At 42.6% G+C, this 70,938-nt stretch overlaps 3 protein-coding genes and 1 long non-coding RNA gene across 11 annotated transcripts; 1 reads left to right on the forward strand and 3 right to left on the reverse strand.

Annotated features, from left to right (window-relative positions):
- Positions 1–256: 256 nt before the first annotated feature.
- UBA2 (ubiquitin like modifier activating enzyme 2) lies at positions 257–15,328 on the reverse strand. 3 transcript variants are annotated; one of them, XM_083515188.1, is made up of 17 exons: positions 15,013–15,328; positions 12,199–12,282; positions 11,789–11,859; positions 10,325–10,389; positions 9,886–9,986; positions 9,648–9,769; positions 8,670–8,737; positions 8,144–8,265; positions 6,311–6,410; positions 5,550–5,710; positions 4,037–4,130; positions 3,830–3,942; positions 3,590–3,745; positions 2,784–2,880; positions 2,075–2,180; positions 1,616–1,749; positions 257–1,187 (listed from the first exon to the last, which is right to left on the reverse strand). In XM_083515188.1, the coding sequence occupies exons 1-17, from the start codon at positions 15,151–15,153 to the stop codon at positions 1,006–1,008; spliced, it is 1,917 nt and encodes a 638-aa protein (XP_083371314.1). In that variant the 5' UTR covers positions 15,154–15,328; the 3' UTR covers positions 257–1,005. The 3 variants fall into 3 exon arrangements, with proteins under 3 accessions (XP_083371314.1, XP_083371316.1, XP_083371315.1); XM_083515190.1 differs by having other exon boundaries at positions 10,325–10,791; positions 11,670–11,859; positions 15,013–15,205; XM_083515189.1 differs by having other exon boundaries at positions 14,637–15,164.
- Positions 15,329–17,004: 1,676 nt separating this feature from the next.
- Positions 17,005–25,745, reverse strand: PDCD2L (programmed cell death 2 like). The gene is made up of 7 exons (XM_083515205.1): positions 25,550–25,745; positions 23,218–23,381; positions 22,612–22,681; positions 20,702–21,096; positions 18,526–18,633; positions 18,268–18,419; positions 17,005–17,205 (listed from the first exon to the last, which is right to left on the reverse strand). Exons 1-7 carry the CDS (start codon positions 25,685–25,687, stop codon positions 17,075–17,077), a joined length of 1,158 nt encoding a protein of 385 aa, XP_083371331.1. The 5' UTR covers positions 25,688–25,745; the 3' UTR covers positions 17,005–17,074.
- Positions 25,746–27,687: 1,942 nt separating this feature from the next.
- On the reverse strand, positions 27,688–48,471 carry LSM14A (LSM14A mRNA processing body assembly factor). 6 transcript variants are annotated; one of them, XR_014528842.1, is made up of 10 exons: positions 47,807–48,249; positions 45,068–45,231; positions 41,517–41,649; positions 38,918–39,037; positions 37,445–37,621; positions 36,656–36,721; positions 35,246–35,425; positions 32,611–33,691; positions 31,476–32,547; positions 27,688–29,559 (listed from the first exon to the last, which is right to left on the reverse strand). XR_014528842.1 is itself a non-coding variant. In XM_083515197.1 (10 exons), exons 1-10 carry the CDS (start codon positions 47,925–47,927, stop codon positions 29,536–29,538), a joined length of 1,389 nt encoding a protein of 462 aa, XP_083371323.1. In that variant the 5' UTR covers positions 47,928–48,471; the 3' UTR covers positions 27,688–29,535. The 6 variants fall into 6 exon arrangements, 4 of the variants coding, with proteins under 4 accessions (XP_083371323.1, XP_083371322.1, XP_083371325.1 ...); XR_014528843.1 differs by having other exon boundaries at positions 35,246–35,452; XM_083515197.1 differs by having other exon boundaries at positions 31,476–31,716; positions 33,529–33,691; positions 47,807–48,471.
- A 1,008-nt stretch (positions 48,472–49,479) lies between these two features.
- LOC310712310 lies at positions 49,480–51,285 on the forward strand. Its single transcript, XR_014528846.1, has 2 exons — positions 49,480–49,717; positions 50,620–51,285. It is a non-coding gene; the product is annotated as an uncharacterized lncRNA (long non-coding RNA).
- The last annotated feature ends 19,653 nt before the right edge of the window (positions 51,286–70,938 follow it).

Raw genomic sequence — 70,938 nt, forward strand, 5'->3', positions numbered from 1 at the left:
TTCTGCCTTGGTTTATTTCTGCTACAAATCTACTTCTTAGCAAGGGTTCAGGCAGCAGTGGTGGTGGAGAGAACAGCAAAGACCAGCCACAGTCAACTTCTTAAGTGTTCCTGACTCAGTCCAGAAGAACCACAGACCTCTGTAGCAGTTGGTCACTTGTAACATAGCCAGGCAAACTTTACACAGCTATGAAACTGTCACCTAGGAATTTGAATCCAACCCCTGGGTAGTGGAAGAATAAAGACTGTCAAAAAACTGCAGTGACAAAATGTTTTATTAAAAAAAACCCTCCCTTTTCAATTCCAACAAAGGATGTTTTCAGAAGCCCTGTAGGATGCTTAAAACTATTATTAGTACAGCTTTTAAGTATGAAGACTGTATACACTTTACAAATCCTCAACTTTCCATATAGGTGGGCTTTCAAACAAATGTAGCAAATAGTTTGTCTGTTGTTTTGGTCCATCAGATGAATGGTAGAGTAGCATTAAAGTTTTACAAAACATCCCATATAAATAACCTGAAGCTGTAACAGTACACCAAGATCCGTTTCTGACACTGACACATCAGGCAGTACTTGCTGACAAATCAACATTGTTTTACAGTAATGTACATTGTGCCGGCTGACTGTTTGAAACGTGACACATCTTTGCTTTCAAGGTTTTGGTTTGAGGGTGTGAAAAATGGCGAGAACTAGGCTAAGCTAACAAACAGTAAGAATTAAAAACCTCTCAGAAGTTACCAAGTGATAAAACCATTTCAGCAAACAAGAGTTGTCTTATTTTCCCATACCAATCCATCTTTCAGGCATTATATAATTAGAAATGCTTCATTTTCATGCCCACAATGCTTATAAACTAGATGTCTACTAAATCTTACTGGAGAAGTTCTAAGTCCTACCAAACGAGAATGGGAAGATACTGCAAGCCAGAGACCTAGTTGTGGACATTTTGCACACCCTAGCAATCATCCTATTGGCACGTCCTACTGGTTGGAGCATTCTAGCACTCAGTCTAGTGCTATCACATCATCCTGCTCCTCAGCCAATTGTTCTGAGCGCAGCCGTTTGGTGCCAGTGTATTCCTTCTCATCCAGCTTCCTTTTCCGGCTCTTGCTTTCTGTGTCATCAGCATTGCTTGAAGAACCTTCCTCAGTCTCAACTATCAGTACATCATCATCTTCCTCTTGAGCTGGAAAAGAAAAGAGTCACTGCAGTGCAGCCTAGCGCTGTTGTTTTAAATATAGGCTTAATATAAATAGGCTAAATGTTCCACGCTTGTACCTAAAATGAGGCACATGACTGTTTTCAAATATTCAAGACAATGAATGATACTGAGAGTGATGGCAAGTTGCCATCTTAGAAAATAATGGACCAGCTCAATCCATAAAATGCATGGTCCCTCAATGAGTTAAGATATATCGATTGGATGTGGAAAAGCTAAAGCAAAAATTGTGAACAGACAGCCCTTCTGGGGGCTTCAGTGAATTTTCAAGATTCAGGAAAATTTGTAAGGCTTTATAAAGGTTTATCTTGTGTCCAAGAATTTTAAGGGGCTGCCAATACCTCCAAACAGTTGTAGGTATGTCGATACTGTTCCCTCCCACTGCCAGTCTTTACCTGTGGATGTTGAGGGCTGTGCCCCATCATCACTTCCATTGGTGATATTCTTAGTGACTGGCTGTTCCGATGGTTTGGGACCAACAACTTCATCACCAACAACTTCAAACTCCACATCTTTCCCAAGCTCCTCGCTGATTTTTTAAAAAAATGCAGAAAAAAACACTCAAATGATGGTCAAATAAGAGGCAGTTTGTGAAATGGCTTATTCAACCCTTGCTTGCCTAAGCACCACAGTACACTCAAAGGCTGTTATGGATGCTGCGCCAATGGGGAAGGGCCTGGGAGTTATTCTTGCATTTTAGAGAACACTACTGGCTCTCAATTTTGTGTTTTTCATAAATGCAGAGCTGGTCTCTGTATTAGCAAGACTTATATCACTTATTTAATCTGAAGGTTATTTTGGCAGAGTTGCAGTTTCTGGTTCTGATAGCACTCTAGGAAATCAATGGCCTTCACCTGTGCAGTACGTTGATCAGCAAGGTATAGTCCTGCAGAAAGTCATCTGCTTGCAGCCGACTACCATTTCGGATCCCAAAGTCTGACAACTTCCTGTGGTTATTTGCTGAGGGGGACATGGGGAAAACAGGAGAAAAGCAGCATCAGGTATTCTGTGGAAACATTAGTCACCTCCAAGGCTTTTCTTAACTCAAAACACTCAAAAGCAAAGGAAAAGTAAGCAAAGTAAGGCGGCTAATACCTATTGATCTATGTTAAAATTTTATACATCATGTATACTCTTTTCTTTGCCAGATATATGGAAGGCTGCACACTTCAAAGCCAGAAGCTCCACTTAAGAAAACCTGCAACGGGCTTGGGAGGCTGGGTTATGGGATCATTTTCAGCAGCTTGCTGATATCTCCGTTCCTGGTTTGATTGCTAGTACCTGTTGCCAGACCCCTAATAATACATGACTGCGGCCAGGATTGCATTGTATAACCCAAACAAAATCCTCCAAATCTGAGAACTGTAGTAATGAGGGTCCAACTACAGCTTGGATAATGTCCACATCTATGGATCACCTGGCCCAGAGTACCCAGAGGCAGACACAAGGCTACACAGTATTGACACATTGTGTGTTTGCTGCAGTGCAAAGGACATACAGTGTGGAGCTTCCTTAAATGTCAGGCTGACTTTTGACCACACCAGTTTCACTTTCATTTCATACCTTCAGTTTCTCCTTCTTCGGAGGAGATCAGAATAGTCCCCTTTCCATCTTCTATCTGGACATCAGGTGCTACCATATTGAATTTTTCTTTTACTATCTGAAAGGATGCAAGGGGGAGAAAAATCTAGAAGCAAGACTCTGAAACAATAATCCTTTTCCAAGACTTACACCCAACCCCCTTCTTATAAATGATCAAAACAACACTTTCTACTAGGGATGTGCACCAGCCACAAAATTTGCCTTGCATCTGTAGTGTTGGTATGTAACCCAACCTATTTTCAGTCCGTGTCCTTCTGGGCTGACTTACCATTTCTGGCCAAATGAAATCTGTTAAATCTCAAGCCCCATCTCTCTATATGTTGACTAGGGTGTGGGAGCCTCCCGCTTTCTTCAGCCTTAGGGTCACAAACCCTTTCTGGACATGTGCCAGTGGTGAGTGGGGCCAGAGAAAAAAAGTGGGTGGAGCAAGGAATGTAAATGTGACCTTTATGCAGGACACACCCACACGTACCTCTCTATCCTCCATTTAGTCAAACAAAAAGCAAAATTAGAGTGCAGGGGAAAATTCCAGCTACAAAGAAACCCTGAGGGTGGGTGTGAAACAGGATAAGTGAGAGGCAACGCTTGAGGAGAGTTCCAAGGGCCAGGCAGAGAGGTTTGGAGGGCCGCACGTGGCCCCTGGGCCTGGGGTTCCCTACCTGTGTTTTAAGGCCTAAGGTGCAGAACAGATTCTGCAGATTAGCGATTTAGGAACGGTGCTTAAACTGAAAAACCTAAGAGGTGGATGAAGGGAGAGGTTCATTCACCTTATCTTGTAGCGTCAAAACTGTGACTTTGTTGACATCAAGTTTCACTGTCACCTCTGGTTTACTTGCACACACATAGCAATTGGGATTAGGAGGGTCCAAAGCGCAGGGAACAAGTAGCTTCTTCCTTGGGTTTGGTTGTTTATTAAGGAAGATCTTCAGAAGATAAGAAAAAAGGGAATCAATTATCCAGCACGAACAAGCAAAAGAGAAGAGAGAGGAAATCAACACCACACTTACTGCTCTGCACTGCTCTATTTTTCCTGAGAGAATCTTTAAACCCTCCAGCACAATCAGACCAGCTATTATGGCATTAGTGGTAGCTATTGCAGGAATGATGTTTCCTGCCATTGCTGTGGAAGAAGCAGAAATAAGGAGTTTATGCAGCATATTAAAACAAGAACAGAGCAAATCCTTCAAGAAAATAAATATAAGCTTTTCACTTACATTTGATATCAAATCTGCTCTTCATGTTCATACTAAAGATATGCATTCTGAGGTTCGCAGCAGATGTAACAAAGTCCATTGCAGAAGGATCATCCTGTTAAATAGTCATTTTGAAGTAAAATAGAAAATACTGATCATTTTAGAGTGAACAGAAGCATTTCTGGAACTTGAAAAAAATAACTGTATAAAATAAGTTTGACCTCAAAGTCTTAACACATTACTCATATAACATACCCTTCTAATTGTTAAAATTGCTAGAAGTGCCAAGTAACAGTTCTGTAATGCAACTTAATATGACTAACTTTTAATTTGTGGCCACACTGACAGCTGAGCCATGAGTGCAGCATTTCCATCCCTTGAAGTGGTAAGATACTAATCCCCCCAAGAATGTAAAAATCAAAAAGTTCAATCACAGCAATGAGCCTCTGAGATATAGTTTGATTATACTGCTTTTCCAGTAAGAACCATGGGAACAGATAAGTTTCTAAAGATAGTTCCTTATTATATATATAAAAACATCTTTAAACAGAATCTCTCTTCATCCATGAAGTATCACTTATACTCCCCATTTTTTATTGTGCCCTACACCACTCATTGTTAAAATAAAGTTTTGGAGAGAGGTACATTCATCCATAAGGTACATAGTTTCTAGGTCCAATTCAAAGTGAAAGTCTTCTCCTTTAAAGCCCTTCACAGTATCCCATCTAAACTGCCTGCTCCCATATGAATCTCAGCACAAAGATCATTTTCCAGAAGGATTTTTGGAAACAAGGCACGTGTTAACAGGGGAGAGGGTCTTGTCATCCTTAGAGAAGTCCACCTGGCATCTTCTCTATTAAGGTTTAGGTACTATGTTAAGAGCTTTTTATTTGCCCAAGTTTTCTAAATAAACAGACTAATTTTAGTTATCCGATTTCTGATTTTAACTTTTGTATACAATATTATTGTTTGGTTTTATGTAGTTGTTGTGAACTGTTTTGATTTTTAAAAACTAATTTGTGGTATATAAACAAACAAATTTTATCTGCTGACATTTCCCCTTAGGCAGCTTTATCACTTTTAGTGTAGCTTTTTATTCTGTTCTGCTTCTAATATTTTGGAAAGGAAATTGGAAACGTTCTCTTGCTTGAGCTGCACTGAATTCAAGGGGACCCTCCTCTGTGTTCACTTTCCATGAGGCAACTTTTTTCATCAAACAAGAATGGAGAACTGCACTTTGTTTCTACAGGGCTTCTGCTCGAGACCTGCCCAGTGGATTGTTCCCTCTGCATCTATAGCCAACAGAGGCCACATCTAAAATTGACAATTTGCAGAGCCCAACAGAGGGTACAAATCTGTTCAACAGTCTGATGCCATTTACAAGGTTCAAAGACAGCCATTTTATTGTAGAGAAGATATTGTGAGAATGCTAACCCCTAGTGTGCTAGGCATATCTACTATTAGTGCTGCGCTAGAATCCAAACATTTTTACTCCTGTGCATGCAAAATATCCCCAAACGTTTGCTGAACTAACCTTGTCCCATATAAGTTCAGCTCCATCACCTTTTTCCGCTAGTTGAGCTCTCAGAGTCTCTACGCTCTTAGAAAACAGACGTGTGTAGCTCTTGACATCCAGAACCTGTTGGTCTTTCAAGCCCAAGGAAGGTTCATTCTGTTGATCAGACGTGCTGTTTTCTTTAAAGGAAAGGAAGCGAGAAACTTGTTTGTTAAAACAGTCTTCAAATTCAACTTGTTTTGTTTTCCCATCTATACACACGTCTTTAAGGAGTCAGCAAATGCTTCCACTGCTACCAACATAAGTCTGAAGCGAATTCAATAGCACAAATGGCTGATTTACTGGATTTTTCATCACAAGGATTTGTAGTGAATATGTGAAAAGCATAATGTCTGAGGAAATTTGGAAGTGCAGCTGCAGTACCTCAGGGTCAAAGGTAGCCATATGGTCCCCTCCAGATGTTGCTGAACTACAACTCCCATCATCCCTGACCACTAGCCATGCTAAGAGTCTAGCAGAATCTGGAGAGCACCCCATTGGTCAGCCTTGATGCACACTATAAACTCATAGATGTCTTCATCGATCAATATCTTATCTCAGCTGCTATCACAACCCAAACTATTCTTTAAATAGGGTGGATTCAGGAACCACATCCCAACACCAAAACTAAGCACCTGCAACAGCTCTGCAGCAGTTCAGTAATAAAATTCATAGTTTACCTTAAAAGTACACAGTCAAACTGTTAAGTATCAAAGAAAGGCAAATAATAATATGCTTACCCTGATTTTGTATTTCATTCCAGTCTAGAGGAACTGGAGGTTTCCTTTTCCTCCAGAGCTTATCCATTGTTAGCAGATATCTGATGTCATCTTTGAAAAGCTAGTAAATAAGATTTAGAAGAGAAGCCTACTATCAACTGATGTGCTTTCAAGAGTACATTTCAGATCAACAAACATTTAATATTGAACACCAGTGCATATTCATCTAGGCACCAAGGGTCCGTATTTGTATGAGAGGATATTTGTTTTATACAAATATCAATAGTCTTGTGATCGATATGTTCTCACTACAGGATTCATTCTAGGGGCTCTGCTTACTGAAGTGCAACACAATTAGATTGTGAGGAAAGTGCAGCTTGGAGAAACATGGCCAGTGCGATATCTGGGTTTATTGAAACATACTTAATTCTGGCAACCAAACTCTTGGAAACATATTTGAAGCTGCAGAGTGAAATCTTGCACGTTTGACCAGAAGTAAACTTAGCAAAGTAACATTCACACTTTTCAGAACAAAGCTGCAGACGTACTCTGCTCTGTTTGTAAATTCTAAAGATTTAATTAATCCAGCCTTGTATATCAGCACTAGAGAAGGAATTGCATGCCAGTGTCCCTCTCCTTCCAGTCTGCAGCAAGCTTTTGTTACTCAACTCCTTTTATTAGCTGATATCTCATGATGATACAGAACAGGAGTAGCTAACCTGGCACCCTTCAAATGTTGCAGACCAAAACTCTTATCACTGCTGACCAATGGCCAGTCTAAAACATCTGGATGGCACAAAGTTTGCTATTATATAGACCCTTGACCAATTACTTGTGTCCTCCTTTTTATTTTCCGACAACCTTCCCATTCCTCATACAGCCCGTCACTAATTTAGCCATTATCTCTACCCAAATGAAAGACCACAGGGACAAGAGGAGGATAGGTGTGTTGCTGGTCACCACTGACCCTACAGTGTCCTGAGTTTTAGCGCTTTGCCATTTGCACAGGAAGAGGATTCGGGCTGAAAAATCCAAATCCACCTTCCTGTATTTATTTTTTAGTCAAGTTTATATACCACTTCAAATAAAAATATCCAAGCCGTGTACACCATTAAAAGCATACAACTGGATAATGTTGTATAAAGCATGATCCTTCATTGCAGGGGGTTGGACTAGATGGCCCTTTGGGTCCCTTCCAACAATTCTATGAAAACCAGCAACTACCGTATTTTTCGCCCTATAGGACACATTTTTTCCCCTCCAAAAATGAAGGGGAAATGTGTGTGCGTCCTATGGGGCGAATGAAAGCTTTCGCTGAAGCCTGGTGAGAGGGGTCGGTGCGCAACGAGCCCTCTCGCTCTCCAGGCTTCAGGAAGCTATCCGCTAGCCGTGGGAGACGCAGCTCTCCCACGGCTAGCGGAGAGCTTGCTGGCACCCAGAAGCTTGGGGCACGCTGCACTCAGCACGCCCCAAGCTTCGGGCTTCGCGCAGCGCTCCGCTAACCCTGGTGCAGCTCTCCCATGGCTAGCGGAGAGCAGCCTGTTCTGGGGGCTGGGGAAGCTCGGGCTTCCCCCGCCCCAGCCCCACACCGGGGGGGGGGGGGATAAATTCCCCCCAAAAAACTAGGCGCGTCCTATGGGCCGGTGCGTCCTATGGGGCAAAAAATACGGTAAGTTGAAATCCTGAGTAAACAAATAGCCAGGCACTGAAATATCCACAGTCAATGCTTGCCTAATGTGAACAGTTGATGAAAAGCAGATGCAAGTGTAAAGCAGATCTTACAACATGTCTGCCCCCACTTAACAGTGGCATAAAAAGAAATTTCTGCAAATGCCACTGACTTAAGACTAATACCTTAGTGAAGAGTTTAACCGAATCATATCCTGTTGATTTAGCCCATTCCTTGGTTGAAACACGTTTAATATCACCATCTTCGTTAGATGCTCTTGCTCTGGCCTCAGCTTCTGCTGGCTCCCCTGTCAATAAGATGACATTTTCCATTTGCTATCAAGATCACTCACCTGGCACAGATACAATTTTACCAAAAGAGGGAAACCTAGTCGGGAGGTTTCTTCTACTTTTTCAACAAACTAGTCTATTAAAGAACCAGAATGTTACCTGAAATATTCAGAATGTTATGGCTCAATTAATGAACCGCAGGATTCAAAGCAATGCTAATGTTGGCTATTTAAGAGTAAATATTAATCAACTACTGATGGTTCTCCTATACGCAGCATATACACAGAACTTTGCAACTCTGCAGCTGAGGACCAAGGAAAATATTATTCTGTGGCAGCTGATACCCAACCAGAAGTTGCACAGCTGATAGAAGGACTCCCCAAGAGAAGCACAAAATTGTCCTTTTTAAAAAAAAACTTACAAGCAGCTTCAGGATCAGCTCTGTCAGGAGACACTTCTTGATCAGCATCTTCTTCTCCAAACAGCTGACTACATTTTAAAACACAAATGGTGGTTAGAGACTGAAATGTCTTTGCTTGAATAATCTTGAAAGCACGTTATTTATGGTAGTGCTATGTCCAGCTGTTAACATAAAGGTTTGGTTTTAGCCATTAAGTTGCTCCTCCAAATAGCATGCTCTATTTTTTTTTCTTTAAAAACTGCTTTAAGACACAAGGAAAGTGGGGTGTAATTTTTAAAAACCAACATTAGGGGAAAAGTCAATTTACATTGCAACAGAGCTCAGAGATGTTTCACATCCAAACCATTCACACAAAATGGAGAAGGTAACTAGCCTTGACAAATAGGAACTGCAATAAAACTCTGCACTCAAACTCTCCTCAAAGGAGAGCATGCCACTCCCTCCTGCATTTCGTATTTCTTTTTCAACTGCTACTATTCTAAAGCTACTGAGCATGCTCAGTACTCGCTGGGCTGCTTTTCCTAAGTTTTCACCTTTCAGCTTTCTTTTTCAAAGTTATATTGTACTTCTGCATAATGCTGAGGTTCCCTCTAAACATGCTGACAACTTCCCTCTTGTTTCTCAAAGAATCCATTTTTGCTACAATTCTGCTGGCACTTGCCACCCGAGCTTGGTATAGGAAGGAGTGATCTCTATGGATTATCCAAACATATTAGATAGCTTTTTATAGGAACAAGCACTCAAGGCAACCTACACACAACAGACTAGACCAGCCTGATGTTCTAGATTTCACGTAGCTGCATCCTGGCACCCAACTAATCTGCCAGACACACAAGGCCATCAAATTCATGACTCTTCTACACTTTGCAAATCAACCACCACAGTGTATCAGGTACAGAAAAGCTGGATCTAGCCAGTTTTCCCTGGTGCTCACAAATCAGATCACTGAAGAACTTTATGGTTAAAAAATTAGCTTACTTGAACAAATACTTTGCCCACACAATGCAGTGGATTGGTTCAGAAGGAGTGTTGCGAATAGTACAACCTGGAAAGGTCTTCTGGGTTGGTTTGGGCTGACATTCATAACATTCTGTCACTCCCTACAGAGGGGGAAAGGTAGAAATAATTTTTCAATCATGTTTCCATTGTTAGTTGAAAACCACACTTAAGGGATCATAATACTACAGCATATGAAAACACAGTATTATTGCCACACCTTTTTGATAACTGTTACTTGTCCAAGGTAGCCTGCAGTTCCACTCTCTATAAGGGGGACATCAGCTGCCAGACACATCCTGTTCACATGGTTACGGGCAGCTGTAAACAGAAGAAGTGTCACTGATTTTCAAATGCAAACTTTATTATCTCCTCCTCCTCCTCAGGTAACACAAATAAGATATGTTCAATACTGCAACCTCACTTTACAGCGGGGAGAACATATTTAGCATTTTTGATAGGACTTCTCAGATTGCATTAAAAAGTACAGTTTGTAAAGATACCACTTGTCCCAATAGTCCCAATAGACTATTAGGAAACAGGGAGGCTAATCCAGCCTTGCACAGTCTCTCAGTTTTCAAGCACATTCATGTCAGAATAGAGACATTTCAAAACTCCAGGTCTCAGTTGTCTCACATTATAGCAAAGATAAACCATACCTCTATTATCCAAGGCATTCATAACTAGTGTAAACTGACGAAAAAATTCCACATTGTAGTCAGGGCTGCAGAAAAAGAAGACAAGATCCAGTTTAGGGGGTCAGTAAATAAATGCCTGTTGATACTGACGTGACAGGTGTATATGACCGCATGAATACATCTGCCAAACAGCACATCACAATATTTTCTGGTTGCACTAGTTACACCAACCATCACACAGCACAAATAAAACAAGTAAAACTTTTAAAATAGCCATTTTCTGTGTCCACGGAGAAAAAAATAGTTTGGGGCAAAATGAAAGTAATTGTTTTATTATTGCACTGATGGCTCATTGACAGGGTATTGTGACATTTCTGTAAACTTTTGATGTATGCAAGATCTGCCTAGGACCCAAATGGAAATAGTTTGCTTTTTTTCTTATCTATTCCCCACCCAGAACAAAATTGCCTGTGACATTTCCAGTCAGACTATTTAGTGAATTATTATTATTTTTTGCTCTATGTATGTATGGTTGAGGACAACACAAGGAGGTTACAGAAGCATAAGCTATGATTTTGTGCAAGTTGATTTTTCATATTCCCAATGGTATGTGTATAATTTAATCAGTCCAACAGAACGATGACTAGAAGGTGAACAATTTTAGTACAGTCAATTACAAGCCTATATATTCAAACTTTGCATATATTGAAGGCCAACAATAGAACATATTCCTAAAGTTAAACACATGACAGCTGGAAACTAAGTAAACATGAGTTAAGAACTACAACTATCTTTCTAAAAAATAATGACATAAGTGTGAAGGAATTGCTCCAAACTTATTAAACACAATTATAGCATGTAGGTTTGTTTGAAAATGTGCTGGTTGCCAGGTTGGCATACACTCTGTTGTGCCTGGAATTCCCTCCCCAGGCAGCATGAGACTCAGGGTAGCTGGGGTGCCACTACTTGGTGTGAAAAGAGTGACTGCTCAGTGAGTGGTGGTGTGCAAGAAATTGCCTCCAGGTGGCCAGATAGGAAAGCTTTTCATTTTGAAAATGGTCTTCTTCATCCACTGCAATCATAAAAACATAAGAGCCTTGCTGCATTAGACAAAAGGCCCATCTAATTCAGTATCCTGTTCCTACAGTGGCCAACCAGATACCTCTGGAAAGCCTGCAAGCAGGACATGAGGGCAAATCTCCCCTACCTGTGCTTTCCAGTTACTGGCTTCCAGAGGAGCAATGCCTTCAGCAGCAAAAGCAGAACACAGTGTGGCTACTAGCCATTGACACCCTTATCTTCTATGAATTTGACTAATCCTCCTCTTTCCAAACCATCACTGTATCTTGTGCCATCATTAAGCCACTAATGACTAACAGTGTGGACACCCATAGCTAATAATTGTTTTGGGGTATGTGTCACTTTTTGTGGGCTTTTTTTCACAAAGCAGATACAAATTCCAAATGTAAGAAGAATCAGACATACTTCATTACGCTGTCATGATAAGCTATAATGTTAGCTCCGGGATGAAACCTTAACACACTTTCCTTGGCAACCTGCAAGACAACAAGAACACATACAGCTAATTTTTACTAATCTAGTCATCTTAAACCTCCTCCTATGAGTTAGAAATAGCCTTATTTTTAAAAAATGTTCAAGCACCCAATTATCTTCTGAGCTTTGAATATAATTCTGTTTCATGGCCTATTATGATACAAACATATTAAATATATAAAGGAACATATAATAAAGTAAACATCATAGTCAAGGTGAACTTCTTGAAGTTATCACATGAAATTTAATTCCAGCAGATGCCTAACAGGTATTCTTCTAAAGCTGTATCAAAAACAATACTGAATTAAATTGTGAAAGCTGCACTTTGAAATTCCTCTTACCTGAGCTTTTGATCTTCCAACATGCTTCTTCTGGAACAAGAATTGCCTGTTGAGATTGCTGACATCAATAGTATCCAGATCAATCTAGAAATAGATTAATTACAAACACTTCATATTTGTTCCGATTAACAAAAATGTACCTTGCCTTTATCAGAAATCAGAGTCTTTAAAAAATGTGCTGCCCCCATTTGATCTACAGCTATAGGTTAATTAAAATCAGTAGAAATTGCATTTGTATCAACTTTTTTTTCTAGGACTATAACACTATAATACAAGTGGAGGATGGGCAGTATATCTACAGGTTTTTCCAGCATATAATGCATTGGCAAATACTGATCTTACAGCACATCACAGAAAACAGCATTAGCCTAGCCATACTACCCCATTCTTGAATTCCAAAGTGGCGTACTGTATTCTAAAATAGAGTTCCACAGTCTGCTTTATGGTAGTCAAGAGGATGTAAAAAAGTTAAAAGAAACATGGCAGCAATGATTTTGAAACCAGAAGCAACATTTCTGCCATACTTCTTGTCCTCAGTTCTGAAAAAATTCAGTGTGGCTTAATAGTGCATTTGGTTTCCTAGACTTTACCATGGAATAATCAACTAGCAACCTAACTGGTTCTATTTGCATCATAAAATGAAATTAGTCAAGTTCTGACATGACAATCTGATCTAGTGGGCAATGCTGATCCACGTACTCTGGTTTATTCTGGCTACAGAAGAGTGATAACTCTATTGAAAATGTGACTGGAAAATTCAACCATATTGTTGAAAAATTATATATGTGAAATTACTAAAGCAGAGATCACCAACCTTTTTGGGTATTAAGCGTGTATGTGTACATTTGGATTTTCTGAATGAATGCCACAGGCACCACCTTCTCTAGTTGCTTCTCTCCCAATTCCTTTCTTCTCACCCTAACAGTGGCTAGTCTCCTCCCACTACTCTCTCCCTCTCTTTGCTTTTCCAAGGGGCATGACTAATGTGTGATCCAGCAGAATTAAAACGGAACTTGTTGAATTTGATTGGTTTTACCTCCCCTCAAACATCCCTAGTATTAAAGCTGTTATCTGTAGACTGCACACTAAAAATGACAAAACTACTGCTTGCCAGCACCACAGACACGGATTCAAGGCGCAGATCCTAATGCATTTTCATATTTTATGATGGAATGAGCTATGTGCTGGGGGCAGGGACATTAAGCGCTCACGCCCCAGCAGCTGATAGGCTGGACTTAAAATACACACAACAAATGCCTTGCTGGACAGACTCTTAAATCCATCAACTTTTTAGCAGCACCCAGACAAAGGCCTCTGGGAAGATGACAATAATAACTGAAGGTTACCTCCCCCCAATGTTTGAACCTGACATCTGCTAGAAGGTATATTGACTCCATTGAATTCATTCTTCACTATCAGTCAATAGCTGCAAACAGACTTGTTTATCACCATGAATCTTTACAAACCTTTACAACTACCAATTCAATATAATGGTGAGTGTTGGATAAGGACTAAGTTCAAATCTAAGTGATTCAAATCTCCACTTAGCCATGAATGGCTGAGTGTGGGCCAGTTGCCATCTCTCAGCTTAACCTACCTCACAGGGCTGGTGGGAGAATAAAATAGGAATACAGAGCCATACATGTCACACTGAAGGAAGGAGATAAAAATATAACAGATAAATTGGGTTTGATATTAGTGGATCAAACCAAGAGCCCATCTAATTCTAGCATCCTGTTCCTAGAAGCAGCCAGCCAGATTGTGTGAACTGCCCTGTGATGTATGGTTGAAGGGTGGTATACAAATTTAATAAATATTAATAATTACTATCATTATTATTAATGATGATGGTTCTGGAGCTCGGCATTATTTTATCTAACAATCTGGTACTCTGTGTCAGCACAAGAACAGCATCTGCCAAGCCTGAACATCTATAAAGACTGCTTGATCAAAGACTCATTCTGCCAAACAGTATGTCTACAAAAATAGCGCATCAGGTGCTCCTCAAAAACCCACAAGCAGAGCATAAACAACCACATACACTCTGCACTGTGTCTGTAGCAACTGATCACTCAGCAATAGACTGCTCCTAAGAAGCTACCTTATTTCAAGTCACAACCATTGGTGGATCCGAAACTACAGCAGATCAACAAAGCCTCACTCATCACAGAGGAAGCTATTAAAACCCCTGATCTGTAGCAACATGGTCAGAACAGCGCTTCTTAAACTTGGGTACTCGGATGTTGTTGTGCTACAACTCCCAACATCCCTGACCACTGGTCCTGCTAGCTAGAGATGATGGGAGTTGTAGTCCCAACAATAGCTGGAGACCCAAATTTGAGAAACACTGGGTTAGTGTCGGACTGGGGCCTGGTTGGCCATCATGAAGCTCCCTTGGTGACCTTGGTCCAGCCAGTACCACTCTAAGCTTAGCCTACCTCGCAGGGTTGCTGTGGGGGTTAAATGAGGAGGGGGAGAACCACGGAAGCCACATTGAGTTGCCTGGAGAAAAACGTGGGCTATAAATGCAACGAACGAAGGAATCTGCCCTGCCCTCCGCTACCCAAGAGGCTGAAGCGGCGCCACTTCGCGGGGGGTCCCGCCTTGGAAATGAAAACAACAACGAAACCCCAATCCAAACAAGCGCGATGGCGTCACATCCCGAAGCCCCTCCCCCTCTCGGGTGGGGGAGGGGGACGCTGAGGCGACCCAATAAGAGCCGGCCGCGGGAGATAACGGCCAGGGCGGCCGAGGGAGGGCTCCGCTTTGCTTTTGGTTCCCTTCCCCGGAGGGCCTTCCCCGCCGCCTCCTCACCACGTCGATGTTGGCGAACCCTGTCAGCACCAGGTCCTTGAGGAGCTCGCAGCCGATGCCTCCGGCGCCCACTACCAGCAGCCGCGCCCCGGCCACGGCCTGGGCCAGCTCTCCGGGCAGGGCGGCCGCCGCCACCGCCATCGCCGCTGCCTCAGAGGCCGACGGAGGGACGCGGGCGGGAAAAAGAAGGTACCGAGTGAAGCAGAGTCAGCGCCTTCGCGCATGCGCGGCCCTTCCCCTCATGTCCTCTCGTCGGGCGCAGCCGCACTCTCGCCGTCATGGAGCGGGAAGCCCCAGAGCGGCGCCTGCAGCGGCGGCGCGCCGACTCCTAGCGGCTGGGAGGACGTATAGCTCATACGCAGCACCGAACCAAGGCACCGACCGAGAGGCGGCGTGGTCTTGTAGTAGAATGTCGGCCTAAGGATGGAGAGATCAGGGTTCGAATCTTCACGCTGCAGTGGACAACCAGCGTGGTGTAATAATTAGGAACCTAGGAGACCAGGTTCCTACTCAGCCATGAAGCTCCTTAGGTGACCTTGGGCCAGTCCCTCCCTCCCATCTCAGCCTAACCCACCTTTGTAGTGGGTTGTATTGTAGTGCATTGTAGTGGGGATTAAATTAAGATGGGGAGAAAGGAAGGTGGGAGTTGACGGCAGTAAATCAATTAAACAAATCGTGCCTGTGGACTTAAGATCCTTGCAGCAATAAATAGGCCACCAGTTGGCAACGTTAAATGTTGGAGAGAGGGTGAAGCCTTCGCAGAAAAAACTTGCACATGGGAACATCATGGTGTGGAAAGGAGGAGGCAAAGGGAGATGCAGGCATGCTACATCTCAGGTGCTACAATCCACATCGGTCTTGTCACTTAATTCTGGTGCACAGAACATTTTGTTGCCTGTGGCAGAGTAGTTGCTGCCCCAACTCTGCACATCAGAGTGCAGAATACCCCAGAACATGTACAGAGTTGATTCTGAAGAAACATTTTATTCTGAAACTGCACAAATGGGCCCTGAAAAATCAAAAGGTTAAAGTTATATTCTGCATACACCCTGCCCGCATGCTTCAACTAGGCACCCTTCCTCATTTTACCTTCAGCCTTCATCTTGCCTTTCTTGCTGGTGGTCCACTATGCCTGAGCTTCTAAGATGCTCTCCAGTTTCCATATACTATTTTGATTTCCCTCCTATCTTAAACATTTGCATCAAGGAAGAAGAGTTTGGATTTGATATCCTGCTTTATCACTACCTAAAGGAGTCTCAAAGCGGCTAACACTCTCCTTTTCCTTCCTCCCCCACAACAAACACTCTGTGAGGTGAGTGGGGCTGAGAGACTTCAGAAGAGTGTGACTAGCCCAAGGTCACCCAGCAGCTGCATGTGGAGGAGCGGAGACACGAACCCGGTTCCCCAGATTACGAGTCTACCGCTCTTAACCACTACACCACACTGGCTCTCAATAGTTTAGGAGTAGCTAAACTATTGGGATTTCAATTTACAGCAGAACTGGGTCACATGTGATCAGGATCTGAGCATCACTGCCTCCTGTGGGAGTGTGTTCCATAGTTTGACTATGCGCTGCATGAAGGATGACTTTATTTTATCCATCTTGAACCTTCCACCTTCATTTAATGTCCATGAGTTCTGAATAATGGGATTTCCTTTCACTTACATTTCTCTACAGTGGGAAACCATTGTCAATTATTGCCAAGAATTTGGAAAGCACAGGTGCATTCCTCCCCCCACTGAGTTAAAATACGTCACTCAGAGTCAAAAGGACTCATGCTATGTAAATGCAGACATCACCAAACTACAACTCCCATCAGCTCCAGTCAGTCCAGAATGTCTAGAGGGCACCAGGTTGGTGAAGGCTTGTAGAAGAGAGCAAGAATTGCCAGAGGAGTACAAACCTCTGTCTCTGCATGAGTTATAGTTCTGGGCACGCTACTCATCAATTCACTGATCATAGACTGACTAAACAGAAAGCTGACATCTCAATCAAGTTTTTACTGCATTTATTTTATTTTATTTTATAAAAAAACCACAGCTACAAGGAATTAAATAAAATCTATTTAAATAATTTCTGATCTGGATCTTCTTGTACAAAAATAAATTCTTCCAAGGCTGTTGGTTGATTGGCCGGCCAGCAGCTCTTCTGACAAGTATACACCAATGCTGTTCCAAATTCCACTGACACATCTGGTGAGGGGGAAAGAAAAGCTTTAATATTATTATACTCACACATACATGGGGAAAGGTTGTAGCTCAGTGACAGAGCATCTACTTTGCATATGGAAGGTCCCTGGTTCATTCCCAAGCGGTTCCAGATAGGGCTGAGAAAACATCCCTGCCAGAAACCCCTGAGAGTTGATGCATGTCAGTGTAGACCAGGGTGGCTCAACATGTGGCCCTCAAGGCCTTTTAGGGCGGCCCTCGGCAACACATGAGCCCCTCTCCCAGCCCTCACACTGCCTCCCCAAAGTTGAGTAAGTGAGGCTCTAGGCTTTGGAAAGGAGGTGTGGGAGGTCTGACAGGGTCTTAAGAGTCCTCCATCCTCCTTCCCAAAGCCTAGTTAGCGCTTTCCCAGCTTTGGAGAAAAAGGTGGCAGGGCTCTAGGACCCTGCCAGAGCCACACGCTTCCTTCCCAAAGCCTCCTTGGGGAGGGAATCAAATTTTGGCTCCCCTGTCCCACGTGCAACAATGGGTGTTGCCAGGCCTTTGTTGGTGGGGGCAGAACCTCAGTTTGCTATGTCTGTGATTTAGGGGAGCAGCTGCCCCAAGCGTGCAACAAGGCAGTGTACAGCCCATAGGTTCTTGCAGCCCACTTGGTACGAAAAGTTGGGCCACCCTGGTGTAGACAATACAAAGCAAGCTGGACCAACAGCCCGACTCGGTAGAAGACAGCTTCCTTTGTTCCTATGGAGATGTTTCTGAAACTTCATTTAAAGCACAGAAATGAATCTCTCCTTTGGATACTTCTGTTGTTTTCTCACAATTTAATCGGTTTTCCTCAAGAAAAGTGTTTCTTAGATGTTCTTTTTGTTTCTGCAAACATACATTTCAAAGTATTTAAAAATAATTTTAGATACGCCGTGCGCAAGTTCATAAAATGAACGGGAGATGAAGAAAAGGAACATTGGAGGAACCCTGAAGCTGGATCAGACCAAAGGGGTCTAATCTAGCCCAGCATCCTCTTCTCCACTAACCAGATGTCCAAGGGAATAACTGCAAACTGAATTCTTTAATGAAAGGGCTTCATACCGTCAACTCTTGTCTTGAGCATGCTGACCAAGGTGGGCATAAGCTGAAATTCAAAGATTCTCTTGCTTTTGCAGATATTGCAAGGTGGGGCTGCTGACCCAATGTCTGTTGAAGGGCAGGTGATAAATAAAGGCTGGCCACCCCAGGAATACCTAATGGTTAAAAGAGGATAGTAGAAAGTGTCTATAAAGACAGGCTAATTTCATTCCTGCTAAAGACCTATTCTCCAACGCAGAGAAATGGAAATGGTCAGCCTACCTTAAGATCTGTTCCGGGCAGAGAGAGATCTTTTTCATAAACTTAAGGAACACCTGGTGTCTCTTTTCGGCTTCACTTTTCTCATACTTCTCACCATCGGATGCGTAGCTAAGCGTGGGGGGAGAAATTGCAAATATTACAGTAACTGTGAAATTACCAGAAGGACAGCACAAAGTGTGGAATCTTTTCTACTTAACAGAAAATGAATAAATCAAGTGGGTATTAGTTGAACAGTCGTGTCAGCAACCAGACACAGGAATACAGGAAGATGGCTTGATGCATCAAGCTCAGTACTGTCTAAATTGGCAGTGGCTCTCAGGGTTTCAGGTGTGGAAACTTTCTCAGCCTTACCAGGAGATGTTGGGTTTTGAACCCTGGCAGCTCCCACCTGAAAAGCAGACCCTCCACCACGGAGGCCCTTGCCCAAAATGTCACATCCAACTTTAATTTCCATGCATCCATCCAGCACAAACCAACCATTATACTGAACAAAATACAGTGGTATCTCAGGTTAAGTACTTAATTCGTTCTGTAGGTCTGTTCTTAATCTGAAACTGTTCTTAACCTGAAGCACCACTTTAGCTAGTGGGGCCTCCTGCTGCTGCCGTGCCGCTGCTGTGTGATTTCTGTTTTTATCCTGAAGCAAAGTTTTTAACCTGAAGCACTATTTCGGGGTTAGCGGAGTGTGTAACCTGAAGCGTATGTAACCTGAAGCGTATGTAACCTGAGGTACCACTGTACTAAGGGTTTACCCGTACTAGTGGATGGGATATTGTTCTGGGATTGGGCTGCGTAAGCCAAATAACGTACCGTATTTTTCGCTCTATAAGACGCACCAGACCATAAGACACACCTAGTTTTTGGAGGAGGAAAAAAAGAAAAAAAAAACCCTGAATCTCAGAAGCCAGAGCAGCAACAGGGACTGCTGCGCAGCGAAAGCAGCGATCCCTCTTCCTGCTTTGGCTTCTGGGATAGCTGCGCAGCCTGCATTCGCTCCATAAGACGCACACACATTTCCCTTTACTTTTTAGGAGGGAAAAAGTGAGTCTTATAGAGCAAAAAATACGGTATTTAGAAGCTATCTAATACTGACCACTGGGTTGCCTTTTTTCAAAATATGAGCACTAGCCAGCAGGGGCAGTAAAACAGCATTTCCCAATCTGTTGCCCTCCAGAAGTTTTGGACTACAACTCCAATCAGCCCCAACACCATACATCTGCGATGGCTGGAGCTGATGGGAATTGCAGTCCAAGACATCTGGAGAGCACCAGGCTGGGAAAGGCTGTTCCATTATCAGTGGAGACTCTCAGTGGCTGAAGTGTAGTACAAGACACATTTTCAATGAAGATAATAATAAAATTCTATCCAATGACCATTTCTATTACAAGTAGGTAGACAGAGAGTTATCTAAAGGCCCTTGACAACATCTGAAATGCACTCTTGGTAACACAAAACAGAATTGCGACTAAAAACTGATAGAATTTCAGTCCTGCAACACAATGATTAGTGTTACAAAAGGAATAAGAGATGGAAGACGTGGGCATATCTAGTAGTCACGGTGGCTGTTTGGGGTGTGTGTGTGCATGGAGAAACTGCAGAGGAGCAACAAAGCATCTGATAGATGCTAAATCTACAGATAACGGCTTTAAATCCCCATTTCTGTGGTGCCAGGCACTATTAAATCAGAAGAAAACCAGCCACATTTAGATGGATTTTGTTGGTAAATTCCTTCACAATCAACACATTATTCTTTGTATATTGGCTATGAAGTTCAGAATCAAGAATATGACCAATGCACCTGGATCAGGTCAAAGGGGGTCCATCTAGTCTAGCATCCTGTTCTCACAGTGGCCAACTGTGTGTCCGTAGAAAGTGCACAGGCAGGACATGAGTGCAGCAGCAGCACTCTGCTCACACATAACCCCTTGCATACTGCCACTGACTGTGGAGGTCTGGAGATGTGTCAAGGGACTGGTCTGCCCCTGGCACACATCCTTTTTGGTTTTACTGTCCTTGGAGCTCCGATACTTGTTGGCTAAGAGTCATGCAAGATACCGCTGCGGCAGAGAAAGGGAATCTGAAATGGGCTTTCCGGTGCTGGCAGCTGCCCAAACCAGAGATTTCTAGCGGTTTCCTGCTGTAACACTTGCACACTAGCCCCAACTCCATGGCTCACCTTTCCAGCATCAATTGTTCCAAATCAAGACCCTCCCTCTGCTGATACTCCTTCAAGAGTCTTTGGGCATGGCCTGTATCTTCATAGCAGAGGAAGTCGTCTTCTTCCACAACACTGATGTAGTAAGGTTGGAACTCAGGGACACAGCTGGGCATGATTTGCTCTTCCCCAGGTGGATTATGGGAGTGTAAAGGGTGGGAGGCACTGGGGGGTGCTTCCAGGCTGAGACCCTGAAACTGTGCGGCACAATCTCCTTCTCTGAGCAAAGAGTCCGACACTGCAAGCAAGTCACGGCTGTAGCCTGTAGTGTATTCAGAAGCAGCCACTTCATTGCCTTCTCCCCAGTCATCTGCTTCCTCACACCAGTCCTTGGCTGCAAGCAGACATTCTTGCTTCTGTGAATACAAGGACACAACCTTAGACAGGTTTCAAATCAAAGGTCCTGGAAAGAAGCTGACATTTGACATTTTATAAGTAGTACAGCCCCACAAAAATAAAGCAAGAATTTTCAGAGGGGTAGATGCTGCATGAGTCTGTTGCAGAAAAACAACAACAAAAAGCTTTGTTGCACCTTAAAGACTCACTTTTTCATGGGTGCCAGTGGTGGGCTCCAGTCCTCAAAAAGTGATGTCATCAGAAACTCATTACGCTTTTTAAGGATAGCTTTATTGATTTTTTTGAAAATGTCCCCCTCCCTTAAAAAAATATATTGAGGTATACAGTGAAAATGCAGTGTAAAAATACACCGTCAGTAGTCTAAAGCGAAGAATATTATTTAACCAAGAGCAACCCAAAAAGTTTGGAAGATTATGAGAGTTCAGGGTTGTTTTTCTTCTCCATGTAATCCATAAAACTACAACATCAGCTGTAAATAAGTCTCTGTCTTTTAGTCATATTTTGTTTGTCAATTTCTCTATTCGGGCCACTTGTCGAATTCTTCTAAGCCGATTCAATAATAGGCTATAATATACTTACAAACTGGGCTATACGAAACTTGTTCGTTTTAAGGTACAACAAAACTCTTGGCAGTTTTTGCTACAAATATATAAGCAGGATTAAACAGCACACTCTCCCTGAACACATGCACAGAGAGTCCCCTTGATCTCTACAGATCAACATATGCAGAGCATGTACAGTGGTGCCCCGCAAGACGAATGCCTCGCAAGACGAAAAACTCGCTAGACGAAAGAGTTTTCCGTTTTGGAGGTGCTTCGCAAAACGAATCTCCTATGGGCTTGCTTCGCAAGACGAAAATGTCCTGTGAGTTCCTGCGGTTCCCCCCCCTTTCCCCCCTTTTTTCTAAGCCGCTAAGCCGCTTATCAGCTGATCCGATAAGCCGCTAAAAGCCGCTAATAGCGCTAATCCGCTAATCCGTCAATGGGCTTGCTTCGCAAGACGAAAAAACCACTAGACGAAGAGAATCACAGAACGGATTCTTTTCGTCTTGCGAGGCACCACTGTATTCTCATCCTCATGCTGGCATGCTGACCAGGAAGGTTTAAACCTCCTCCCCTCCCACACATGCCATGATGCCAAGGGGCGTGAGAGGGAAATCATCCATGCCTGTTTAGGAGCAGCAGGCAACATTGTGGAGCTGCTATTTTTGTAAGAGGGAAGAGATGCTAAAAGTCTCAGATACTACAAGGCCAAATGTCAGTTAGCTTTGACCACATCCTATTATTACCTAAAGCAGGGGTTGTCAACCTGGTCCCTACCTCCCACTAGTGGGCATTTCAGGATTCTAGGTGGGCAGTAGGGGGCTCTACGGCACAAGCTGAATCCTCCTTCCACTGAGCGCTGGTGGGCAGTAAGGAAAGTTTACCATCAGGAAAGATGTGCTAGTGGGCGGTAGGTATAAAAAGGTTGACTACCCCTGACCTAAAGAAAATGTCCCTGATGGTGCACAATACCTGCTTCCATTTGCAGTCTTGCATTTCTTTTCCTTGCACTTGCAGATACTGGGATCGCAGCACCTTCCAGCTTTAGATGCGCAGCAAGCCAAGCAGGATGAAAGAAACGGAAGTCATGTTGGTGGGTCAAAGTTTTCAACTTTCATAGTATTACTACTAGCATAGTGTAGGGGGCTAAAATATAAATCAGGCAGTCCGTGGTTTGATTCCCTTCTCCATCACTAGGTGGTTTTGGAAACACAAAAAGCTACCTTACCTTATACTAGGGTCAGACTATCTTTCTCAGTATTGTTTACACTGACTGGCGCTGGCAATCCAGCATTTCAAAAAAGAGTCATTTACTTTCCTACCTGGAGATGCCAGGGATTGAAACAGGGACTTTCATGATACAAGGCATGAACTCTACCCATGGGCAGATGCCACTCTCACTAATCTGCAATAAGGGATAGAACTGACTTACCTTGCAAGGCTGGAAGGATTGCTGAGAGAGCTTTGAACATGCTATAAAGTATTTATTTTTTTACTTAAGTATATGACTCCAGCATCCAAGAGCCACTTTCAGCACTGCCACAATCACAGAGCAAAGGCAAATAAACTGCCACACACCTTTTGGAGTTGCCCCAGCAGCTTTTCGTTGTGCAAGCAAACACATTAATGATGCGGTGGAACGGTGAGCCTTCAAGGGGGCAATAGATCTGAACAATGTGTGCCAAGCCAGCCTTGCAAACCTCACAGGCAGGATGAACCAGAGTGACTGAAGGGACACAGTCCTAGGGTAAAAAGGAAAAGAAGCAGGTTATTTTTAAATTGTGTTTTCAGCAAAAAGACCCTCCCCAAAGTGGCTCAGATTTGGCACTGGCATTGCAGCACTTGTCCCTTAAAACTACTCTCTGATCTGCAGCACTCGCTTGTTCTACTCATCACAACAACCCATTAATAAAAATGAGTATGGTGGTGGTTCAACAATTATGCCACATATGTCTTTTTCAGATATCATCATAAGCCACAGTTTGTCTCAAAACAAGCCACTTGGCTCACCATTATGACGTGATATGTAACCTGAAGCTTATGCTTCACTTCAGAGTGAAGTTTTGTTTTCAGTTTTATTTCTGGCTAACCCGTTATGGTTTAACAAACAAACAAACCATGGTTTAGGTTCAGAAAACATGACAAGTTGCACAGTGGTTTGCCTGAGCTGCACGGGTACCATACGTGTGGTGTTTGCCGGTGGGAAGGCAAGAACTTGTGTAGCAGTGAGGAGGCACATTTATGATTAAATCATGGCCTAAGATTAAATCAGGATTTAAAACGGTCTAATATGAACTGTGTCCTATTGTAGCATGCAAACCAGTCCATCAGGTGGCAGTGGCCTCCGGTTTAGATGGCTTTCAAAGGGAGATTAGACGGATCCATGAGGCATGAAACATCTACCAATGGCTACCAGTTATTCTACGGAGTCTTTAACCAAAATGCTCAAGGGGGTGCAAAGACTCTTATGAAAAAGAATGCAGCGTCTGGAGCTTTTCAGTTTAGAGCAAAGGCAACTAAGAGGTGACATGATACAAGTTTATAAAATTATACTTAGCATAGAGAAAGTGGATAGAGAAAAGTTTTTCTCCCTAATAACACTAGAACTTACAGACATCCAATGAAGCTGGATGTTGGAAGATTCAGGACAGATAAAAGTACAGTGGTACCTCGGGTTAAGAACTTAATTCGTTCTGGAGGTCTGTTCTTAACCTGAAACTGTTCTTAACCTGAAGCACCACTTTAGCTAATGGGGCCTCCCGCTGCGCTGCCACTGCACGATTTCTGTTCTCATCCTGAAGCAAAGTTCTTAACCCAAGGTAATATTTCTGGTTAGTGGAGTCTGTAACCTGAAGCGTATGTAACCTGAAGCGTATGTAACCCAAGGTACCACTGTATGCACTTCTTCACACAGCAGAGAGTTCAAACTATAGAACTTGCTCCTACAGGAGGCAGTGATGGCCACTAAGTTGGATGACTTTAAAAGACGATTAGACAAATTCATGGAGGAAGGGGCAATTGATGGGTACTTCTTGTGATGGCTATGCTCTGCCTCTACACTTAAGAGGTAACAATGCTTCTGAAAAACAAATGCTGGAATCTACTGGAGAGGAAGAGTGCTTTTGTGCTCAGGTATGAATAGCAGTTAGCAAGGGAACAACAGGAGAAAAGGGCCATTGCTTTCATGCTCTGCTTGGAGGATTTGTGGGGGAGTAGGAGTCAGAAGGCCTCTTTGGCACAACCTACCTTTGGGTTCTTATCCCATTACTCTATTCAAGGAAGTGAAACACAGAAAGCTGCTTTGCAGAGCCTGCCCAGGAACACAGGGGTTACTTTCCAGGCAGACTCAGCGTCAGAGATGCCAGGACTGAAAGTGGGACCATATTCAGGGTACGTAGAGAATAAGCTATATAGGGCCCTTCCATTCAGAAATCTGACTTTCGGACTGCGGTTCATAGCTGCCAACGTTTCCCTTTTTTAAAGGGAAATTCCCTTATTCCGAATAAGATTCCTCGCAAGAAAAGGGAAAAGTTGACAGCTATGCTGCGGTTTAAAGCCCAAGCAACGTCGTCCACAGCTGGTTGCAAAGCCACTGAACGGCTTTGCAGCAGACACTTCCGTGCCACCTCCGAGCCTCTTTTTTTAGCAGTGATTCCGGTTTTTTTGCCACAGCTACCCTACCTGCGGGTTCCTGGACTCACACTGGGCTTTACTTCCGAGTAAACCCGCATAAAGTCGGACTGAGAACCGCGGTGAAAGGGCGATTTTTGGGACTTTTTTTAAAGGAGAGGATAGAAAGAGGTGGGGGGAGGCGGTTTCTCTCCCCCCCCCGCCGCCAAAGGCACCGAGGAGGCTCAGAATAGGGCCCTACGCCCAGTCCCTGCCACGCAGCCCGCCATCGCGTCCTCACCGCAGAGCCGCCCACTTTGCTCGCCGCCCCGTGGAGCTGAAGGAGGCCGCCCTGGCAGGAGCCCGTCGGTGGCACAGCCGCATCGCGCAGGCCCAGGAGCACCGGAGGAGCAGACGGAGAAGCAGCGCTAGCCGCCATGGGCAGAGCGACGGGGCAGCCCGGCCCTCGGCGTGACAAACACGTGGGGCCCGGGGGAAGCCCGGAAGCCGCGGCGGCCGACGTCATAGTTTACGTGCATAAGGCAGCCGAGGCGCGCCAAAGCTCTTCAGTTCGCGAAAGCCTCCCGCGCAAGGAGGGTAGAAGGGAGTTGAGCAGGGGGAGAGGGAAGGTCGAGCTCCAGGCAGACCAGGATGGACGGGGGGGGGGGGAATGGGCATCGCCTGTGTGGCTTCCTGCCCCCCTTGAGCTCTCATTCCCAGCACCCCTAGCCATAGGGCTTTTGTCCAGCAGCCTTGGGAAGGCCACATAGCTAGTTCGCCAACCCGCCGATAGGAGCAAAACACCGGGGGACGCTATATACATTTTTATTGCATGCATTTCTACACGTTCTATTTATTTTATTATTATTTATTATTATTGATTTTATTTTATTATTATTGATTTTATTATTTTATTTATTCTACATGTCCTAATTTTATTATTATCATCCAAGAGAGTTCAGGGTGGCGCACACGGTCCCCCACTCCCATTTAACCCTGACAATAACCTGGTAGGTAGGTTAGGATGAGAGACAGTGGGTGGCTCAAGCTTTTAAATAGCTAAAAGACACTGAAAGGCTGACGAAATCACTAGTTAGGATAAGCTGTATTCTTTAATAGCGCAAGAACTTAGCTATTCGTAACAAAACAAAAAACCTCATGCACACGTGGAATTTATGCGTGCTGTTAAAATGTGCTTTCGTCCCCCTTTTCTTCTTAATTAGTGATCTTTAGTGACTTCTGGGGCAGTCCTTCCATTCTGAGAGGAACAAAGGTTGCTAGACAAAAAGCAGCCCATGCTGAGTGTTCTGGTACTAGCTTAGTGCCGTTTTCATATTTATTTAAACCAAGTTTACCGTTTTCAAATGTATGAATTTGCTGGACAATCATCTATTACAATTCGCTTCTCCAATGACTAAAAGCTATTGAATGACAGCTACACAGGGCTCTTTGTGAAACCTACTCCCTTTTGTCTCCTCCCCCATTCTTTACCCTTTGCCATCTAAATGAAATTAGACCAAAGACCACCAGTTATTCTCCCCAGCCTTAATGCATTATTCAAAACCTGTGACCAGGCCCCCACAAATCTTATTCTACTATAGAATTATCAGTATGTGTGCTGATAGAGAAGGCAGATACATAAGCAGAGATACTAAGCAATACTACTTAAATGAAGGTCAGAGGCTTCCACTCCAGACCTCATTTGGAAATAAGCCCTGATGAAGAACATGTAACATAATTCTGAATAAATATGTGTAAGGTTGGATTTTCATTACTGTCTGGAGATTTTCAGAAGGAAGGGATGCTAATTACTAGGCAAAACTGTGTTTTTCCATGAGATAGAAAATAAATGTCCAGGCTCTTTCCATAAATATTAATAATTTCAAAGTGAACAAGCTGCAGAATTCAGGTTCATGCTGGGCATTAAAAGGACCGTGGATCATCCCAGTGAAATAAAAGATGGCAAAACTTTTCTAGTTTGTGATGACCCTGAGTTCCTGCCCCTCTGTACCAAGCCTTAATATAAAAACATGTACTATCCCCCATTCTTTCCTTACAAAAAGTGCATTTAGTAAGTTTGCAAGAGGTTGCAAATTCAGATTTAGATCATGTATGTATTCAGATGTCATTTAAAACCATATTAATTTTATGAGAAAAATATATAGCTAAAATCTTTTAAAATTCCAATTTGCTAAAAATATATATTTTTTTATCTATCGCAATTATAAGCCCAGCCAATTTCTTTCCAGAGTTGAAAGGTTACAGTATGATGAAAGAGAACACTTAAAGGAAATTACAGGGTTTATCCTATACACTTGCACAATACTAAACAAGGGACTCAAAATCAGCACCATTAAATTGGACCCCCCCCCCCAATAACCCTATTCAGGGCAGGTTTACAAAACAAGGAAAAGCTAGAAAAAACTTTCACAAAGACAGTTTTTATTGAACTGTTTTATTCTGGCTCAAAATAAAAGCCCCATTTTTCTGTAGCAAGGTACACTGAAGGTATGTCATGCTGCTTTTCACTGGGGTAAAAACACACCCCAACTAGTAAACCCAAAGGATTGGTAGATAAGACGAATTCATACCTTCACAGAATGTCTCATTGGTATTTACAACGTATCTGGTTTAAATAAAGTTGGGACACCTCATACAGTATACATACTTATTGCGACATTACAGCACTTGCCTTTTGTCTAAAAAAAATAAATCAAAACTGCTCAGTATCATGATTTGTGGATCCCAAAAAGGCATTGTTGTTAACATGCAAAATAGTACTAAACAATAGTATCTAACTTCTACTGCTTCCAAATACTTGACCTCATAAGTAAACCAATTACAAAATACTTCCTTATAGTGCTATACAAAAAGATATAAAATTATGATTCTATCACTTAAATATTCCCATTTTCTAACAGTGCAGTTATCCACATTTTATCACTACTGAACATAAAGGAGAAACAAAAGAAGATCAGCAAATTAGGTAAAAATTGTTTAATCTTTGGATCCCTTTATTCCTGTGGCTTTCATACACACATACAAAATACAAGTTACCAAATTACTGTTTCTAATTATAACTTAATGTCAAAAAAGTCATAACTAGTATTTCAGAATTGGCAAAAGTTTACTCCATACCAAATCACTGTTGGGATAAGAATAAGCAGTCAATGTCTCCAAGCTACAGTTCATCAAAACTCAAGCAATTGCAAACACTAAATAGTCACTTTTAAATTGAGTATGTCAACATTAAAACAGAGTCAACATTTCAAGAATCAACACATGGAGACATGTCATTTTTATTCCGGGCACATCAAAGGAAACATAAGAACTTGTGTGTGCCTGGGTCATTTTTACTTCAAGAGTTATCACTAATATGAACTGTGAATTGTGACATGAGTGTTGAGGTTTGTCTTCATTTGAAAAAAGCCCATTAATCTGGTCAAATCCTGCAATATGCCAAAACCTACAAAATGAATTTCTTGCAAGAGAATTATTTTATCCAGTTTTTATATAATGGAAGAACATCTAAAATGTTTATTTTTAGTCAAAATATAAAAATCAAACAAGTTTAAAGCTGAACAGCTCTGAGGAACCGCCCCTGCAAAAAAACTAATGTGTGTGGTGTTTTAGCATTTCAACCCAGCAGGTTTGTAGACTTAAAAATGTTTATTCTTAAAAAATTAGTTGCTTTTATACAGCTATACAAAGTCTTTAGTGTTTCTTTGGCAATGGGATAATCATGGAATTTTACAACTATAAAAAGTTTTCCTTTGCCTAAGAAACAGGATTTACTGTGTTTACATTGTTTTTGACTGACAAAAAAGTTTTCTATTGCCCAGCACCCTATTTGACAAAGAGCACAACCATCTCAAAAGGGAGATTAAAGGATTTCCAAAAACAACCTTCACTGGCTCAACACACTCACAGTACTGACGGCCTTCTGCATACAATTGTCTTTGCAGCCTGCAGTAGTAATCAAATACAATTTGATAAATTCTTTTTGTGATGAAAAAAATACTTTTAAAACTCCACTGAAGTACTGCTTTATATTTTAACTCTATGTAAGAAATTACTTAAGTCTTCTATCTCAAATATATTTAATGCTCATTGTTTTTGAAGATGGCCATTTTTTCTCCAAAAAGAGTTCTGCTCCATACCCCTTTGAAATTAAAAACAAACCCCAGTGCTGGTGACGAGTTTTACAGCAAATTAACAATTCTTTGCAAAGACTGACACATTCTCTGGATCATGGAGATCTACAGGTCCACCTGCGTTCAACTTCAGCTATGCAGCAACTTTGTTGTCTTTCTAAAAAAAGATAAAAGAAAAAAAATTACTTCCCAACCAATGCCAGTTTAGTCAAATTAATCAAGAACAGTAACAGATAAAAGGCTCAAACTAGAGAAGGCAACGTTAACAGTACAGTGGTGCCCCGCAAGATGAATGCCTCGCAAGACGGAAAACTCGCTAGACGAAAGAGTTTTCCGTTTTGGAGGTGCTTCGCAAAACGAATTTCCTATGGGCTTGCTTCGCAAGACGACAATGTCTTGCGGGTTCCTGCTGGTTTTTCCCCTCCCCCCCTTTTTCTAAGCCGCTAAGCCGCTTATCAGCTGATCCGATCAGCAGATAAGCTGATAAAAGCCGCTAATAGCGCTAATCCGCCAATGGGCTTGCTTCACAAGACGAAAAAAACGCTAGACGAAGAGAATCACAGAACGGATTCTTTTCGTCTTGCGAGGCACCACTGTATTCAAAATGGGGCCCAAATCTCTCTAGATTGTATCAGTCATAATTCCAGTTAGCAAAGTCAATTCCGAAATGCCTTGTAAAGCTAGAAATCACTGCAAGAGTGGCTTACTCTTGCGTGCAGAATCCTCTGTAGCCCAACTCAGCTATAGGGTACCTCAGGGACCACCGGATCTCAGCTCAATCACAGAGCTCACCTGCAGGAGCGCCACTGGTTGTTCCCCAAGCTGGCAAGGCTCATTTGACTAGAAGAAATCAAGCCTTTAGTGTCATTGGCCCAGAGTTGTGGAATACTCTGACAATAGAGATTCAGAAGGTGCCTTTTAAACACCTGCTGAAAACCTTTCTGCTTTTCTACTCTGTCAGGCTTATGCAGGCAGGCAATCAAGAATACATCTTTCCACAATAATAAGTTGATTTCAGAGTTCAACTTTCTTACCACTTTTAGAGTGTTGTGTTGTACTGTTGTACTGTTTTATTGTTGTTAGCCGCCCTGAGCCCGGCTTCGGCTGGGGAGGGCGGGATATAAATAAAATTTATTATTATTATTATTATTATTATTATTATTATTATTATTATTATTATTATTATTATTATGTTTTTACTGCATATGGGTTTTATGTACAATTGTTGCACACCACTCTGATATTTTCTTTGAACAGCTGTACATGTTATTTTTTATACATAATTTTTTAAAAATCCTTCCTCACAAATAACGACAATATGGTTGTCCAAAGAAATAAAAATATTGCATCGGAAAGAGAATATACAAGAAAACATTTTATTTTAATGCCTTCAAAGATGCTATGCTCGAGAGAACAATTGTTAAAATGTTTCATGCTGACAGAAATCTTTGACATGTTAGAAGAAGAAACTACGTCTACAGATGTGTCTGCAACTTTTTCTCCCACAACCAAACAAATTAACCAAGGGTGGTTCAATGGCTAGTATGCAGTGTAGAAATTCACACTAAGAATAAAAAAAGGAGGCAAAAAGATATACAAGAAAGTTTTGCTTCATATATACTTTTGTGTAGAATATATAAAAGTGTATTGATGCATAAAAAGAACTACACTTTAGGTTAACTAAATCTGAATGGCTGAAAGAAAACTCATACCCAGTATTGAAGAGATTTTATGAGATGATTTGTTTTTTATTCTCTCACCCAGTATTTAACATATGTACTATTATTGCAGTTTTTTCAAGGTTTTTGTCATACTTTTTGTATTTTTAACAAAAAAATGAGTGGCTATATCTTGTTCTGATTGTGTGGCATTGTAGCTATTTTTATTTCTGGAATTATTGAATGCAGTGCCTATGGCTATAAGCAACAGATATAGGGTGGGGAACTTGTGGCCTTCTTAGGCAGTTACGAACTACAGCTCCCATCATATTGCTGGCTGGGCCTGGAGTTGAAGTACCTCAAGTGAGAAGGCCACCAGTTCCCCATCCCTGCAGCAGAGTTTGTAAGCAATTACCCTATATTCAAAATCCGCAAATTCTCTGCCGCCACGTCCACCTCTGAATCCACCACGAAATCCTCGAGGGGCGCCATAATTTCCTCTTGTGCCTCCACGTCCTCTTCCACCCCGGAAGCCACCAACTCCTCCTCCACCTCCTCTACCTCTGTAGCCCCCCCGGCCACGGTTTGGACGCAATGGAATTCCAAATGTCTCTGCATTTAGTCTTCTTTCTTCAGCCCAGGTTGGTCTTCGGTCTCTGAAACATGCAAGTGACAGGAACACTAACTCCAGATCACTATTATTTTCATCAGAAGGAGTATTGATGCCAAAGACAGTTTGACGTTTCCAAGCTGCTTAGTACGTTCATATGCACACAGTGAAACTGCACAGTAGTATCACTGTGCAGGAGTGGCATTCCAAACTCCACTTTTGGAACATTTACATTGAGAGCATGGCAAGAGTGAAAAAGCGGTTCCTCAAATCAGAACCAAGTTATATCATCCCAATTACCCATTGGCTGCCTGAGTGAAGAATTTCCTGGTTAATGTTACTAGCAGCTGTCAGATTAGTTATCACTTGCCTCATGAGGTCTCCTGATGTTTTACCATGTGAGGCATGGCTCACCAATATCTGGAACACAGCTTTATCAGAATGCTTGACCAGACACAGATGGGTGGCCTGGGGAGCTGCTAAATCTGCTAATTACAATGCCAATTGTTTCCCTTACATCAGGCACATTCAACCGGTCGATCGTGATCCACTGGTAGATCACAGGATAAAATAAATTTGCCAAGGTCTCCCCACCCCAAAATAAAATAAAATAAACTCAACAACTCTTGGTAATGACAATGGGTAGATCACTGCCAGTTTTTTTATACAGGGAGTAGATTGCAGTCTCTTGGGAGTTGGACGTGCCTGCCTTACATGAACAGGGAGATATCTTCCCATATCCTTCCAGCTTCTCATTTTTTGTTATGGCAGGGGTATTGAAATACAATTTGCTTTCAGTGGAGCAAGAGTGTAATTTGGTACACTTCTTTGCTGTTATTATTTCATTCCGCAACTCTGTATTACTTTTTCTCTGTTACTTTTTTTTTTGGTGTCTTGTCTTGTATATATTTTTAGTGAAAAGTTTACTGTTCCTTAAGACATGTTGATCCACTGAAGTGGCTCCTACTAAATTAGCTTAGGGAACACCATGTAAAACAGAACCTTTCATGCTTTGGGAGTAACACCAACTCCTCTGCATCCAGTTTCAGTGAAATTAATTACAGGTGATTCCTCTTTATCAAATTACTGATATAGATGCAAATAAAAATGCTGCCTGTTTGATACTTAAGAAGAAATCAAATAGAAAAGTAACAAAAGGTTTACAGCATATCCCCTTTCCTCTATCAATCCAAGGCCAAAATAATCAAGTCTTACGGAAGGCTCAACCTTTGCCAAGAGCTCAGATACACCAGAAATGCAAGGGGATATATGATTCCGCAATGTTTTCACTTTTGAACATCCACTGCAAATTTAAAAACACATCTTTACCAACAAATCTGGTCCTTGCAAGATCATGGATTATGGCTTGCTAATTCCTAACAAGCCATGATCAGGAAGCCAATGATCCCTGGTTTGAACATACAGTAATGGGAAGTCAAGGCTTCCTGGCTATATGGAAGAAGTGAAGTAGAAGCAACTGGGAGAGTATAATAATATATAATAATTTATTATTTATATCCCGCCCATCTGGCTGAGTTTCCCCAGCCACTCTGGGCGGCTCCCAATCGAGTGTTAAAAACAATACAGCACACTTCTCATTCACAGAAGGCCAGGTATATGCACAAACGCAGCCAGTCTCGACCTCTCTGAACTACAGTGTATCCAAACCTCTTTGAATTACAAAGCTGTTACTTCGTTTTGTTAACGAAGCCAAATATTTTGCATGCAGCAGTAGCAGCAGCATTACATAGGTATAAGGTATAGTGTTTCATTCTGCATTTTAGTATCCATGGATCTTGCCATTTGGAAATTATATTTTCTGCTTGCCCAGCGGACTGCCAAAAAACAAATCAGGTACCTATTGTCATCACAGGAAATGTTATCAAAGAAAGACTTGGTTTTGTCATAATAGCAGTTGGGTCCAAGTGGATCCTCTTCATCTGCATTGCCTTCACTGTTCTGGGTATCAACACCTGAGTCACCTTTATCTTCCCCATTTACAGGCTTCTCTGGTTTATCTTCTAACGAATCCAGGGGGTGAGAAGAAAGGAAAAGGATAACCTCAGTGAACAATAAATGAAAATGCATCTTCAAAGAAAAGCAGAAAGTGACTTGACTATAACGCTATCCTAGAAGGATGTTATAGATCAGCACACACAAAAATAGCTTGCCGTGAGTTAAGACAACAGCTGTCCCCTCTCTCCCTCTTGGCTATTCTCCTTCCTACTGGTCTTCTCCAACAAACAAGACATTGCTGTAAAAATAGGGAAAAACTGCACTCCCTGTCTGACTTTCGATGATGACTCAAGTTGTCTTCAAGATGAGAGCAGCACAATTACAGCAACTAAAGAAGTGGCAGAAGAGAATGTGGCAAATCACAAAGGGAGTATACTTTTTAAAAGCACTCCTTTAATATCTGTTGCAAAGCCTTCCTTGTAAGACTTTAATCCTGCCAGGAACATCCATACATAAACTTTAAAAAGTGCTGCTGATTTGTCCAAGCAATACTTGATTATATGAATTGTAGGGCTAGCAGCAGAACACACTGCAAAGGGCAGGATTACAGCCCACTGCAGAGTGTGCTTTTTTTATAATGTCTAGGTAATTTGATGGGGAGCTCAGTACTTCCTATTAAAAATGCAAGATTCTACTCCTTAAAACTGTGAACGTATATTAATAATTAATATTGTTATAGTTCTAGACCATCCATCATCCAGAGATAGTGGGACATCATGCAACATAATATAATAAAACTACAAAACAAAAATTAAAAATAAAAATGTAAAAATAAACTAATAGCTCTAGCAAAATATGTACAACCTCAGTTTCTTCCAAAGATCTGAGTAAATAAATGCTTCTTTGAAAGGCACCTAAAAAGCAGAACTTATGCTGGAAAGCATAAAGCATCACCAGCTGACTCTCTCCAAGGTCAGAGTGATAACTGTGGACAACTTTCTGTGGTTGAGGTACAGTCACCTATGTAGCTTTTTGCCTCTTACCATAGCTAGTAAAATTAGAGCCACAGAAAATAATAAAAATGCAAGGAAAGGGGAAGTTAATCTACAGAATATACAAACTGCAGAATCCAGAATTTCCTAGGTTGGGAACAAAAGTTTAATTTCCTAAATATGGAATACACACAGCACTGCTTATCATTCCCTTGCATAATGTTTCTGATCACCTCAGGGAGGAGGAAAAGCAATAGAGAAAAAGGAAGCAATGAATTATACCCATAGACTTTGAATGCATCTAAGTGAAATCTCTCTTTTCATCTGAACCTATACAACTTCAAAACACTGCAGGATTAGCCTAATTTAACTCTCAACCCCTACAGGAAAAAGAACCCTACTCAAAACTCCACATAAAATGAAGAATAAGATAGCACAAGTATGAAGGGTTTTTCCTTCCTTTTTCAAGAACTTTGATTAAAGTGTTTGAAACAGAAGGCAGATTTCCAAATTACATCTAGTTTCCATTAACTACCAGTCATTTAGATCCCATGTCTATAGAAGGCTCAGGTTTACCTGTAGGTGACAAGACAGTCATTATTCCCTTGAGACAGCATTTCAGCTTACCTTTCAGTTTTAGTTTGTTGTGAAATTCGCGATCTATTTCCTCTTTATTGAATTGTGCATTAGCACTTTCAAAGTCAAAGTCCTTCTCAAACTTCATTGGAACATCCCGTCTAATACCAAATCTTCCTCTGCCTCCCCGGTGACCCCCACGGCCCCTTCGTGCTGAAGGTGCACCTGGAACTGGGGAAAAATAGGTTTTGAAGGGACCTATAAACAAAAGACCTGCAGTTTCAGATTTGTTCTTGTAAGCAGCAACATAAAACTACTATACATAGGACGAATGGAGAGCTTTCTGTCTGCCAAGCATATGAGATTACCAGACATCCGGCTGATCAAGATATATCATCTTCCATTGTTACACTTTCCGCCACTATATAGCTTGAAGCCCCATCATATACTTCTTCTAATAACCTAAGAGCAGCTCTGCTGAATCAGGCCAAAGGCTTATCTAGCCCAGCATTCAGTTCCCACACTGTTCAACCATATGCCTCTAAGAAGTCCACAAAACAGGACACAAGTGCAACAGTCCCTTCCTGCTTGTGTCCCCCAGCAACTGCAATTCAAACGCAGGCTGCCACTAGTACTAAAGCTGCCAATAGCTTTACTCTCCAACGAATTTGTCTAATCCACTTTTAAAGTTGGCAGCCATCACTACATCTTGTGATGTAATTCTAGAGATTGTTTATTTATTAAGCTTATACCCTGCCTTTCTTCCCAAAGGAACCCGGGGCAACATAGTTTTTAACTATACAGTGGTACCTTAGTTTTCGAATGTCTCCGTTTTTTAACATTTCGGTTTTCAAACACGCCTTGGAAGTCAAACATGCCACGTGGCTTCCGTATTGAGGCTTTCATTTTGAGTTTTTGGTTTTCGAATGTTTCAGAACTCAAACAGTCTTCCGAAACAGATTACGTTCGAAAACCGAGGTACCACTGTACACTGTGTAAAACTAACCCTTTAAAAGGCTCTGACGTCCTGCAACAATCAATCCCACAAGACCAAATCCTTTCTTTTTTTATTTTAAACCCATTGCTTATCTATTTCGCTAGAGGGTCATAAACATTTGTCACAGTGACTCAGTTCAGAAGTAAATGAAATAATGGTTTCCCATTATGATAACACATAGCCACAGGTGCTAGGCTTGTGAATGCTGCACCTCACCTATCCCCTGTGCATGAGAAAGGAGGTACTTCTTTTTGCTGTTTGAAACAAATTGCATTATCCTTTTAAGCTCAAGCACAGGAACTGTGGTTTGTTTAGGCCAGTTAATTAGAACATCATTTGATTTTTGTTTTTTCCCCAACTAACTGCAGTTTGAACTAGTTTCCTATATTTGGGTCTGGTTCAACAAAAGTGACTTTTAAAAAGCACTAGAGTTTTTATCCTTTCCAAAAATGAATTCAGTTTACCCATTTGACGTTTGTTTTCATTTCTCATATGCTCTGCTTCAGATCTTGAAATCTTGTGTGCTTCAGCTAAGAACAAAGAATGCAAAGAACATTTTGTTATTTTTCATTTTCTGTATACTAACTGCAAGGAAAAAATCTCTAAGGGCTGCATCAGGGCAGTACTGCCCTCTGAGAAGAGTATGTGGGGGGGACGACCCCACAAGTTAACCCTGCTTGCCAAGCAAGCGGAGACTCCTATGCTGACAGAAATATTTCCCTAACCCACAATAGAAGCATTCAGGCATAAGCCTCACCTTACTGCAAGCCATGCCATTTTACTGCAGGGTATTCTCGGTAGTGGTGCCCACCCTGTGGAACGCCCTCCCACCAGATGTCAAAGAGAACAACAACTACCAAACTTTTAGAAGACATCTGAAGGTAGCCCTGTTTAGGGAAGCTTTTAATGTTTGATGTATTATTGTATTTTAATATTTGGTTGGAAACCGCCCAGAGTGGCTGGGGAAGCCCAGCCAGATGGGCAGGGTATAAATAATAAATTATTATTATTATTATTATTATTATTATTATTATTATTATTATTATTATTATTATTATTATTATGCTTCATGACTCACAAATTTATCCAAACTCAAGACCCTGAACTTTTAAAATAGACATATGGGTTTCAAACTTTGAATCCAAACTTTGACAAAAGCAATTGCTAAGTCACTTGCAAAGAACAGCTTTTTCACTTTGGCAAGAAGTATCAGCAGAGCTTAAAATAATCAAGGTCCAAAGGCCAAGTTCTACCTCTTCTGTGCTCCTGATTTTCCAATGATTTTTGACTAGCAGACCCTTGAGGTCTGGCTGAAACAGGACTCCTTCTCCCAACTGGTGCTGAAGCAGATAAGTGGGTTCCTGCTGTTTGTACTGCCTGCTCCAGGGTTGGGCTCTTTCTCAAATGGTCTAACGAAGGACTTGAGCGACCTGAAACAGAAATGACAACATCTTATGCCCAACTTTAGCATAAGTATTACTTTGAAGTCAATTATCTGCTTTCCCTAGTCAAGACAACTATGTCCAAAGAAGAAATGTTTTTGCAACTTTAGCTCCACTAACCCAAGATTAGGTCACATATATACATTGATTGTCCCTCAATTTTCAAAGGAAAAACAGGGTGAGATAGCTCATCTTTACCAATGCAGTTATTAGCAAATGTCTGTCACCTAGAACTGCAGCTACTCCCTTAGATGCCATGATTTCTTAAAATAAGCACTAACAGTGAGTAGTATGGATGCAGAAAAAATAGATATTGAAATAGTATCTAATTTAGCTGTTTAGATGAGGCAGATCTTTTTATTTATCAGCTTCCGTCCAAGAGTCAGTGGCCCAGTTTGGATGCCACTATAAACCATGTTTAACGGCTTGTTATTAATGCAGACAATGTTCCTCCCTAGCCAAAGCAAGCCATAATCTCTGGCTTTGCTCTAGGTTCATAGCTTGCAAGCCAAAAAACAAACACTGGCATCACATAGTAGTCTGTTTGGAAGAAAAATCACAATGACCACCAGGGGTTGAGATTTATTGTCCCCACTAGCAGAATACACCTAAATATTATTCAAGCAACTTGGAACACAAGCTCACTTTCAGTGATAGGGGACAAGGCTAACTCTGCACAAAGAAGCAGAAGAGTGTTTCACATGTCATGCTAAATCATGGCTTAGCAATACATGCATGAGCAGGAAGGTGTTGCCACGAGTCTTTGGCTAGTGCATTCCTCCTGTGCCATGTTTGTATATCACACTAACAACGGTTCATCACAACAGGCTCAACAAACTGAAGTATCGCATGTGGTCTCCTTATCCTTCATGCAACAGGGAGGACTTTGGAAGCTCCCCTCCCCACACTTTTCTTGAATCTCAACTTTTCGTAGTTTACTAAAAACTTTAGCCAATTTCAAAAAAAGACACATTCAAATCATGGTTTCAGAAGTTGGCTTGCTCCAACCAATTAATTTTTTTATAAATCACAATACCTGGTTTGGGAAACACAATAAAGCAGTGATTCAAGGAAAGCAGAATTAAAAGCTACCAAGTCTTCCTTCTTGCAACATGGCAGGAAAGGTGAAGAGGCAGCACAGGAAACTGAGGTTCATTACAGCTAATGCATGTTGTGGTAAACCAGAAAAGGAATATATTTCACAATTGAACAAAACACTATGGCAATGCATTCACCTTCTTAATCAAAAAGATCAAGAATCTGACTGACACCACCAGCCTTTACCTTGTGAGAGCTGTGTTTTTAATGACCTTGCATCAGTTGTAAAAGTGGAACCAACTGCGCTGCTTTGGGACAAGTTAGCGTTGGCTGAAGTTTCAGTTCCAAAAGATGTCAGTGAACTTCCTGCATGAAGTCAGAAAATAGATGTCAAGCCCCTGTGGTGCAAGGCTACACTTGCAGCACTGTCAATGAACTTCAATGTACCAAAATGTGCAGCTACCCTTGTTTTGCCTCAAGCAGCTCTAACAATTATACAAGGATTCTGGGAGTTCTCCATTAGTGATCCTTAGCCACTACTACTAAGTACTCCTCAGGAAAAGCTGCATGGTTCTAAAAATGTTAACAGAGTCTTTGTAAGGCTAAGGGGGCTAACCATTTAAATTGCCACTCTAAGACTAAAGCCAACTGACCCAAATGTTAACTAACTCATGTGACAAATAAAAGGTGAAATTTTTTATTAAAGCAGCTAAGAAATACCAAAACCACTTTGCAAAAGCTACAATCAATTATGTGATCATGTCTGTGCTAATTTTCTGAATAAAGAAAAGTGTTTTATTAACATCAGAAATCTGCAGAGATGTCAAAGTATATGCAGAGTAAGTGGGTGAGTATAAGTACAAATACACCACACTCAGCTGAACCACATGTGAAACATATGGTAACTATTTCAGCTCAGCTGACAAGAAGGCTGCTGTTGGTGAAAGAGACTTGGGATAGATCTCCAAATTCACTTGTGGCCAAAATTTGAGAAGCATGAACTGAAATTACAGTTTACTAGTTGCCATCTCCAAAACGGCATTTATAGTTGGCAAAAAGTTCTCCATGGAAGTACAATATTAAATAAATTATATTCACAAATTAGCTATGGCAGTCTGTCTCATGATATTTTTACTGTTTTTAAACAATCCATTTATCTTACTATTAGGCCCTTGTTTTATTCTTCTCCTTTATGTTATTACTGCGATCAGACAGCAAAGTGAGCCAGTGTACCTATTCACATATTCCCTACAGATAACATCAAGCTAATAAGACTGTTAAACTTGGGCTGCTCTTCTCCCTCAAAGCTATTTGAAAGTAATCTTTGATCTATTTATTCTAATGTGGTATCTCTCTAAACATATACACTGCACATAAAGTTGTTTAAAGAAAGATTAGAGGAGACCATCATCAGCAATATGCTATGATTAACTATAAAATTTTAACTTCCTGAAGCTATAGCCCAGATAACCTCTCCCATAGTCATGGAGCACACTTTAAACTCTTACTAGGTTCACACCACAGCTTAGCAACTCCTGAACAAAACCACTTTACAAACTGGAACCTGATGCTGAGATGTCCAGTGACATGCCTGGTGAAATTCTTGTTTCCCACCCACAGGACAATGTTTACTAGACAAAACTAGTAAAGAGAAAGCAAAATGTTCACAATACTCAGATGTTTACAATTTATTGGATTTGGCCAGAGTCCAATATTTATAAATGTGGAAAAGTGAACCTGACAGTGTAGTTTTACTTTTGCTTACAGCTGTATCCCCACTTATACGGGGGTTACATTCGCAGGGACCGTGCATATACGTGAAATTGTGTACAGTGGGTAACACGATGTAAAAAGCTTGTAATCGCCTCTCTGCTAAAAATGCTCCCTCCAAACCTCCCTCTCAAACGCCAACTCCCCACAAGCCTCAAAGGTCAGTGCAAAGGCTACTGGGATTACTAGCCGTTTTCCTGCTCTTCTTGTGACATTTTTGCAGTTTTCTCATTCTTTTTGTGCTGTTTTTGCTCTTTTCATACTCTTTTGCAGTTTAAATCAATGTATTTAATTATTTCCTGGCGCCACACACATATGCCATTGCGCATGAGTCGAACACACATGAGTCGAACACACGTATACTCCTATTTTCACACCGGGCATCTAGGAAATTTCAGTCCATCCAAGAATGAAGCAGATATTGCCTCCCACCATCTTTCCACCAAAGATGCTTTAAACACAGTAAACCAAGAATCTCAGCACACAGCCCCCCATCCAATTTGAAACTATACTAGATCCTGCTTAGCTTTGCAAATGTGCTAGCAGTTTAGTATGCTTTAAGGGCTGCAGTTTTTGCTCCTGAGCATCAGCTGCCACTGGGTTGAACTACATCAAGCTGCACAATGGAGATGAACTCACATATGTCCCAGTGTTGCTCCTACAGGTAACCCCTTTTATCTTCATTGTAAACAAGATTCCAAGTACCCCAAAGAACTGCCATCAACTCTGACAGTCTTATAAAGCAGATCTTCCAAAATGAAAACATTTACCAAAATGGGTTTACCATGGACTACTGTGTGCCTACTTGGTCACAAATGTGTCCTGCACAAGAGGAAAGAAAATAGCAGCAGCCAAAGAACACACTGTCCACTTTAGTGAAGCTTGCAAAGGAGAAATTATTGAGGGGTAGGTAGGAGGGTGGCCTGGGGAATGTGGCCTTCTTGGGTACACATGTTTTCATTATATCAACTCAGTAAATGTGAATTTTACCCTATGGGGTGGGAACAGTATATACTTGAAAATATTTTAACATTTATATGCTTGCCAAGAAAAGAAGTTTAAAATGCAAACATACCAACACCAACAGCGCCAAATTGCTGGCCCACTAATGGACTTGGACTAAACTGGCTGTAGGCTGGCATTCTGCCAAAAGGACCGTAGGAACCCACAGATTGGAATGAAGAAGTAGAAGACGATCCTAGAGAGGACTAAAGAAAACCACATTCATGGAAGACTATCAAAGCAGAAAAAACAATTATCGTGCTACATAAAGTTAGCAATAAAATCAGAGTACAAGACCCTTTCTTGAACTGGGTTGCATTAGGAAGTGAGAAATACAACACATTCCAACTGGTATAAGAAAATGAATTTATTTACCAAATGTGTGCTTATTTTCCAGATAACATAGCCATTTCAATACTGAGAATGGCATGGATCATCCAAAATGCAATAACTAGTTCTGCTGGTCCCTTCACTGTGAGAAGCGAAGTTACAGGAACCAGGCAGAGGGCCTTCTCAGTAGTGGCACCTTCCCTGTGGAACACCCTCCCATCAGATGTCATCAGATGTCAAGGAAATAAACAACTACCTGACTTTTAGAAGACATCTGAAGGCAACCCTGTTTAGAGAAGTTTTTAAGGATTGATGTTTTTATTATGTTTTTAATTATGTTGTAAGCCGCCCAGAGTGGCTGGGGAAACCCAGCCAGATGGCCAGGGTATAAATAATGATGATGATGATGATGATGATGATGATAATAATAATAATAATAATAATAATACCTCTGTAGTGTATGCTTGATGCAATGGCAAAAATCAAAGACAGACTGCTGCTTATTATTAATAAGTAATATTTATATCCCACCCATCTGGCTGGTGTTTTTATTGAAAACACGATTGGAACCTATCCTATTAGAAATATGGGCTAAAATTTCTAGGTAGTGTAAATGATTGTGCTGTATAACAGTTGGTCATGGAAACAATCAGAAAGGTAGCAAACGTTGGACTTAAGTGGCACCCGGGACATGTTGCAAAATGAAACTGTTGTTGAACTGACTGCTATAAAATTCAACAGGTGAACAATTGCCAAGAAATTCAAACACAGTCACACTTGACTTTAAAAAAGGAAACTTCCCCAAAATGAGAGGGCTGGTAAAAAGGAAGTAGAAAGGGAAAATGAAGAGGCTTAATAGAAGCTGAGATAAAATGTATACTGCAGACCAGGAAAGATACAACCAGGGCCAAAAGGATGGCAGCGTGGTTAACAGAGTCAAGGAACCTACTGGAGACAAGAAAGCTTCCTTCAGAAAATGAAGGGTCTTGTTCAAATTTGGAGAACAACAAAAATAATACAAAGGCTGGCAAAAGAGAAGAGAAAAAAAACTTGAGGAGCCTGTCTCTTTAAAATCTTACAGGCAATGACAATGTTTTGTGTGTGTCCAATTGTTGTGTGACCACTGATGCACAGCTCCTTTAGTACCCAGAAGAGGGCTGAACAGGGATGGGCCCGAATGGGCTTATGCACACTTCACTGATGCACATGGGGGTTAGGAACAGAACCCCCATGCAAAATGGTTGCCATCTGTACAATCACCAACAACACATCATTTACATACATTAGAAGAGACCAGCTGGGAGGCAGCTGGACATCTGGATAACAAGCAAGTCAAATATGTGCTCAAGGAGTTTGGCAGAGAAACTCAACAAATTCTTTGCATCTGTATTCATAGCAGATGATGTAGGCCAATCCCTGTGCCTGAATGAAACTTTCTCAAAAAAGGAGTCTAAGGAACTGAGGAAAACAGTGGTGACAAGAGATAACATTATAGGGCTTGAAAAATTAAAACTGAGAAACTACACGATCAGGATAGGATCTTCCCAAGAGCTACAAGTTTCATATTTTGGTTAGAAGATCATCAGTTTCAATCTTGAGTTCTTTATTACCTTGAGGACTGTAAAGTGAGCAATATAACAAATTTTAAAAGGGGATTCAGAAGGGATCTATGAAACTATAGACGGGTTAGCATGTCTGTTCTAGGAAAGCATTATAAAAGATAGAATTACCAAGAATATCAAAGAACAGGTCTTGCTGAAGAACCAGCATGGCTTCTGCAAGAGTAGGTTCTGTCTCATTAACCTATTAAGATTTCATTCATGGAGTCAACAAGCATGTAGAGGTGATCCAGTTAATGTTTTGTATTTAGACTTTCAAAAAGCTTTTGATTAAGTCCTTCACTAAAGTCTCGTGAGTAATCTTAGCAATCATAAAATTAGAGGAGGTCCTCTTATGGATGAGTAACTAGCAAGAATAAATGGACAGTTCTGTCAATGGACGGATGTAGAAAGTAGAATCCCCAAGGACTGGTATTGGGATCTGTGCATTTTAACCCGTCCCTAAATGATCTGGAGTAGACGTAAGCAGTGGCATAGCTAAGTTTGCAGATGGTACCAAATTGGGGGTTAAAACAAAAAGGGATCGGGAATTGCTTCAAAAGGATCTCTCCAAATTAGGTGAATAGGTAGTAAAATGGCAAATGCAATTCAATGTAAGCAGTGTAAAGTGATGCATATTGGGGCAAAAAAACCAACAAAAAAACCCATCCCAATTTCCCCCTAATTTAACATATATTCTAATGGGGGTTGAACCATCAGCAACTGTCCAGGAATGAGTCCTTGGAATCATAGTGGATAGTGATGAAGATGTTGACCCAGCGTGCAGCTGTGATAAAGGTGAAGTTTTATGCTAGGGATCATTAGGAAAGGAATTGAAAATAGAAATGTCAAGATCATAATGCTGCTATACAAATCTATTGTGAGATTGCACTTGAATACTGCAAATGGTTCTAGTTGCCATACCTCAAAAAGGGCAGTGTAGAGCTGGAAAAGCTTCAGAAAAGGGCAATCAAAATGATTAAGAGGCCAGAGCAACTTTTCTGAGGAAAGATTGCAACAATTGGGTCTTTTGAGCACAGAAAAAAAGGTAAGAGGGGACATGACAGAAATGTGTAAGATCATGCATAATTTGGACATAGTATGATTGTGCAAGTTATGGAGAAAGTATTTCATAATACTAGAACCTGGAACCATTCAATGAAACTGAAGGCTGGAAGTTTCAGGAGAGACAAAAGAAAGTACTTGTTCACATAGGGGCTAGTTAAACGATGGAATTCACTCCCACAAGAAATAGTGATGGCCATCAATTTGGATGGCTTTAAGAGAGGATTAGAGAAATTCATAGTGAATAAGGCAATCAATGGCTGCTAGAGATGCCAGCAATGGAGGTAATAAGCTACTAAATGCCAGCTGCTGGGAATCACAATTGGGAGAGTGCTGTTGCGCTCAGGTGCTGTTTGCAGGCCTCTCAGTGGGAAATCTGGTTGGCCACTGTGAGAAAAGGATGCTGGACTAGGTGGGCCTTTGGTTGGATCCAGCACGGCTCTTCTTATGTTAATATAAATTTTGTCATTAATAACTTTGTGGAAAATCTCTTGAACACATATAAATAACTTCCCCCCTAAACAATATAAGATGATCCAGATCATACATTTTCAGGTATATACACACCAAAACTGATCATAGTGTATAACTAGACATAGCTAAAGCTACAACTGCTACATGGTGACTATACCTGAACGATAGCTGGATCCTGGGGCAGAGAACACTGTGGTTTGGGTGGTTCACAAACGGTTAAATCCTTGATATCACTGCCACGGAATATAATGTATTCAAATACTTCGTCACGAGGTGGTATAGGCCGATCAGTTGGTCTATCTTCTGTACCAAAAGAACGAACTGCAGGAAAAAACAAACAAATTTTATCATGTATCATCCAATACTTTCTCATAATATTTACACATAGACAAGTAAAAAGTTTGCTTCAGTTTAGTCTAACGCATCATGTGACAAAGTGCAGCTGAATATTCATTAGGTTCACTACACTGATACTTTCAAAAGAGCACTCCCCCCCCCCAAGTCAGCTGAATTCATTCAGATCAAGTCTATTTGCATTAAAAGGTCAGCAAGTCATTTTTCTTGATTTACTTCATACAAGCTTACACAAAAGCAGGCAATCTGTAAATTCCCTGGGTGATCGTCTGAAGGCACTGTTTTGCATGGTAGCCTAAATAATGCAGAATGGGCAGCGGTTTGCCCAGAAAAGGAGGGGGCAGAGAAAGGGGCATCTGGCGAAGTTAGTTACTAATGTTACTATGGCAAGGTGTGTTGAGGGGAAGCAGAGCCTGAATTAGGGAGGAGTCATAGTTCAGTGGTAGGCACACACACACAAGCAAAGGTCATCTTGGCCCATAAGAAAAATGGAAAGCTTGCAGGTTTAATTTCAATGAGTTCTATGCTGAGGTAGGTCTCGATGGAATAATGCATAAAGGACGGAGGCATACATATGGTTAAGCATAATGAGGTGAAAAGGATCATAATGAACGAGGGACAATCTTAAGAATTTCTAGTTTATGTGCCTTGTAAGCAGTACTGAAGTGCAGAAGCAAGAAAATAGACAAGGAAAATAGAAAGAAAACACTTTGTTCACAAATGAGATGAAAATGTATGAGGCTCAGTTTGATTTGTTTGATATGAAGATACAAAAAAAGGCACTTCTATGCATTTTTAGCTTTTGGCTAAGATTATGTGCAGTGTCTAAGAAAAATGTTAAGGTGTATTAGATACTGTATAACAATCTTAACTTAACAAAAGTAGCCCAGATTTCTCATTTCTGCCAAATACTTATTTGAATACACAGGTAACTTACAAGTAATGTGGATGGAACTTGTGCACATTCAGCTTTACATGCTTGGCATTTTTTTAAAATTAAAAAGACAGCAGACTTCTGTGAAAAAAGACTTTGGTAATCCCACCCACCACTGAATCCAGTGTGTTTTGACTCTATGAAATTTGGCTTTACATCAGGCTCCCTCAACTTCGGCCCTCCAGATGTTTTGAGACTAAAATTCCCAGCATCCCTGACCACTGGTCCTGCTAGCTGGGGATCATGGGAGTTGTAGGCCAAAAAATTGGTTTGGGTTGCCTTATTTTTGTCAAACTATGTGAAACCTATGGTGTTTTCATTTAAATAGCTGGCACCAAGGGACCCCCACTTCTCTTCTGAAAGATGTCTGCACATTCTTAGTTGAAAACAATATGCATAAAATTATACAGTCTTCTTAGGGCAGGGCGCTAACCTGTGGCCCTCCAGATGTTGCATTCAGATTCTCATCAGCCTCAGCCAGCAGGGTTAGTGGTCGGGAATGATGTGAGTTGTAGAAATATCTGGGTGCACATGTGCATCACCTTGTATTGCAGTAAAAACAGTCAACAAGCATGCTCCAAGGAAGTTTATGGAAAGTAAGCAGAACAAGGTGGAACCAAAGTGGTAAGAGTTCTGAGGTGGCATAATGGGCAGTAAGACAGCATGGCAGTGTAAGATAAATGACACTTTAAAAAAATGCTCCCTGGTGTACTGTTATTGAGGCAGTTTTAAAAGTATAAGGGAGAAACAAAGGGAGTTTTAGCCCACAGTATTCTTTTCACTGGGATGACTTCACTTGGATGAATAGATATACAGTATATTCCCTGAGGTGTACTCCTGTAGCAGAACTTAACAAACTCAGTTTACCGCCTCATCCAGCTGTATGTGTAACCGAGGTATGTGCCTCAGCAACTTCTGTGGGACTTATTCCCAATGTGTGCCTTCCAATGCAGCTGCTTTTGCCTCATTTGTTTTATTTAGGGCAGCCTTCCACAACCTGCTACCCTCTCATTGTTTTGGACTACAGCTCCTGTCAGCCCCAGCCAGTGCGGCTGTGATGAGCCGTACTACCAAAACATCTGGAGATTATACTTGACATCCAGCTTAGAGTGGGCGCTGCAATAACATCCAGCAACCCTAACCCTCCTAGGGGATCTTCAACTGAACCTCGCACAACATATCTCTTTATTAAGATAATTCTACAGGCATCTTTGCTTGAACCCTGGTTTCCTTGCCGCCCAACTCTACCCCGCCCTTGTAGAAGTGGTGTGCCTTTACATCTCAACTTACCTTTTCAACCCATCTCTTGTGCGGGAAACCAGTAACCCTCCCTCCCCTGGGTAGTCGATTGAAGCTCGCACAACGAATCTCCAAGGGGAATCTTTATTTAATTCCGTGTTTGCTTGCCTCCAGCTCCGCCTCCACCCCCCGCCTACCTTGCAGGCTTGGCGTGCCTTTTGTATTTCAACTCGGGTCCCCGAAACCGACCACCCACTTCCACTGGGGAGAAGTGGGGGCTGAGGCCTCTCCGTGCCCCGCCCCCAACCAACCGCCAAGCAGGCCGAGACCCCCCGCCCCGGCCACCTTCTCCTTTCCGGGCCGCCTTACCCTTCGCGAGAGCCACCGTGGAGTTCTCGGTGTCGATGGTGTAGAGGATGCCCTCATATCGGATCTCGGCCTTGGAGATCAGGCTGATCTTGCTGCCGATATACGGCGTCCCCCCGCTCATGGCGGCGGCTGAAGCAGAGGCCCGGCTCGAGGCTTCCTCACGCCCCCCTCTAGCACCCGGGTCGGGTCCGGCTTCGGACGGAGCCTCCGCCGCCTCGCAGCCGCCGCCGCTCCCTCCTTTCCCCTCACGCCACAGGCCAGGCCGCTTCCCTCTCGCTCTTCCCCTCGCTTGGGCCCGGAAGGCCGCTCAGCGCCCCGCCACACAGGCTTCCACTGCTACAGCTGCCCCGACGCTCCCAACATGGCCGCCGCCCGCTCCGTCAAAGCGCCCGACTCGCCTTTCCTCCTCCACCTCCACCAGCTCAGCCGCGAAATGCATGTTGGGAACAAGACGTCAAATCTCGCGATGAAAACGAAAGCGCGCGAGGCGGCCAGGAGGCAAGAGATAAAGCGGGCGGGAGCGAAGGAAGCCTTGACTAGGCCGCGCCACACCAGGACAAGGTGGCTCTGGACAGGGTGTGCTTCTCCGCGTTTAACTGAATGGGGCAGGGCCGCTCCCTTGCAGAGGCTCCGCGCTATATTGGAACCTTTCATAACAGGCCTGTAGGCCTCCCTGAGGCTTCTGGACTACAACTCCTATAATCCCTGAGTACGGCTGGGGCGGAGGGGGTTGCTGGGAGTTGGAGTCCAACGCTTTAACGATCGCCGATTGGCTTCCTCCGCCGGGCTGTCATCCCACGAATTCCATCATGCTCAGGTTCCTTCAGAGAGGGGTGACCGCAATACTGCACATCGGGGGTGGGGGAACATCTGTGGCCCTCCACATGTTTAGCAACTCCCATCAGCCCCTGCAGCCAGCATCACTATGGTCAGGGACGATGGGAGCTTAATCCAGCAACCCCATGAGTGCCACAGTTTTCCCTGCCTTAAAGGTAAAGGTACCCCTGCCAGTACGGGCCAGTTGTGTCCGACTCTGCGGTTGCGTGCTCATCTCGCTCTAGAGGCCGGGAGCCAGCGCTATCTGAAGACACTTCCGGGTCACGTGGCCAGTGTGACGAAGCTGCTCTGGCGAGCCAGCACCAGCGCAGCACACGGAAACGCCGTTTACCTTCCCGCTAGAAAGCGGTACCTATTTATCTACTTGCACTTGGGGGTGCTTTCGAACTGGTAGGTGGGCAGGAGCTGGGACCGAACGACGGGAGCTCACCCCGCCGCGGGGATTCGAACCGCCGACCATGCGATCTGCAAGTCCTAGGCACTGAGGTTTTACCCACAGCGCCACCTGTGTCCCTTTCCCTGCCTTATGGAAATGGAAAAAGAGGCTGCTGCATCAAGACAATGGTCCAACTAGTCCAGCATCTTGTCACAGTGCCTGAATGAAAAGCCTGGAAGCAAGATCCAAGTGCCGCAACACCCTCCCTTCCAGCAACTGGTTTTCAGAATAAAAAAATTCCTTCCAGTAGCACCTTAAAGACCAACTAAGTTAGTTCTTGGTATGAGCTTTCGTGTGCATGCACACGAAAGCTCATACCAAGAACTAACTTAGTTGGTCTTTAAGGTGCTACTGGAAGGAATTTTTTTATTTTGACTATGGCAGACCAACACGGCTACCTACCTGTAACTGGTTTTCAGAAGCGTTGCTGCCTCACAGCCATCAAGGATAGTAGCATTAACCTAAGAACATAAGAAGTGCCTGCTGTATCAGGCCAAAGAAGGCCTATCTAGTCCAGCACCCTGTTCTCACAGTGGCCAACCAGCTCTCCACAACCAGGACCCGAGTAGAAGGGCAGCTCTCTCCCCTCCTGCAGTTTCCAGCAATGGGTGTTCAGAACTTCCACTGCCTCTAACCATGTAAGCAGAGCAGAGCCATCATGCCATATAGACAATACTTGTGAAAGTATATCTGCCTCTTGTTTGCAGCAAATATTTCTTTGTGGTGTGGAGAATGGTTAATATTTCACATTTGATGAAACCCACATGATTCTGCATCTTTAGTGTATTTAGACTTCATGGCACTGCTGGGGAAGAAGGTTTTTGCCTTTCAGCTCTGTGGGCTTCCTGAAGCATCTTGTTGTCCAACTGCTATGGGGAATAGAATGCAGAACTAGATGGATGCTCATTCTGGCTCTGCTTATGTGCACTTGTAATTATATTAACTCAGGAGTAAGCCCTAAGGTTGCTAGTAAACATGCTCAGGACAGGGCTCTTTAAAATTCCCCTTCAGCAAATTTTGCAATGAGCTATTGAAATAAGTGGAATCAACCTCTATAACTTCTTAAAATTTATCTGGATGGCCCCTGAAACCATGCCATGAAGGGTGTGGGGGGTGGTGGTTGTATTCCTGCAAGTTAAGCATTTGGGAACACTGAAAACAAGGTGCTTCATTTTAAAAGGTGTGCAAGTTCTGTTGCATGCAATGGAACTTCAAGGAAAACACAACTTAAATCCCTCTGAAATAAGATATTGCAGCACTCCAAATCATTTGCCTATGTATGTGCATAGAAAATATTAGATCTAGCTGAATGGCAACACATGGTGATCTGCATTTATAGTGGCAGTGCATCCCTAACTATTATTATTGTATAATTATAAGATTATTGTAGAAGTGGATGCGGGTGTGACTTTCATAAAGGGATCCTGCACTTTGTTACCATGCTACTGCCCATAGGTTCACAAAAATGTCTTGCTTTTAGTTCCTACTTAACAGTGAGTGCGGTCCTATCCTTAAATTATGCTAGTTGAATTTCTGCTAGATGTCAGTGAAACACCATTGAAGAAGAAGAAGAAGAGGAGTTTGGATTTGATATCATGCTTTATCACTACCCTAAGGAGTCTCAAAGCGGCTAACATTCTCCTTTCCCTTCTTCCCTCACAACAAGCACTCTGTGAGGTGAGTGAGGCTGAGAGACTTCAAAAAAGTGTGACTAGCCCAAGGTCACCCAGCAGCTGCATGTGGAGGAGCAGAGACGCGAACCCGGTTCACCAGATTACGAGTCTACCGCTCTTAACCACTACACCACATTGGCACCAGGGGCAAAGCCAGTGGGGGATACAGTGAAGAAAGAGCTGATCTGTATTCACAGATGAGTCCTTCCCTTTTCCCACTAATAGTGTATCATAAAGAGATGGTGTAAACTAACACAGTTCCAGTTATCAGAGAGCCCCCAAACTATGACCCCTGCTCTGCTGGCTGTAGCTGATGGAAGTTGTAGTCTAAAACATTTGAAGGACACCATGGCAAAGCTGCTTTACGTGCTGTAAATGTTTAAGAATTTTTAAAGTTTTTGTTTTAAAAAACAACCTAGAAGAAACATCTTAAATTTGGCTTGTATAACAAAACTTTCATTGTCTAGTATCTGCCAAGTGTTGCATGTGACAAAAAATGACTAATAAATTTAATAATAGTCATAAAAATGCTACATACGCCTTGCTGTATTTTTTATGAAAGTGCAGTGAATAGAAAATTCAGTCAAGCAACCTATCAATTTTCTTTGCTGAAATTTGCTCCCCCACCCTTAAACCTTTCATTTGTTTGAGGCCAGATGAAACTGAAACCAGTTCTATGCCTTTAAAGAAAGGCTTAAAGAAAGGACTTAGCCTTACAACAAGTCTGTGAAAATTAATGCAAAAGGTGAGCTTTGGAAAGGAAACAATAAAGCAATAAAATGGGAATGAGATGAGTTTATCTCTACCACAGGAAGGGAGGAGAGGAAGGGGCCGAAAGCCTTTTGTGTGTGTCATAGGATCAAAGAAGGTAAAAGATGTAGGAAAGCCATTGAAAAAGTGTGAAAATGTATGCGTTATAAGTACAAGTAATCGGCACAGCATTTTCCTTGCTTATTCTGTAAGGTCAGTCTGCATAGCATTGGAATTCGTAATAAACACTCTTTTGTTTGAACACCGAACCTGATCATTAATTGGCCTCCCAGGTTACCCACAGGAAAGGATTTTTCCTTATCACTGTCACCATATACCACAAAGCAGCCTCAACTAGGCATATGTATTTCTTTCTATTTTGAAAGAGCAAGCCTATGCAGCTTATCAGTAGTATGACAGAGGCTACTGCTTTTCAGTACTCAGTAAGGAAAGCATGCAAAATATCTGGAGCTGAGTGATAATACTGTTGTAGAAGATGTTCGATATTTACTGAGGCCCTTTACAGTCTATGTGGGCTGAGTTGCTTGGATGAGTCATGCAATATATTACATTAACAAAAGAGATGGTACTCACAATCCAAATTTGATGATGTGCATGTGTGTGTGATAGAAAGGTAAAGGCAATGTATAACCTTTAGCCTTAAAATAATGAAAAGTTTAGAGTATAACTAAATATAAATTTCAGATCAAGTTAGTCATACTTATTATGCGTCCGCTTAGGTTTTATTTATTTATTATTATTGACATACCGGTAACTATAGAAACAAAAATCTTTTCCATCTCCTATTTCCTTAACATGCATTCCATAACTCAAAAAAACCCAATTCCATCTTTTGGCAAAATCAGCACTACCTGGCCTTCCTTCCCTTCTTCTGACTAGCTCCATCAACTTGTCTGTTACAGCCAATTCCATACATGTCATCAGCCATTCATTCCCATTCTGTTGGGCCTGTTGGCACTTCTGTTTTCTTGCTGATTCAAGAGGGTGAATCCAAAGAAAGACTTCAGATGATGTTCACATAATGGCCATAAGGTCCTGGTACGTTTTGGTTGGCAGAGGCAGTGAGTCAGGTATTGCAATCCCGTGTCATATAGGGTTTTATAGCTTAAAAACAACACTTTGAATTGGGCCCAGAAACATAGACAGCCAGTGCATGCATATAAGATTATATTGCAAGATATCATAATTAAGTGACTAGCATAAATAAGGAGGACGTTAGATAGTTTAGGAGTGGGTTGAGTTCACCAAGCTCTTCCTTCAATCATTAGCAGTTATTAAGATGCCCTCCCATTTGGCATTATTAATGGCCCATTACCTTCCCTTTGTCTTTCTTAATGGCTTTTCTCCCAAGTGATTACCAGGCCATCATTGCTATTCCAGCAATTGAATCTGCTGAATCCAGGAATTAGAAGGGGCAAAGGTATTAGGCATTCAGCTTAACCACTCAAAACTCATAACGGTATTCATGACTTACATTAGGGGTTGGCAACCTAAAGCCCATGGGCTGGTAGCGGCCCACAAGGCTTCTCTAACTGGCCGATGGCGACCCTTTCCACCCCCCTGTTGCCCCTCGCCGCCCAGTCTTACTGGCGCGGCGCGGGGACCGACTTCTGGGTTGATTGCACCTGCGCACATGTGCATGGGCACTCCTCTGACCCAGATGTGTGCCGAAAGCGTGTGCGCACGCGTGCGGGACTGAGAAGCGCCCATTCGCATGTGCACAAGCTATTTCCAGCGCACTTCTGGGTCGGAGTAGTGCCGGAAATAGTGTGTGCGCATGTGCACGGGCGCTCCTCCGACCCGGAAGAGCGCGCATGCGCACACTCTCCAGCCCATCTGACGGACAGAGTGTCAACTGGCCCATCCTTGGATAAGGTTGCCAACCTCTGACTTACATCATGTTGAATGAATCAAACCAAGGCCTTGAAAACGGGAAGACATTCATACAACTATATACCAAATCATACTAAATCATATGATATACCATCCAGCATTTTAGCACTGCTGGTTTATTGAAATAGCTGCCATTTCTAACACTGCATTTAAAATATAAGAAAGCCCATTTATAGGAAAGCACCCTCAGAGTCATTTGCCTCCTAAGCGAAAATAACTGTCCCCAACAGATTTAAAGCACAATATTATCATCTTCAAATAGGGTTTTACTACCGGATAAATATACCAGGTAGAATTATAGCCTTATCGTGACTTTTTTATTTTAAAAAAGTTATATCAATTATAAAATCCAACTGAAATCTACTGGATTTGCCCACATATGTTTGACACCAGGGCAGCATTTAAAATAATTTAAATTATTGCATTAAAAAAAAAGTTTCACAGGAATTTCTGCCACTTTCATTTGGCAATTTTTAGCTCTTCCCATAAGTACTGAAGAATGCAACAGTGGAATTTGCTCAGATTAAATTTTTCATATGCAGGTAGGTGCTGCCATCTAGTTTTTAGTCTGAACTCTGCTCCATATTCTTGAGAGCCTTCTTTCATGTGAGATCAGCATCTCCAAGAGAATGTACAGCAGCCTTTATTTCAGAAGACCTTTTCTTCCCTGAATTGTGTGAAAAAGTCAGAAGAAGAAGAAGAAGAAGAAGAGTTTGGACTTGATATCCTGCCTTTCACTCCCCTTAAGGAGTCTCAAAGCAGCTAACAATATCCTTTCCCTTCCTCCCCCACAACAAACACTCTGTGAGGTGAGTGGGGCTGAGAGACTTCAGAGAAGTGTGACTAGCCCAAGGTCACCCAGCAGCTGCATGTGGAGGAGTGGGGAAGCAAACCCGGTTCACCAGATTACGAGTCCAGTGCTCTTAACCACTACACCATGCTGGCTAACAGCACAACCTTCACCATATATTTCTTATAAGTAGATCCTATTAAGTTCAAATGGGACGCAGGTGGCGATGTGGTCTAAACCACTGAGCCTTGGGCTTGCTGATCAAAAGGTTGGCGGTTTGAATCCCTGTGATGGGGTGAGCTCCCGTTGCTTAGTCCCAGCTCCTGCCAATCTGGCAGGTCGAAAGCACCCCAAAAAAGTTCTGGCGGAGAAGGTAAACAGCATTTCTGTGCGCTGCTCTGGTGTCGGTGTTCTGTTGCGCCAGAAACAGCTTAGTCATGCTGGCCACATGAGCTGGAAAAACTGCGGAGCGGACAAACGCCAGCTCCCTCGGCCTGTGAAGCGAGATGAGTGCCGCAACCCCAGAGTCATTCGCAACTGGACTTAACTGCCAGGGGTCCCTTTAACTTATTAAGTTCAACAGCGCTTACTCCCAAGTAAGCTCGGCTACATATTTACTGGCTAGTAAGGCCTACTAAAAAGGTAAAAAGTAAGGCCTACTGACCTCAGTGGGACTTACTTTCAAGTATGTTTGTATAGGATTGCATTCTTAGCCCTCTCATGGAAAAACTGGGGGGGCTGTTGCTGCTATTTATTTATTTATATATATATATAGCACCAGGAATCTACATAAACAAAAATGACAGATCCCTGCCTAGAGGGCTTTGCAACCTAAATGTCAAAAACATGAGCGGCAGCTGAGGGATTGGAGAGGCAAAGAAATTTCCAGTGCTTGGAAACCTCTTTTTTAAAAGGAGCTAGATCCTGATCATTCTTTTACCAAACGAATTAGTTCAGTTCAAGTTCATCAAAATGAATGTTTTAGTTCAGTTCAAACTCATCAAAATTATCTCTTTTGTTCAAAAAAAATTCATCTCCAGCAAAAACATTTCAGCATGCAAAATGTTACAAGCTGCTTTGGTGATGTATGGGGCCCTAAAGTAAATCAGAGGTATTACACAAGTAATAAGATATCTGACAGACAGAATGTCAACAGGTAAAGCTTTTCCTATAATTGTATTTCCATACTAGAAAGTGCATACCCTGTTTAATCTGTGCCAGTCACACAGCTGTTAAAGGCACGTGACATCATTTCCTTAGTTCTTGTATCTTACTTCTCACTGCAAGCTGCTCCTGTTGGAACAGAGCAAATCTCTTTGGCAGGGAAGATACAGGAAATACCTCATGTAACTTCTTTCTGATTGTTTAGCAACAATGTTTAAATGTTTTAATAACTTAAGGAGAACCTGCTGGATCAGACCAATGGCCCTTCTAATCCAGCATCCTGTTCTCACAGTGCCCAGTGCCCACAGTGTGGGAAAACAGCAAGCAGGATTCGAGCACAAGAGCAATCTCCCCTCTTGTGGTTTCCAGCACCTGGTATTCAGGAGTGTTGCTGCCTCCAGCTGTTGAGGCAGAGCATAGTCATCATGGCTAGTAGCTACTTTGTCATTTAAGTGATCCCAGCCATAGCAGCAGATAGGTCTTAGAACCATTGCCTCCACAATTTGCTTTCTAACTTTCTTTATGTCAAACTGACTTCATTATTTTAATGAAGGGAATGAATATAAAGAACTAAGAATCAGACAAAATACAGTCATACCTCGGGTTAAATGCGCTTCGAGTTGAGCACGTTCGAGTTGTGCTCCGCGGCAACCTGGAAGTAACGGAGCGTGTTACTTCCAGGTTTCCCCGCTTGCGCATGCGCAGACACTCAAAGTGACGTCATGCGCATGCGCAGACATGCCATCGCTAGATATGTTTACCTCTAGATGCGAACGGGGCTCCAGAATGGATCCCGTTCGTATCTAGAGGTACCACTGTATACCGAAATGAACTTAATTCACCTTTAATTCACCTATCAATTATGGGACTACTTTTAGGCGTAGTTCAGAGATTTTAGAACTAGTTCAATTGAACTAGTTCCTCCCAAGCACTGGATGAATCTGTGGAAATGTGAGTTTTGTGTCAATTTGGAAAGTAAGTCTTCTCCTATTGTAGCAGCATGCATGAGTACATGTCGCATTAAAACATAGTTTAACATAGATTCCCCACCCCTGCATTAAACTATAGTTAACATGAACAGTGGTTTAATGTGAAATAGTATGTGTTTTCCTCTTCCTCACTTGTGCCACACTTCTGGGAAACAAGCCAATATCTGGCTTGTTGGGTCATTTGAACTTGAGTTCATAGCTTGTTCCTCCCAAATCATGAGTGGTAAGCCAATCTCAGCAAACACTCATGTTTTGTGTGGAGTAAAACAAATTATAAGCCAAGGTTCAGAGGATGCAAGAAACTAGACTATGCTGATTCCTGGCAGTGCAGCAGTAGCACCGAGTGGGGGAATAACGAAGCATCCATGATTTCAGTTACATGAACCAGCACACTGCTCATTCACATGAAACCATTCTTCATTTTATCACTCATTCTCAATGGTAGTAGGAAATTATGCAAGTCTATTCTCAGGGGTCCTGTAAGCTTTTACCACTTAGCCCTAAAGTTTCCCATTTTTTTTAAATTCTAATTTACTTGGCCTTTCTCAGGCCTCATGTCAGGACAAGGAGATGGTTGGGGGAGGACTCAGTCTCAGTCTCACGCCTTTGCTTTAGTGTTGATATAGACGGATCCCATTTGTAAGAAATTGATCTTTTAATGTGGCAGCACTGTGTAGAACCAAACAGTGACACCACCCCAGAAGGCTAGTGAACACCATCTGGGTAGTAGATATAACCCTGGGACAAATTGGTGCAAGGTGTAAAATGAGATCATATATGCTTATCTGCTAGCTTTGAAGCCTTGGCTGCTGGCTTAGCTCGTTGGGAGAGGGGAGGCTTCTAGCTGTGCATTCTGCCTGCCTGTCAGCTACTCCCTTATCTGAGAGATGGATGGGAGTTCGGGATGGGCCCCTAAGCCAGGTGTGATTAATTGGACTATTGCTGCTAGCTCACGTAGCTTGTTTTCTGTATAAGTAATGCATAAAATGTTAGTCCATCATGGACAAAGTCATGGTGCTTGCTGCTTCAATGTCTGTCCTAGGTTGCAGAGGCAAGGAATTCTGTATCACACATTGTAAGTCTCTTTGTACAAGGTGTGACTGGAAAGTTTGGGGAATGGTCACAGAAATCGGACAGCGAGAAATATTCGAACATACAATCAGCATCGGAAACCCACGAAATGCTCACAATTGTGTACGTAGACGAAGCTGTAACTCGAAAGATGGTGTATGAGTGGTTCAAACGTTTCTGTGAAGGGCGGCAAACCATAGAAGATGACCCTCAGTCTGGCAGACCGTCAATGAGCAGAATGGTGGCAAATGTCGACAGAATTTGTGAGTTATTGATGCAGGATTGGCGTTTGACCGTCCGAATGATGGCGGAAGAATTGCACATTCTGTGTGAAATCGTTACTGAGGTTACTGAGTTGTCCCATCCACCATATTCTCCTGATCTGGCCCCACTGGATTTCTTTCTTTTTCCAAAACTGAAAGCAGCACTGAAAGGGCACAGATTTCCCAACATTTCATACATCCAAGCTGCTGTGACGAGGGAACTGAAAGCAGTCCAAAAAAAGGACTTTTCCAAAAGTTTCCAGCAGTTCTACGAACGTTGTCAACGGTGCATTGTCTCAGAGGGGGCCTACTTTGAAGGCCTGTAAGGTATGTATGCTTGTATATTACTTGCTGTCCATTTTTTGTGACCCTTTACCAAACTTTCCAGTCACACATTGTATATCCTTATAATAAAGCACTAGAACTGATCACTCATGCGTTTTGTGCATCTCTTTTTGGAATCCCTGCAACTGGCTCCCATTGAGGCCAGGGGCGCCGACTTATAAAAAATATTGGGGGGGCCCATACCGGGGTCCTGCCGCTGGTTCGCTCGGGTAGCCGGGAGAACGCAGTTCGAGGTGGCGGTGTTGGGGAGAGACCCTCGCTCAGGGCGCCATGAGACTTGGCGGCCTATCTGGGGGGTTTTGGAGTGTATTTCGGCGGAGCGATCGGGGAGGAGGGGGCTTGTTGCCGGATTCTTCAGCTGGGCCGGAGATCCGCTGCTGGGGGGTCCCTGGGCCGAGTTGTGAGCACGGCCTGCTGAAGGGAGATCCAGCCGATTGCGCGACGGGGACGGCCGGGGCTCTCCGGCTAGGGCGCGCGGCTGGCTGGCTGGCGAGGGAGCAGGTGGGGAGGAGGCGGGGGCAGAAGAGAGGGGAGGAAAATGTAAGCATTTGATCACTGGGGCCGAAATGCAGGAAGTATAATATGTGGCGTTTTTGCACAAAGGACACGCGTGCAACAGGCGCAGTATGTGTAGCAGCAGGAACTCTCTGGTTTTGCCAAGTGAATTGCGCCCGTAGTTCCAGAAAGGAACGATTCCCAGCACGCAACTGTCGCCGCAATGAATCTATCGAGCCTTTCTGTTGATTCCAGCGACAGTTCACGGATATCGCCGGAAGGCGCCGCTCGCCGCCCAACAACTTTGCGCAACAACCCGCTCTTAAAGGCGTGCGATCGCCTTGCGAATGAAGAACTACGACGCCCGCCATGCCCTTGGGGCGCCGCTCGCGCGGTGCACCTTGGGAGTTGTATTGCGCCCGTTCCGAACGCAGGATAGACAGGGACTCGACCGGCGGCGGCGCTCTGCTGGAGGGGCGCCCAAGATTATTGGGGGGGCGGAGCCCCCCCAAACGAATTTTTGAGGGGGCTCGGGCCCCCTCAGGCCCCATGGAGTTGGCGCCTATGATTGAGGCATCAGTCAATCCTTTGCTCAGGTCTGTATTTGGACCCATAGGGCAGAACAAGCACCCACACTTTGGAACTCCCTGCCTGTTGACATGAGGTTGGCGCATTCATTGTACTCCTTTTGGCACCTGCTAAAAACATTATTGTTCAAGCAAGCCTATCCAGACATGTAGACTGCTGACTTGTTTTAATCTTATTGTTTTATTTTATTCTTTAAATGTTTTAAATACAGGGGTACCTCAGGTTAAGTACTTAATTCGTTCCGGAGGTCTGTTCCTAACCCGAAACTGTTCTTAACCTGAAGCACCACTTTAGCTAATGGGGCCTCCTGCTGCTGCCGCGCCACCAGAGCACGATTTCTGTTCTCATCCTGAAGCAAAGTTCTTAACCCGAGGTAATAGTTCTGGGTTAGTGGAGTCTGTAACCGGAAGTGTATGTAACCCGAGGTACCACTGTAATTGTTTTAAACTATTTTTACTGATAAGTTCATTGTTTTATTCCTTTTGCAAACCGCTCTGAGAGTTTATTTTACAATCAAGAGGTATATAGATTTTAATATATAAACAAACCTGACACTGCAGTTTATCATGCAAACAACTGCTGCAAAACACCCACAACCATGTCGTTTTTTGGTTATATAAGTCAAAACACATGGAACTAACACACACGTGTGTATTTTTAGTCGTAGGTTTCCTTAATAAAACCTTCATTATTTCACTGAATTTTGAGACTGAATAGAAGGGAAATGTGTAGGAGTGTTTAATTGATCATTCTTCTGATGAGGCAGGCAAAGCAAGGCTGTGTTTTCTTGATCGTGAAGCTGATAGCCTTTAGGCTCCCCCAGTATTGAAGGCATCCTAACTCAGGGGCTTTTAATGTTTTTGGTGTGGCTTTTTTTGAACATGAAAGCCTGCAAAACAGAAAACAGCCAAAAAAAGGAGGGGGAGGGAGAAAGAAAGAGCGAGAGCAAGAGAAGGTTTTGTTCAGATGTCAGGTACAAGTTTTTATTCCTCGTTACTATGAAGAAAATATTGATATCTGGCTGAAGGTGCTACTGCAGAGATCGGTGAAGGATCCTGGGGGTGTTGATTGCATCCCTGGGTTCATCTTCTTGAGAGGGCTTTAATACATGGTCAAGTCTTTGAAGAAATATTTTGTGTGGGTTTATACCAGTCAAGGCAGAAGAAACTCCAGGCAAGTCAATCTGATGAAAATATTGGTGCTTTTTTTTCTCTTGCTTCTGTGAGGTATGGAGCTCATTAAGGAAGCCGTTTGCCTTGCGCTTCGCATTATCCAGCTTGCTTTGACCTCACACAGTGCTGGTATAATTGAACATAAGGCAGGAAATCTCCAGCTTTATATGTGCCTGTTTATTTATTTTGAAGTATTTAGAAATCACTTAATATTTCTAAAATCTTTCAGCAGTGTACGATATAAAAACAAAATATCATTAGAACAAATAATAAACATAGCAGCATAAAAGCATATACATGCAAGTTCCACTTAGCAAACACAATGCGTTCCCTGGAAACTGTTCATTAGGTGAGCATTCACATATTGAGTCAATGTTTTCCATTTATTCCAATAGGGAAATTTCTAATGCGTTCCCAACCGTAGAATTTTGCCGCCCCCCAAATGCTCTATGACAATGTTGCTACATCCCTACCTTTTCTGCTCATGTGTTCTTCTATTCCCCCATGATTTCCCCACAAAAACAGCAGGAAAGAACTGTATGCTGCTATATCACCCCACAATTCGTCAGTTTACTCCCTTGATTTTCCAGGGTAAAGGAGCTATCGGTGGACTCAACATGGAACCAACATGGAATCAACATGGAAATGAGTGTTAATCAGGCATTAGTTTCTGGAAGCTCAAATATAATGCAGAAATTAACAGGGAAACATCAGAGAAATGGAATAAACTGCAGTGTGAATGGAACCTAAGTGAGTTTCATCAAGTTTCATGATGGGAAGTGGGTGGGGGGTATTCTCCCAAAGCTGACAAATGCAGTCCAGGTACATTTAAAGCAACAGTAGCAATTTATTCTGCAAATCAAGTCCATTAGGAATATTGCAGACAGATGTTGGTAACTCAGCTTGAGAGTAGGACTTTGATATGAGCTTGAAAGCAACAGGTTTTGCTAGTGCTATTAAAAACATTTTATATATCAATGCCTTTTAATAAAGCCAATTGTATGAGCATTCTCAACAAGACTGTAAGTCCTGAAAAAGATGTCTGCATTTATACCATCCAGTTATGTATTAAAATGTGCATCCCTGAGGGAGCTGCAGAGATAAAGGTCACTGATTCTTGAGTTCTGAAAGACAGACACGGCACATCTCCAAATTAGTATTTGATGGAAGGCTGGCATTGCTGTAAATGAACTGAATAATTCTGAACCTGCAAACCTCCCGCAATATCGCTCCCCACAAGAGCATTATAAATCATACACTTAAAAAACCTACGCAGCTTCATTGTGCGGCCGACATTGGTGGCTGGTCAGAGACAACTGAAATGCAGTTCTGGCAGGACAAGAAATAGAGTCAACTGCAAGTCCACATCTGGAACTGATGAAGCAGTCTGTTTAGGATGAGAAACACTAAAAAGAGCATAAAGCAAGGCCAGGAATTAGGAGTTGTGACTGGGGAAACACACAGATACAGCAGGGAGAACCAGGGCCAGAGGCAAGGGCAAGCAGCAGCAGCAGAAGAGTTTGGATTTGATATCACGCTTTATCACTACCTGAAGGAGTCTCAGTGTGGTGTAGTGGTTAAGAGCGGTAGTCTTGTAATCTGGGGAACCGGGTTCGAGTCTCCGCTCCTCCACATGCAGCTGCTGGGTGACCTTGGGCCAGTCACACTTCTTTGAAGTCTCTCAGCCCCACTCACCTCACAGAGTGTTTGTTGTGGGGGAGGAAGGGAAAGGAGAATGTTAGCCGCTTTGAGACTCCTGAAGGGGAGTGAAAGGCGGGATATCAAATCCAAACTCTTCTTCTTCTTCTTCTTCAAAGCGGCTAACATTCTCCTTTCCCTTCCTCCCTCACAACAAACATTCTGTGAGGTGAGTGAGGCTGAGAGACTTCAGAGAAGTGTGACTAGCCCAAGGTCACCCAGCAGCTGCATGTGGAGGAGTGGAGAAGCGAACCCGGTTCCCCAGATTATGAGTCTACCCTACACCAAGGCTAGGAGCTAGTTTGCCTGTCAACGGAACAGGAATCAGAGAACAAGGAGCACAGCGAGAAGGAACCAGTGGACTTCAGGTGAAGCATAGACCCAGACCTGACCCGGAAGTATTCATAGCAAGATCTGGCTGAGGGCTGCCTGGAGGGTGGAGCCATTCTGGAGCCCAGGAGAGCAACACTTAGTCTCCTTCCACTCTGCAAGCCTTGGGTGGCATAGTGGGTCAGTGCATCTGGCTGTCAACCAGAAAGTTGGGGGTTTGAGCCCACCCAGGGATGGCCGTGGGCAGGACTGGTTGGAACAGATGGAATCCCTCTCAGCGCTACCATTTTAAGATTCTATTCTAATTGATTCCATCTATGGGGAGCACTAAACAGAACCTAGGATGTTTCCGGCCAATTGAGACGCAGAAGTTGGAACACACCTGACATCGCTGTGCCCCCAGCTTGTTTGGAAAAGAAATGTAGGGACTCAATGGTACCATGGGGGTGGGGGTTCTCCGTGGATGCTGTCATGATAGACCCTTTTGTGGGGCAGGAGCTCAGGAGAGGAGATAAAAGAAATTGCTGGGTACAATATTCAGCACATTCCCCAAAACTATTATACTTAGTTGTTTAAAAGGTGAAGTAGTTGACTGTCTTGAGAGCCAGTGTGGTGTAGTGGTTAAGAGCGGTAGTCTCATAATCTGGGGAACCGGGTTTGTGTCTCTGCTCCTCCACATGCAGCTGCTGGGTGACCTTGGGCTAGTCACACTTCTCTGAAGTCTCTCAGCCCCACTCACCTCACAGAGTGTTTGTTGTGGGGGAGGAAGGGAAAGGAGAATGCTAGCCGCTTTGAGACTCCTTCGGGTAGTGATAAAGCGGGCTATCAAATCCAAACTCTTCTTCTTGCATTGCTGACCGATTTGTTAACTTGAGTGACACAAACCACACCAGCTCACAGGATATCAGGAGAAACTCCACCTATTCCAAGCTTGCATCGAAGACGTCTTCTTAATCCTGCTCATGTGCTGCAGTAGGGCTGAGGATCTACAACAGGGGTCAGCAACCTTTTTCAGCCGTGGTCTGGTCCACCGTCCCTCAGACCATGTGGTGGGTCGGACTATATTTTGAAAATAATAATAATAATGAACAAATTCCTATGCCCCAGAAATAACCCAGAGATGCATTTTAAATAAAAGGACACATTCTACTCATGTAAAAACATGCTGATTCCTGGACTGTCTGTGCCCCTGGGCCTTAGGTTGCCTACCCCTGATCTACAACATACAATTTCATTGATAAACTGAGCTTATTACAAATCACTGGAGTAACAAATGCCATGACAATGTCTCTTATTTAATATTAACTTTATATATCCTATTTTTCTTGATCAAGGCTGTGGTCATACACATGCTTGTTGTTGTTGTTGTTGTTTAGTCGTTTAGTTGTGTCCGACTCTTCGTGACCCCATGGACCAGAGCACGCCAGGCACTCCTGTCTTCCACTGCCTCCCGCAGTTTGGTCAGACTCATGTTTGTAGCTTCGAGAACACTGTCCATATACACATGCTTACCTGGGTATAAATGCCATTGAACTCTGTGAGGCTTACTTTTGAGTGGTCATACATAGGATTGCACCGTTAATTCCTTTTAAAATGTGTTACTTTTTCATTATTTTACAAATGAAAAGCCTTAGTCAAAAACACAAGGAGGCATGTGGGTGCAAGTGTGAATAAACCTCCAGGACAGAATTATAATAATCAAAAAGCAAAATGGAATTTTAGGGAATTTCAGTTTACATGGCATTTAAGGGGGAGGGAGGTTCAAAAAGCTGTTATGCAAGCTTCTTATTACTTAGCTCCTGTTATTTGGCCAGGAGGTTCTCATGTCCTTGGTTGCAGAAATAAATTATAATCCTTTGCTTAAACCATCTCAAAAAATGGCTGCAAGTACGTCTGTCTCAAAGGGCTGAACAGTAGAAAATCAACCTATGACAACCTCCTCCGGCACTCTAAGCCAAGTGAGGTCAGACTGAGATATTTTGCTCACTGAAAATAGAGGTCAGACACAAATTTCTGCCTTCACCTGTCTGCCCGGGTTCATGGTGCCACCCGAAGCAGGTCACTTCATGAGGACAACATAGTAAAGCCATCCCTGAACCTGGCCTCCAGAGGAAGCTGTTCCTCTTTGAAGCTGAAATAACTAATTTCCTTTGAAATTGCCAGCCTGTGCCTTTTTAAATTGATATAACCAGTTTAACCTTGAGAGAGAGGGTGAAGAACACACACAAAGTAGATGTGCTGGAGTGTGTGTGTGTGTGTGTGTGTGTAGAAGAGTGGTTGCCAAAAGCTGCTGGGCATTAAATTTTGAAGTTTTTGAAGAAGTGTCAACATTTTTAATGCCCCATTCAGGCCTCTCTGCAACTTGCCCTTTTGAACATGATCAAGCAGCAAATTCTTAATCTAAGGCATATCTTACATGGATTCTGGCTGCAGCAAGAAGTTCTTTGACCTAGAAGTGGAAGACACTATGGGACTTAAACCTCTCATTGCGGTACAAGAATATGTAGACTGTGGCTGCTGCATGGAAAATAACTCACAAATTATGCATGGAAGATGCAGAGCCATTTCTATGCCATTTGGTGGGATTCCATTCCTTACGTGTCAAATTCAGATATACAAAACTGTCCTCCCCCACTAAATTATGAGATTTGACTTTCAAGATGTGTTTAGCTGTTTTTATTTTTCAGCATTATCTGCCCTCTATTTATTTGGAAAATACAAACTCTGCTCTGCTCTTCTGTTTTGTAATCTTGATTTTATTTTTAATGTTGCTTTGTACCTTTGACTTTACATTAATAACAAGTTTGTGTTTTTTTTTTTAAGTTGATTTTCTGTGACCAGTGCCACAGACTCTTCTCTGGGCTTCAGGCTGACCAAATTTGGAGAAGAGTTATATGATGCTCACAACTTGACCGGCAAAGGAGAATTCCAGCTGGCTTTGCCTCAGGCTGGCCTGTGTTTGGGGGGCAGGGAGACTAGCTGAGCGCCATGTCCTCTTAGCCTGAAGCTCACTGAGCAGAAGGCCAGCTGGCTTTTACAGCCTTTGCTTTTTCAAAGGAGAATTGCTACCGCGACTTTAGACCTTTTAGATATTGTCTATTAATGATATTTTCATTTCAGAGCATTTCTGCCATAGTTGTTCTCCATTTTGACAACTTTATTTAAGGGTGGCCTTCGGGGATCAGGAAGCACTTGCACCCGTCCTTTCTCTAATTTCAGTATTTCCAGATAACTTTGATTCATAATCTGCCTTGTTCAGGCCAAGGTTTAGATTTGCATTTTCACATGCAGAGGCTCTGGCAGCTAGCAACTCACAAGCTCTGCTGCTTTTTAGCCTCCCCATATCCTGCCTCTAGGAAAACCCCTATCACAGCTCAGTATTCAGAATGGAATCTGGTAGTAGTAGCAAACCCACTTGCTAGGACAGAGCCACTCATGATAGATAGACACATTTAATTAATTACTGTCACAGACCAATAAAAGTTGACACACACAGGATCATTATCCCATATATATTGTTAGGAGTATATATTGTTCAGACTATATGAAGTATGTGTCAATAATGTTTGTGCAGGAAAAAACCTCAGCCTTATACCAGTTTGATAGAAAGTAGACATCAAATCCTTTCAGCTGAATTGGGTTTCCAGCTCTGATAATGCAGGCATGTTTTCCCTCTGAGAATGTGATTTGATTTCTACATGTGTGTAAAGCTAAGGCGAGGGAATGCCTCTCTATAAACCTAGGTAACTTAAAGGCCTGTGGACTCTACATTTGTGGGTTCCTTAGTGGCCACAGTTGTCCTGACCAAATAAAAACTGTATTAAAAGATCACAGCTGGAGTGGTTAATTGTAAGATAGTCCACTACAGGAGCATTATGGACACAGCAACGGCTGCTAGGACCTTGGACAGAGCACTGTGGAAGGTGAAGGCCAGAGCACAGAAGGACGAGCTGTTGCTTCAGCAAGATGCAGAGGGCTTCTGATCTGACACCACTATTGTTCTTGCTCCTTGAGAGTAATGAGCTGTGCCATGGCCGAGTTCTGTAGCTGTTGACCCCTCCAGCATGGGAGTGATTGAGACTGCACTGGAAGTATGCCTTGTAAGGCTCCATCTGTACTATACATTCAAAGCAGTATCGTACCACTTTAAACAGTCATGGCTTCTTCTCCCCAAGAATCCTGGGAGGTGTAGTTTGTTAAGGGTGCTGAGAGTTGTTTGGAGACCACTGTTCCCCTTACAGAGCTATATTTTACAGAGTGGTTTAATGATCAATCCCCTCCTCCCAGGAACTCTGGGGATTGTTTTGAGTTTTCTTTTGTGAGTACTCATGACATCCGTCAGAATTCATTGGCATCCTGTAGTTTTGTGAGTAATGCTGCTGTTTTTATTTATTTATTGAATGAATGAATGAATTTATATACCGCCCTATACCTGGAGGTCTCAGGGTGGTTCACAGAAAAGATCACAATATATAAAATCAAAATAAGAACAATAACCCAACAACCTCACCCCAAAAGGGGCCACATTTTGAAAGGGTATAGGATGTCCATCAGGTCAACCAAAGTCCTGGTTAAAAAGGAACGTTTTTGCCTGGCGCCTAAAGCAACCTTGCTGCGTTTCAACCTATTAATGTCATAGTTCACCTCAGATGGAGGCTGAAAAGGAAGTGCAGCTTCGTAGGCAGCTCTGCCTTCTCAGAGGCAAGTCTCTTAATTTAAAAGTGGCAAGCCTGCTTTAGTCATCACCAGCTAAGTGAGGGAGACTGTGGTTGTTTTCGGACTTCTGAGCTGGAATCAGAAGAAGGTAAGTGGTTTTTGTGTGAGGGCTTTTGAGTCACTAGATATACCATGGGTGAGCCCTGGCATTGATTCCCATTCTTACTCCAGATTCCTGGCCTTGTTTCCACAACAATGACCTCCAGGTCATGACAATGAGACATGGATGTGTTCTCCCCTTTGTTTCAAATTCCTTTGAAGATAAAAGTACAAATGTTTCTGAGCATATTCTGCGTTTTCTTAAACTTTCAGAAGGATTTCAACAATGCAGAGGTGCAACGCAGGAAATAACAGAGGCCTTCGCTAAAGAACTAACTTACGAAGGAACATTAAGGGAATTAAATGCATACACAGATTGGCCAAACAAAGGCTGAACAGGGAACATGAAAAATGGCAAATAGTTTAAGGGGATTAAACATCAAAGAAAGGAGATGAATTATTTAGAGTGGTCCAAGAGAGTATGTGTAGGAATACTAAAATAAAATTAAGCAAAGGAAAATCGAGGCATAGGTAGTTATGTGTGGAACGGCCTCCCAAAGGAAGTGGAGAAAGCTGGCACTATTCCTTGAAACAATTAAAACAAAATAGATGGTTAGAATGCAATTTTACCTTGCAGTCACAGATGCTTTGGAAAACTACATATCTGTGGTTTTCACCCAGTGTGCCGTGGCACCCTGGGGTGCCTTGAATGATGGTCAGGGGTGCTGCGGGCAGCACTGGCCTCTGTCCCTCTTTCCATCCCTCTTTCCATCCCTCCCTCCTCTGATGCCCTCTTGCGTCTCTGCCTCCCCAAGGCTTGCATAGCTGTTTATTGCAGCAGCCCTGGCTATAAGCTCCACAGGCGGATAGCGCCTGTGGGAGGCACCTTTCTTTGGGGCAGTGGGGGGGGGGGCAGCTCAGAGACCAGGGAGCTACCCAGAAGACTCTCAAGGAGAGGGGAGAGGAGAGGAGGCTGAGAAAACAGTCCACAAGGGAGGGTGTTCGAAAAAGGGTGAGAGGCTGCCAACTCTGCAGACAAGTGGTGCATAACAGGGCTGCTGAGCCCCACAAGGGTGCTGCAGAAAGAATGTAGTTGGTTAAGGAAGCCATGGACTAAAAAAGGTTGAAAATCTCTGGCATATATAGCACCCACTCAGTGGTTTACCGTATCCTTTCCCTTAAATAGCAATGTTAATTTCCTGTGCAGCACTGGGGAGGCTGCTTCTTTATGCTGGGCACCAGATGACAATGTTAATATTTATTATGAAATCTAAACCTACAAGGGAAAGAACACAGTGAGTTAATGTTGCCAGATTACATGATGACTGAAGTTTGATATGACATTTATCTTCAGGAGTGAGTAGACTGATAAATCACAAGTGGCATAACCACTAGTGAGTTAGCAAGTGTTTACTCATGAGTGAAGATAAATGTCATATCAGACCAGGGCCATCCTGCATCGTAGGCATGCCCAGCATAAGTGGCTTGTTCATTGTTTCCGATATGTTTCCTCCCTTAATTACAAGAGCCTATAAAGATAACAAACAGCAGGCATATTTTCAGAGTCATTTCCATGCTTCCCATTTCATGCACATCCATCCATTGGCCATGCTGTTTTTCTCTGAAACATGTGGCATACTTTCTTAGCTCAGGATGCTTGTGCCTGCTTGTGGGAGTAGTGCAATAGAGGTAAGAGAGATGCTCTGATTTATACTATGCTCACAGTCAGCCCTATCAAAATGTTCTGCTGCTGCAGCAAAGGCAGAAGCCCACTTAAGATGTATCAAATTGTCCTGGTTTTGCATCTCAGAAGTTTAGGGAGGGACAAATCCATTATCAATATCCATTCTGTCACATATTCACTTTAAGCAGAGCTGTTTCTGTTCTCCTGCAGCTTGGTTTCCATCAAATGCAACATTACTCTTCTAACTGTCCACTATGAGCACAATTTTTACATATGTTTCACCATAATTATTGTTGTGTTTGCTATATGAATTCACACTGCCTTTGAAGTGTTTTGGGTTCATTCACAGCTTGTGTGTGTATGTTTTGCCATTGTCTTTTAAATGAAGTACGTAGCTAATGGACCATCTAGGGAATATTTTCAGTGGAAGAAGTGGCAGCAGGCTAACATTAACACTGATATTCTTCTTTGCAGTGAAAAAAGAGCAGACTATACTTGATGTTTCTCTTTCATGCACACACAGACACACACACACGCACACCAGCAGCGTTATTGCCTACAACTATGGATCCATAACCGTTGAAAGCCTTGTCCTTCATGAATTTGTTAAACACCCTTTTAAAGCTATCCAAGTTGGTTACCATCACTGCCTCCCGTGGGAGCAAGTACTATAGTTTATTCACTGTGTGAGTAACACAACAGGTGGTTAGCGGGAAAGACCTTTCTGAACAAATAAGTACAGTGGTACCTCTGGTTGCGAATGGGATCCGTTCCGGAGGCCTGTTCGCAACATGAAAGGAACGCAACCTGCAGCGGTGCATTTGCACACGTGCGGGTTGGGATTCGCTGCTTTTGCGCATGTGCGTGATGTTATTTTGTGCGTCTGTGCATGAGCAAGGGGTGAAACCTGGAAGTAACCTTAAAAACGTAACATGAAGCAAACATAAAATGAGGTATGACTGTATTTGCTTGCCAGCAAAGGGAAAGCAGAGAGGGGGCCAGTCTGGTCTCGCATGGAAAGGAGTTCCATAATCTGGGAGCAGCCACTGAGAAGGCCCCCTCACACAAACATACCTGTGAATGTGTGTGTGTAGGGGGGACTGACAGAAAGGCCTCCACAGTCCTTCTCAAAGCTTGGGAAAACTCAAATAGGAAGATATTGTCCTGTTTAGAGCAAGCACTCTCTTTGGAGCTATCCAAGGTTCTGGCATCTCTAGGCTGATGTAACCTGACTGAGGCTGTGTACACACTCCACATTTGAAGCACATCATTTCCCTCAAAGAATTATGGGCACCGTAGTTCGTGAAGGGTTGCTGGGAATTGTAACTCGGGGAGGGATAAACTACAGTGCCCAGAATTCTTTGAGGGAAAGAATATGTTTCGAATGTGTTTTAAGGGTTGAGTGTGTACACAGCCTGATTGACTAAGCCGCCCACAGGTATCAGTTGGCCCCCAAAGGTTGTTTGTTGTGTCCCATTGAAACCTCACTTGAATGAAGCTCAAAAAACACTTTCGTACTTAAAAACAATTTCAAATCCAGTACAGATACAGACTGCTTTGTAATGCATGAAGTGTTTTAGGGCAACGGTGGATTGGACAGACCTCATGTTTGTGTGACCTACTTTTGTTTTCTACTAGAACCCTGAGATCTTTCAAATGGAACCTGGTGCAGTAGGCATCTTCTGAGCCCAGGAATTAGGTTTTTATTATCAGAAATGCAAGGAGCACACACACTGTATTATTCTGGTTAACACAAGCTTTTTTCATTTCAGTCGTTTAATTTTGAACCAAGGTTGTGTAGAGAGGGTCATTCTGCTGTTGCTATTGCTCAACAATTGGGAGTCAAAAAAAGCTTTGCTACTGCACACCAGTGGGTGTGGTGAGACAGTACTGTGAACATCATTGGACAATGTTTTTTTTTTATAAAATTTTTATTGGTTTTACAGAGTTTTTTTTAAAAAAACAAACAAACACTTAAAAAGACAAACATACACGTATAGTTTCAAACATATTTTCATAAACCTCTTTTCTTGGACTTCCCCATACCCCCCCTTTCTGCATCCCAATGTCCATAATCTCATAGCAACTCCCAATTGTTACTTTCCAACCTCTGTCATCTTAGTCCTCTTTGTGTTCTGACCTTATATCACTGTACCCCTTTGTTTCTGAAAACCACAA

This window comes from Podarcis liolepis, assembly GCF_965112155.1.
Source record: "Podarcis liolepis genome assembly, chromosome: 7".
Classification (NCBI taxonomy): domain Eukaryota; kingdom Metazoa; phylum Chordata; class Lepidosauria; order Squamata; family Lacertidae; genus Podarcis; species Podarcis liolepis.

Bases quoted from the DNA above. Each gene is read 5' to 3' on its own strand.
- LSM14A (XM_083515196.1), bottom strand. From the start codon at position 47,927: ATGAGCGGGGGGACGCCGTATATCGGCAGCAAGATCAGCCTGATCTCC. The intron at 31,717-33,528 runs GTACCTGATTTG...TGCATGTTTCAG, and splicing joins ATTTCCTGTGATGACAATAG to AGACCGAAGACCAACCTGGG. The intron at 29,560-31,475 runs GTAATTGCTTAC...ATCTTTTTTTAG, and splicing joins TTGCGGATTTTGAATATAGG to AAAGACAACAAAGTTGCTGC.
- UBA2 (XM_083515188.1), bottom strand. From the start codon at position 15,153: ATGGCGGTGGCGGCGGCCGCCCTGCCCGGAGAGCTGGCCCAGGCCGTG. The intron at 9,770-9,885 runs GTGTGGCAATAA...CCCCCTCTGTAG, and splicing joins AAGTAACAGTTATCAAAAAG to GGAGTGACAGAATGTTATGA. The intron at 2,881-3,589 runs GTGAATGAACCT...GCATCCTTTCAG, and splicing joins TTTTGACGCTACAAGATAAG to ATAGTAAAAGAAAAATTCAA.
- PDCD2L (XM_083515205.1), bottom strand. From the start codon at position 25,687: ATGGCGGCTAGCGCTGCTTCTCCGTCTGCTCCTCCGGTGCTCCTGGGC. The intron at 21,097-22,611 runs GTATTGTGCACC...TTGTATTCACAG, and splicing joins AAGACTGCAAATGGAAGCAG to AAGCAAGAATGTCTGCTTGC. The intron at 17,206-18,267 runs GTATGAAGCCCT...CCCCCTCACCAG, and splicing joins GCTCAAGACAAGAGTTGACG to ATGTGTCAGTGGAATTTGGA.